General features: G+C 32.3%; 2 protein-coding genes across 2 annotated transcripts; one reads left to right on the forward strand and one right to left on the reverse strand.

Moving 5' to 3' along the window:
- Positions 1–16,459: 16,459 nt before the first annotated feature.
- On the reverse strand, positions 16,460–19,158 carry LOC112284347 (dioscorin DB3S). Its single transcript, XM_024524072.2, has 7 exons — positions 18,846–19,158; positions 18,257–18,450; positions 17,891–18,003; positions 17,654–17,774; positions 17,261–17,422; positions 16,862–16,912; positions 16,460–16,709 (listed from the first exon to the last, which is right to left on the reverse strand). The coding sequence occupies exons 1-7, from the start codon at positions 19,141–19,143 to the stop codon at positions 16,647–16,649; spliced, it is 1,002 nt and encodes a 333-aa protein (XP_024379840.1). The 5' UTR covers positions 19,144–19,158; the 3' UTR covers positions 16,460–16,646.
- A 13,133-nt stretch (positions 19,159–32,291) lies between these two features.
- On the forward strand, positions 32,292–34,990 carry LOC149988533 (dioscorin DB3S-like). Its single transcript, XM_090251830.1, has 7 exons — positions 32,292–32,604; positions 33,000–33,193; positions 33,447–33,559; positions 33,676–33,796; positions 34,028–34,189; positions 34,538–34,588; positions 34,741–34,990. The coding sequence occupies exons 1-7, from the start codon at positions 32,307–32,309 to the stop codon at positions 34,801–34,803; spliced, it is 1,002 nt and encodes a 333-aa protein (XP_090107956.1). The 5' UTR covers positions 32,292–32,306; the 3' UTR covers positions 34,804–34,990.
- Positions 34,991–72,089: the final 37,099 nt, after the last annotated feature.

Here is a 72,089-nt window from a genome sequence, read left to right on the forward strand (position 1 = left end):
AGTTATTTTATAGTGCAGCCCAACTATTAGTTGGATCAATGTCTTCAACTATAATGTCTACAAGATCATTGTTCATTGACTAGATTGATATCTTAAGTACTTATTTTTTAGTTGTTTGTTTGTTCTTAGGTTGTAATAGTTAGAAATATATCAATGGATGATATAAATAATCATAATGGCTTATTAACACGTCCAAAGAGCCATTTGTTGGCTTTGAACCAATATAAGATATTTTACAAAGACACAATGGCACCAAGTTGATACTAATCTCAACAAAATCAAAGACTCTTTTATTCTACTTGTTTAATTTAAGAGAACCTTAAAGTTTCTTTGATAGCCTTTTATGAGTGTGAGCTCTTATTTATGCTCCAAAATTTTATTTTTTTATTTTTTTCTTATTTTATGATAATTAAGCATGTTAGATTAGGATTTATATAAGTAGAATCTGTTTTATTAAATTTTTAGGATTGTAACCATTGATGGTATAAATCCTAGCCCGATTCCTTAAGTTAGGTTAATTAAGACCAAAACAATAAAGATTAAAAAATTAGAATAGTAATTTGGTTAGTTTTAATAATTTAGAGGTCCTTAAACATTGCTATAAGGATTGATTGAGAGCCTATGAATTCACCTACAATCATCTCATATGATTTAGAATGAATTAGAATTAGAGCTTTTTAAAAGATTTAGTGAAATTTAACAATGTCAGTTTTGAAACTTTTTCTTCAACTTCAATAAATCCAAGCAGCAAAGTAATTTTTTTCAATTAATGGAGGCTTTCAAATACAATAGCAGCATTGGATTCACCCCATGGAGTAAAGAAAATAAGATCAGCATCTTCTCCCCTAACATACAAGTCGAGCAATGAAATTTTCTTTTTTGAAGGATTTTACAATAATTGTTAAATCTTTAGAGGTAAAAAATTTCATAAAATTGCAAATAAACATAGATGGATGCATGTGAATAGTCAATCTTAGCATAAAAATGTTTTTTGAACATAATGGTGAAATTAGATTTACCAAAAATTTCTTTTTTTGACCACTTACAATAGCCATTAGCCTTGGTAACGAAATTAGCTTTTGAATGAATGAAGGCCATAGATCTAGATTAGGGATCTTAGAAATTAAGGATAGAGATGTAGCCACCCTTCTACAAGCCTCCACTCAATTGTATAAGAGAGGCTTGGTTTTCCGAGCCCTCTCTCTCTCCTCTTTTGGTGAAGGGTGAATCTATGTCAAAATTTGGCCAAAAATCCTAATCTTAATTTCATTTAGATTCTTAAATCTCATTGTGAACTTTGTGGATGAGTGTGCATGGATTTTCAGTTGTAAATGATAGTCATTGGGTTTTAAAACATACTTCATTGTGGTAGATAACTCCCTTGTCCTCCCAAATATTCTAAAGGTTTCAAGAGCCACGGATTTTCCTTAATCAGTCATTATTTTTTAGTTTCCATATAAAATTCCTTATAATTTTAGCTTTTGTTATTAGCTTTTCATCAAGGTAAGACTCGCTCAATTTGGAGCTGAATTGAATTTTTGATGAAATTTTGAATGTGAGGGAGTCAATTGCCTTTGAAGTTTGGATTATTGGAGTTTGGGAAGGCGTTTTGTAGTACCTTATAATTGGATTTAATTGAAATTTTGGAAGCATTGAGCTTTATAAGCTAAGCTTTGAAAGGCAGAAGTTTTGTTGGATTTGAAGATAATTTGGATTTTTAGCAAATTTCTAAGTGAAGGGAGTTGGTTGCCATAGCAGTTTGGATTACTCAACTTCAATGGAGCAATTCTCACGACTAGATCACTAGATTACAACAAGATTTATTGAAGCAAGAACATCTTTAAGTTAAACTTGTAAAAAACTAAGACTCATTTAATTTGAAGCTAGTAACAATTTTTGGCAAATTTTGGAGTAGAAGAGAGTTACTGCTTTCAATCCTTGGATGTTGTCAAGGTATCTTTGCTTTTATCTCTCTTATTTTATTTTTATATTTATCTTTACAGTGACTCGTAATCTCTACATTTCAACTTTTGGCTAATAAATTTTAAGTTTTAACTTTTAACCTTTAATATTCTCATTTTATATTTTAACTTTAATTTTTAATATTAAATTTTAAATTTAAACTTTTAACTTTAATTTTTAACTATAATTTTTAAATATAACTTTTAACTTTTAATTTTTAATTTAAACTTTTAATTTTAACTTAAACTTAAGTTTTTATTCTTATTATGAATTAATAGTGATAATTTAATTAATTATTTTTGTCACTTTTTTATAGTAAATTTCATTTAATATTTTAATTTAATATTGATAATCATTGCTTGGAAGGCATTAATTTTAATTGAATTCTAAACACTAGCATTTAAATTAGCTTAATAATTTTACAATTGAGAGTTCTTCCATTCTACCTCTTGAGCTTGTTGTATAGTACTAATTCCATAGAATGGTCGATTTTAGGCTCAAAATAAGCCTAAGATATTTTTAAGTGCCACTTAATATGTTAATTTTGCTATTGTGCCACTATTAATTATTGCAATATCTCTTATTAGTACAACTTTGTAAAATCTAGTATTGTTTTATAATTGTGCTGACATTCAATAATTTCTAATGATATAATTTTACTTGGAATATTTAATAATGTCACTATGATACTTATATTTTATTTTTACTGCAAGCTTGCATTTTGTCCTTAAATGTGTGGCTTCTCTGCTTTTTCATCAATTTTCTAAATCATCTATTAGCTAGATAAGAAGGACTTTGGTACTTGTGGAAACAATTGAATATAAGTTGAAAGGACAATTGATCTTTGTGTAGTTTGGCTATGGTTATGGTAACAATACAATGCAAATTTTGATTTTTGACTTTGCCCTTGGTTTCTAATATACATTTGTATATGTCAAAGATTATTTTTTACAATAGCTTGTTGCATATTAGACAATCAATATTTGCTTTTGAATCTTTATATAAATAGATATAATTTGGATTATTTTAGAAATAATTTTCTGAATTATAGAAATTAATTTGCATAGTTGTAACAAATACATATGTATTTCCAAACTAATTTCTAGTAGTTTATCTAATGTGATGGTGAATTTTGTTATATTAAAGATTTTGTACTATTTAATAGTATTTTCTACCATCTCTTCTAGTTCTTGTTGTAACTTTATTTTTAAAGTTATGAAGGCACTTTCAATGTTTTGGCGGAAATAGTTTTTATGATTTTATAATAAAAATATTCTATATTTTATAAATTATACTCTTTTTACAAATAGGCGATGGTTGCAAAAATTATTAGAATAATTTTATTTATATTTTTAATTTAAAAATTATAATATTCCCTCAATGGTCTTACTTTTTTATGAAAATTGATGTCCATTATGATTTATAAATAGGACAATTTTTTCAATAATAATATAGAGATTCATAGTTCTAATAATTTTCTTCCATCTACAATTATTAATTAGATTGAAATTTGTAACAATGGATTTCACTTGCCTGGAATATTGCTACTATCTTTTGCATATTCTTTCTTATTAGTAATTATTAGGATTCAATGAGTTCCATCTATAAGAAATGCGATGACTATAATTACAAATGTTATATATTAGAAGTTATCTTAATAGTCTTAGTGGTGACATATTATAGTGTGAGTCCTACAAATTAATCTTAATTGGTGGATTGATTAAAAATATAGTTTTAAGTCATTCAATTATACAAATATTAAGATTAAAGTGTCTTTTTGACTATTCAAGTATTTATTATAATTTAGAAGTATTTATAAATTACAAAAGTCTTATTAGAAGGAAAGTTATAAAAATGGAGTCTTAGTAAGTCTTAGAAGCAATTATCTTAGTTATTTTAATATTTTTTTTATTGTTAAGTATTAAGAGTTAATTATTGAGACCAATGTCTTAATTAGCTACCTATCTACATGTATTACTTATAAAATCCTAGCAATGATAAGTAAGTAGTTAGAAGAAGCATGAAAAGAACTTCATGTCTTTTTAGTTAATTATATAAAAAATAGGATTTTTAATGGATTTAAGTTGATTTTATTACTATAAAAAATCACCAAGATAGAAAAATATAGCTTTATATGGATGTTAGTATTATAGAAATATTATAGAATTTATTTATAATTTATTTAGAATTTTTTATGAATTTTTAGAAAAAATTTCAAGACTTTGGTAAAATTGAGTTTTATCACCTTAAAAGCCATTATGAAGAAATGAAGCAAGATTTGAAGATCATAAAAGGTTTTGTAGGCTAATTGGGTGTTTTTGAATACCATAGTAAAGTCAAAAATATAAAAAAAGTAATTTTACTAGTAGAAAATCGGAAGACCAATAGCTAGTATAGACTACAAAAGGTGAGTTGTCGAGACTGAGGATCTCTTCAACTTCTTATATATATATATATATATATATATATATAGTACTCCTATATATATTAGGTCCTAAGAAGCTTCTTGAAAAGTTTCTATGAAGCTTTGAAACAAAGCAAGCCTAAGATCCTTCTTTGGCAAGTTCCTAAAATATCCGAAGCCTCTTAGAATCTTCAAGAATCTCCTATGATCTTCTAAAACTTTCTTAAAATCTAGCTTTTCATTTTGGAGTCATCTTCACGAGCTACTTGGTTGAGATGATATGACCAATGGGGTGTCTATCTCTTGACTATCCATATCATATAAAGTAGACAAGACCAAAAGAATATAAACAAGCTATAGTCATAAACTTGAACTATTGACTTATAATATTCTAAAAATTTAAAAAAATTGTATTTTTAGAGGTTGTCTCTTTCCCTTCTTTATGAGGCCAAGAACTAAGAATCTTCATAGTAAAGCCATCTTACTAAGTTATTATTCTTTATTTTGCCGCTTTTGATTTGAATAGATGTCGTTGATGGAACCTTTGAATCTTCATTTGTGCATTTACAAGATTGCTCCCTAGTTTCTATTTGTAATTGTTGATATTGTATCTATACCAATGGATCTGATATTCAAGCCTTCCATGTCTTATCTTTGAATCTAATACCTCTTCGAACCTCAATTTCAACATGTTCATTGATTTCAACCATAGGAAGTGGTGGTTGTCTTCGACCTAGTATATTTGATTCTTTATACCTTTTCAAAAGTGAAATATGAAAGATTGGATGAATCTTCATGGATGAAGGTAACTCCAAGCAATAAGTTATGTTATTCATTTATTTTTGAATCACAAATGGTCCCAACCTTTGGTAGTGCAACTTATTACATGACTTGTTGGTTTTTACAATGCGTCAAAGAAGCCATACTTTGCCACCAACTCGGAATGGAGGATGTTCTTTTTTCAATTCATCTGCCAATAGCTTATAACATTGTTGAGCCCTTTCTACGTGAGTCTTCATAGTTGCTTGATGTTCGGCCATCTTTATATCAAACTCCTCTGCTGCTGGATTTGTCAACTTCAAAGGCTCTATCATATCCAATTTTGGATGATGATCGTAGTTTGAATAGAATGGCATTTGTTGTATAGATATATAGATTGTGTTGTTATATGCAAACTCCACCAACAACTAGTAGGAAGTCCAATCATCTTATTGATAGTTCATAGTGCACCTCAAATATTGCTCAAGAATTTAGTTGACCTGCTCCGTTTGGCTATCGATTTGAAGGTAGAAGGCAAAGAAAAAGTTGATGTCAAATTTAAAAAACTTAAAGAGTGCCTTCTAAAACCTTGATACAAATTTTAGTCCACAATTTGATACAACGTCATATGGCAACTTGTAATAATGATAGATATTGTTAATAAAGAGTCTTGCCATCTTTTCATTAGTAATTGACTTCTTGCAAAGTACAAAATGTACCATTTTAGTCAATTGATCAATAACTACAAAGATAGTATCAAATGAGCTTGATGGTAGAAGATGTATAATGAAATTTTTAGAGATAGATGACCATGGTTGTCTTAAAATAGGAAGGAGTTGAAGAAGTCTATATGGCCGATGTCGAGGATTCTTTGACCTTAAATAAGTATCATGTGATAGTACAAATTTTTTAATGTCTTTTCACATTTTTGAGCACTAAAAATCTCTAGACAAAAGCTTCAAGGTCTTGTTGAATTTGAAATGTCTGGCTGCAAAGAAGTCATAGCATGTTTGAAGAACGTGCAAGCAAATTGGTCCTTCAAGAATGAACAATTGTTCTTCAAAGAACAAGAAGTTGTCTTTATACTTGAATTTAGAAGACTCTTTAGGAAGGATGTTGGCAAGACGCTTGATATCAAGAACAAAAAGATTTGTATTTGCAGATTTATGAACTTGATCAAGAAATGATAAATCCACATGCATTGATATATTGATTATCCAAAGATGAAATTGCTCAAGTTTAAGAAGATTACCTATTGTTGATCATATACTACTTTGCCTTCTTTTGATTCAAGGTAGAAATATTTTGATAATGCATCTGATAACCTTTGTTGGCTCTTGGGTGATACATGATACAAAAGTGAAATCATGATAAAGATATACTTCAACACGCTTGGCTACAATTTAAGACTCAGCCTTACATAAAGTATTTAAGCATCTTGTGATTTGTATATACAATTACTTAATAAGAGGTATCTTTAAGAAAGTGGTGCTATTCTTAGAAAGAAACTATGATAGTAAGTAGCTCTTTATCATGGATTTTGTAGTTAATTTTTGTAGCTCAGAATTTTTTAGAATGGAATGCAATTGGATGAAGTTTGTCATCTTCTTGATATTACAATAATATTAATTCCAATGCAAATTTTGAAGCATTGGTCTCCATAAATAGAGAAGTTGAAATCTACATGTATCAAAATTGGAGCTATTATGAAAGCATCTTTTAAGCTTTGAAAAGCTATCTTTGTTTTGGAGCCCTAGTCGAGCTTGTCCTTGTATATCAATCGCATAAGTGGAATAGCAGACTTGGAATAATTTTTAACAAAAATCGTGTAGAAGTTTACAAATCAAAGAAAGCATTAGACATCACATACAGTTTTTGGCTTTGTCCAATTTATAATTGCTTGTACTTTCTTTGATTCTATAAAAAAACCTTCCTTGGAAATAAAATATCCTGCAAATTTGACTTAAAGTATATGAAATACTCACTTCTCAAGTTTTACATATAGTCTAGTACTTCATAGTTTTTTGAGCACAAAGAGGACATATTTTTTGTGGTCTTTTAAATTCTTAGAAAAGATTAGAATATCATCTAAATAGATCACAACAAAATTGTCAAGATGCTTACAAAAATTGTCATTCATTAAGTGTTGAAATATGGCTGGTGCATTAGTAAGTCCAAAAGGCATGACATTGTATTCAAAATTTCCATACCTAGTGCAAAATATTATCTTCCATTCATCTCCCTCCTTAATGTGTATCAAGTAATAAGCATCTTATAGATCAATCTTCATAAAGATCTTTGCTTGGCTAAAGTAATCAAGAAGCCGAAATATCGATGGCAATGGATATCAATTTTTTATCATAATTTTATTAAGATGGCGATAATCGACACACATTCGTAAAGATCCATCTTTTTTCTTCATAAATAATATTCAAGCACCAGCTCGTAATTTAGAATGTCAAATGAAATTCTTAGCCAGATTTTTTTCAATGTACTTCTTTAAAGTCGCAAGCTCATTCTGGAATAAATTATAGATGGATCCAAATGGTCGTTGAGCACCTTCTTGAAGGTCAATTATATAATCATAAGGGCGATGCTTTTATAAGATGTCTACATTTTTTGTTTCAAATACATCTATAAAATCTTTATACACCTTTGGAATTATTGTTGTAGCAACCATAAGTTTTGATTGTAGATTTATATAGACAGCAAATGTAATATCTTGTTTGATCACCCTCACAAATACTTTAGCTCCAATAAATAAATATTCTTTAAGTTTTGGCTTGTCATGTCTTAGAAGCTTTTTTATAGACTTAGGATTCAATGATCTACTAGAAAAAATTTTAACTTTTGAAATATCCAATCTATTTGTAGATTGTATTTTTTAAGTCATAAGAATCTTAAAATGATTAGACTTGATAGTGATCTAATGACGTTAAATACTACTTGGCTGTTATGGTTGTCAATGGTTATTTTTAATGGAATCATTTCATGAATGACATCTCCAAAGAATAAAGGTCGACCATCTATTACTTCTACATATACAACTTTGGATTTTTTGATTATATAGATTTTGTATGATCTAAAAAATTCTTAGTGAATAAAACATGCAGAGGCTCCCTAGTCAAGTAATGCATGATACTCTAGTTTTCTGACTCCTAACTATATATGTACAGTAAAACAATGGAAATGGCTCGTAGAGAATAAAAGATCTTTTTTGATTTGTGATAGTGAAGAATCCAGCCACATGGTCCATATTGAGGTTGGATGCCTTTATTTTCCTACAACGCTTTTGATGGTGTGGCCGCACTCTTCATTCAATATGTACATTGGTATTTCTTTGAACAATTATTAATCTTATGGCTAAATTTTTTGCAATATAAGTATAGGCCAAGTTCCCTTTGACATTTTTTTTCTTACTCAGAAAGAAGTTTGAAGCAAACTGCATCAATCTATATATCTTCTGCTTCCAAATACTCATTAGAATTGGATGGTGAAGAAGCTGCAAAATAATTGGTGTATATATGTGGCATAATTGAAGAACGTTTATCTTGTTGTCATTGAAATAAACAGTTATTGTACTTTACAGCTTGAGTAATGGCTTCATTGAGTATTAGAAGATCTGGCATAGACAACAATAAGTCCTTGATATCATCTTTTAATCTCCAATAAAATTGGCTTATCAATGCATCTTCTCTATAATTTATATCACATACTAATTATTGGAAATCTGAACCATACGTTGATGCCAAATGCATTCCTTATCAAAGGCTTTGAATTTTAGTTGTTGAAGAATAAATCTTATCATGTTTACTAAATGCTTTTGTAAATACTGCCAAAAATGATTCAAAATTGTGCAATATAGAAGAATTTTTTTTCAATAATAGAAAAAATTAAGATAAAGCTTGACATAATAACAAGGTTCCAACCAAACCAATATGAGATGCTTCACTGGAATAGTATTGAGGTTGAAGTAAGGTGATTAGTCGTACTTGGTTTACAAAGCCACGAAATTTTGAGTAAGTGCCATCAAACTTTTTTGGAAGGCTGATCTTTGGTTCTTTTGCTATTATTATTATTATTATTATTATTATTATAAAATCATTGCCTTGAATGGATGCACCTTTCATATTTGAAGCAGACATAGTCATTTGAGATATTGGAACATGTATTACAATTTGATGTAGTGGTTGAGGTGCTTTGGCTCTTTAATCATTATGTATGGTCATATATAGTTCTTCATTCTACTTTGGTAAAGTCTTTGTCCTGATCCTCAATGTTTCAAGAGTATTAATAATAGAATCTAACTTGATTTCTTTAGAATTTATCATATTGACTTTTTTACCTTCTGCCATAAAAAATCATAATAGCACACACCTTCAAAGGAAAAAAAAAATAATCTATGCTATATAAAAAAAAATCAAAAGAATATTAAAACAAAAAAACAATACTAGTCTAGGAGAAGATAATCTGCAACCTCTAGAATGCTATAATACTTTCAAGAAGAGGGATAATCCATTCTCTATCAAGAAAAATCAAGCTTTTAATATTATTTTATGACAATCTCAACAAACTATTAGCGATTGTATACAAGACAAGGATTCAAGACTAAGAAATGGAATTAACTTGATATTAAAACAACAATTGGATACGAGGCAAGAAGGTCTTGGCTAGACCACAAGAAGTGAATTGTTAAGATTGAGGATCTCCTCAGCCTTGAATCCTTTATATATTAGGTCGTAGGAAGCTTCTTGAAAAGTTTCTATGAAGCTTGGGAACAAAGTAAGCCTAAGATCCTTCTTTGATAACTTTCTAAATCATCCAAAGCCTCCTAGAACCTTCTAAGATTTTCTATGACCTTCTACAACTTTTTTAGAATCTAATAGAACCTTTTGGAATCTTTTAAAACCTTCTAGTACCTCTTAGAACCTTCTGGAGCCTTCTTAGATCCTATTGGAACCTTTTGGAACCTTCTAGCACCTTCTAAAACCTTTGGAAACCTTCTTTAGTTGTATGTTTGTGATAGATAGTTTCTTGAATTGATTACAAAAGATATCTATTAATTTATTTTAATTTTATCTACTAATGCCTAAATCTTGCAATACTTTCTTATTATTTTTGAAATTATGAATTTTTTGAAGAATTCATTCTCTATCTCTTTTAAGGAGAAAACTGAATTTTGGACCTCAAAATCATATGTTCAATTATTTGTTGTATTTTCCATAGTTGTAATAAAAAGATATTTAAATTTCATTAGATTAGTAAACTTATTTGATTTTGGAAACATTTTTGAAACACTACATGTATTGATCTATATCATTGCTTATACAAAAAATAAGATATGGACTCACTTTTTGTAACTTATTAAATAGTACAGCTATTGCTATTGTAACTAATTTGATAATCAATAGGATTATTGTTGCCAACATTAGAATGTGGTTTTTGGTTGTAATCAATACACAACAAGTTGTGGTATTATAATCATAGAAGTCTTTTCTAGTACTATTGTACTTGTCAAGGATAAGAACTCAATGAAAAAACAATCCAGACAAGTGAGCCTTCACTCAAAGAAAGGTAACAAAATATAAATAAATAAGTATGTATATTGAAAGAGAAACTAGAATGGCTATTGCCAAAAGACAATAAAACTAGAGACCCTTGAAACTAGACTAGAAGCAAGAAAGGAGTTGACAAGAGTGAAGAAGGCTTTACTCTTGTCTCTATATATACTATCTAACTAGAGGCTATGTGGCGATATTCTATAGGACCTCCAATATGTGTTGACTTTGTAGGACACATGCCTTAAATTACAAGGCAAGTTTTTCTACATGTGGGCCACATAGTTAGCTTGATCTTCAAGCTAACAACATGTGTGGCACATGGCCAACTTATTGACCACGTTTCTAATCCAAAAAGTCAATTAAAGACACCTATGAAGTCAAAACAATATCTATTAAGCTTCTAAGAAGCTTCCATATTAAATACTATAGAATTAATTTACTTTTACCTACTTTTAATTACTTCTACCTATTTGTATATGTAATTACTAGCTTACATGAGTATATCCGTAACAGTACTTTGATATTATGACCTCATTATAAAATCATGTATGCTTGCATCCATTTTTATATTTTTAATGTTCATGGCCAAAGCTTGATGCTTAATTTATTTTAGAATTTTCATAGCTGATTTTTCATCTTCTTCCAAACTTTCTTCGCATGCTTCTATATGATTGATAAGTAGTTTTTATTTACTACCTTTTCTTGTAAAAATATTCTATTTTTGAGCCATGCCACCTAGTACTAGCTATTTATTTAGCCTTATTTTTAAGTAGATAGCCTTATTTGACATATATAAAATCTTTTATCACAAATTAGATGACGATTTCTAGTATAGTTGCCAAAATATTTGTCCTCAAGTGGTAATAGTTAGAAATGCTTCAGTGGATAATACAAATTGATAGAATGGTTTATTAATACATCTAAAGAATCATATACTGCCTTTGAACAAATATGAGACACTATCTTGGATATACATACATATTTTAGTAAATATCCATATGATGTAGTTGAAGTAGGTTAAAATAGATAAGATTAGGTTAATTTTATAATACCTTCTAGAGAAGCTTTCTAAGAGCTTGATAGACACTGCTTAAGTTCTATATGTATTTGTAGTTGATTGATAGATTAGAAACTTGGTCAATAAATTAACCACGTATTGATAGCTTACAAAACAAGATAACTATGTGAGATATATATAAAAAACTTGTCTTATAAGTTAAGATACATGTCTTAGAATTTCAATATGATTTGAAGGTTCAATAGGACATTGCTATATTATCGTACTATAGTTGTTTAAAATATATAAAAATTAATTAAAACATATATTATGTTTGTAAGTCTTGATGTGAATTAGAGTGGTTAGTAAGTAAATTTAAAGAGAGTTGATTTAAGAATATTTATTTGGAGGTTTATCTATTTTGATTATAGTATTTATATTATATAGGATTTAGATATTTAGTATAAAGCTTAAGAGAAGGTTGGAATCTAAAGATGAAAGTCTAAACCATTAAGAGGTTTATTGGGTAGGATGAAAGTAAGGTATGGTTGGATGAAGGCATTGGATGAAAATCTTCATTCCTATTGGTTAAATGTCATGCCTAATAGGCTTCAAAGAGGCTGCTCGAGGCCTTATTAGGAATTAAAGTTTTTCTTTCAAGATTATTTGAGCTTTAGAGGCTAAAATTAGTAAGTTTGAATTTTCGGATATGGTTTGGGTATAAATTTTGTGTGATTTGGAGTTATTATGAAGAAATTATAAGTATTCAAAGTTAAGGTGTCAATTTCATATCTACTATTACTCTTTGGATCATAACATACATTTATGGAGAGCATCAAAGGATTGACAATTAAGATTGGAGAGAACACTTTTTTAGCTACACTTTTCAAATATTATTTGATGAATTCTAAGTTTAGATGAAGGAGTTATAAGGCGTTGAAAATAGCATATGTAATTCAAAGACAATAAGTGACTTGTTTTATTAATAATAATGGTTGGAGCCATATCTTGAGTTTTTGGACGAATTTTTAGCTCAAAATTTCTATAAGTATGTATTATTAGGTTAAAAAGCTATATATCAAATTTTCATGGTATTTTAGTATTTAGTTTGTGAGATATAAAGAAAATTGCATGCAAGTGTATGTAAGCAAGGATTTGAAGCTATTGTTAGGATTTTGGCAATATTTCAAGATTTGTAATGAATTTTTAGTTGAAATTTGATTTGATAGTTGTTGAAAGTATATCAGTACTTTATTAAAATTTTAGTTTGTTTGGATGGTTAGATCGTAAGATATGAAGTGTTGAAGTTTGAAAAAAAAAAATTCTATAAGAATATATAAGGTTTTAAGATATTTTATCATATATTTGAATTTTTTTTTTGTACTTAGGCTTATGTTTTGATATAATTGCCTCAAAAGAAGAAATTATATATATAAACTTAGAACTTTAATATCTTAGACTTGATTGAGCATTTAGTGGCAACGAAAAGCCCAGTGCTTTCTTGAGGCAAACTCTCTCCACCCGACGACATAGTTCTTAGTTAAGAGTATATATAGAGGCAAGAGTAGAATCTTCTTTATTCTTGTCAATGCCTTTTTAATCCTTAGTCTTGTTTCAAGACTTATTAGTCTTGTTTCAAGACTTATTCGTCTTCTTATATTTAAGAATAGCCATTCTAGTTTAATATTATATCATCTTTGAATGACTTTCTAGTTCTTTTCAGTATCACAAGAGTGTAAGGAAAGATTTTTTTTTCAAGATTCATATCTTTTATAGTTTGACAAGAGTGATAACTTATTATTTTTATCTTATTTTAAAAGTGAATAGATTATCTCACTTCTATTGTTGTATTTTGAAGGTTGTGGACTATCTACCTTTATTAAAACAATCTTATTTTTTAACACTGATCTTTTCTTAAAAGATAAAGAATTATCCTTCTTTGTTTAAATTTTCATTTGATATTAGAAGTTGCAGATTATCCTCTTCTAATTTAACATTTTGAATCTTTTTGAGTTGTCTATAGAAGAAAAGATTATGGATGCTACTTTCAACAAAAGTGAGAATAGATTTGAAATTAATGTAGATCTTTATGAGCTTATTAATATTCTAAGAGTAGAAATTTTATGTATTTCCAATATGAATCATGGAAGTACTATTCCTACTCTTACGCAAGAAGTTTAGAGTCCACATCAAAAAGTTGTAAAGTTGGAGGAAGTAAGTAGATTGATTTCACAACCAAATCCAAGAAATTTTATTACTACAAGTATAACAAGGATAAGGATTAATATGCTTGAGAAGTTTGATGGAACAAGATCAAAATTTCAAAGATTTCTACAACAAGTCAAGTTCTATCTAAGATTACATCTCTTCTAATATCTTAATGGATTTACACAAGTTGGATTCATAGGCACATTTCTATTAATAAGTATTCTTTCTTGATTTGCATATTTAATAGAAAAATATTTACGACTCTTTTATGATTTGAATTTATTTTTAGAAGTATTTACGACCACATTTAGAGAAAGTGATCAAAAAAAGTAGTAGAGATCAAGCTCTTATTTTTACAATAAGAATCACAATGAGTCACTATATATATTGATGAATTCCAAAACCCCGCTTGTAGCATGGAATGGAATGACAAAGCCCTTATCAATCAATTTTGATATGGATTGAAGGATAATATCAAAGATTAATTATTTACAATACCAAAGGTAAAATCTCTCAAATAATTTATTACTTAAGCCATTACATGTAATAATTGAATATTTCAGAGATGTCAAGAATAAAGACTTGGTTGAAGAGGAACAAATCAAATAATGACAATAGCTTCCAAGTTTTTAAAAACTTATTCATCAAGGCCAAAACCAATACAAATTGATATGGTATATTTCAAATTCCTCATGGAACAAAAAAAGTCTCAACAATATTAAGAAGGTTTATATTTATATTGTAAAAAAGCTAAACATACTACTTAATATTGTCCAAAGAAATGATGTAACCACAAAATGAGAAGTATGGTTGCCAAAGAAGACAATGTATCAAAAAACAAGTTTCTTCACTTACAATAGGCACCATGTGGCTGGAATCTTGCATAATTCTTAGTAAAGGTCATATTTTCTTCTCAAATCCTTTACCTTATTTTATAATAAAAGTTTATTTAGGACCAAAAAATCACAAAGTCTTAGCTTTGTTAGATTCAAGAGCCTTAACATGTTTTATAGATAAAGATTTTGTCAAAAAATATAAAATATTGTTAATCAAAAATCACATATTAGTAGCTTTTAAAACAAGATAATTATGTGGCATACATATAGAAAACTTGCTCTATAAGTTAAGATATATGTCTTATAAAGTCAAAATATTTTAAAGGTCCTATAAGACATCGCCACATAGTTCTTAGTTAAGAGTATATATGGAACCAAGAAAGAAGTATTTTTAATTCTTTTCAATGCCTTTCTAATCCTTAGTTTTATTTCATGACTTTTTGATTTTTTGTTTTTAGCAATAGCCATTCTAATTCAATACTATATCATATTTGAGTGACTTTCAAATTCTTTTAAGTAATATAAGAGTATACTGAAGATTTTTTCCTTTGAGAATCATATCCTTAAAAAATACTTTACAAAATCATAACTATACTCAATATGTACTAATTTCAATAAAACCAAGGATTCTTTTATTTTTTATGCAAAGCAATCTATAGTCATATATGCAAATTGAATAATTACAAGACTTGGTGAAAACTGGCACTCAACATGCCACTACATAGACAACCATTGTCCCAATTCAAGAGAGCATCAAAATTCTTTGATTGTTCTTTATGACCCTATGAATTTCTTAACCACCACTTAATATTCTATTTTTATTGTAGTGCTACTACTGATTATCTTAGTAGCTTTTACCATCACAACTTTGTAAAATCTAGTATTGTTTTGTAAGGATGCTAACACTTTGTAATTTTTAATTGCACCACCTTGCTTGGAACATTTGTTGACATCATCCCATCCCATCACAGTTCTAACATTGTCACAACTTGAGCTTGGTGTATTCAACTCCTCCAATTTGAAATGAAAATAGGGTTTTAGTTTTGACTATATCCCACATGTTCTTGCACCTTTGTAACATCTTCATCTTTGATTTCCATGTGTGCTGTAACTTGCTCCTCCTTATATAGTTAGTTCCTTTCTCCTAAATGGGCATTCTAACTTTCAGCATCCAAGTTGATTGTAGTTGATCTGCTCGAGATACTCCTTACTCCTCTCCCGAATGTTGTTTCACAGTGGGAGTATTACTCACCAGGTTCACTCAACAATCTTGCTCATCTGAAAGCACATTACATTGACTGTTCTCTTATGAGTAAGAAAATATCAGCTAACGCTTTGATACCATGATAAAACTAAGGGAGATTCACAGAACACCAACAATGCAATCAACAGTACATTCTATTTTGCTTCCATGATTAATGTCTCTACTGTTCGAGCTAAAGTACAGATTAGCAGCGGCTAATCAAATTCTCAGTTGTTCTAAATTAGGATTAGGGTTACATCTGGAAGACTAAGCTTTGCACACGATATCTCAAGACACGATGTTTGTTGTTATCTCAAGACACGATGTCTCGTTGTTGTTATCTCAAGACACGATGAAACAGTAATTCTTTTGTCCAAAGTGTTGAATGTTCTGGAACAGAACGTGGATGAGTACGTTCCTTTTCTTCTTTTGCGTGGCACATGGATGAATACGTTTCATTTCAACATATACCTACTCCAGTCTCTCATGAAAGGGAAAAATCCGACCATATATTAAATCGTGTCAGGTGTTCGGAGTCACCACAAACACCTCAAATTACCCAAGGGTTACAATTTATTCAGAAATATCACACGTTCGATCGACGTTTTTATCCAGTTCACTATGGTGAGTATTGTTCCTATGCATGACTGAAACTCATGCAGATCGGCTTCTGTGTTTACAAGGCGAAGAAGGTCACGGGTCGCCCATTCACATTTTGCAGTGGGCGAGCATTGTCAACCTGCGATCACAACGCAAACGCACTTGTGACATGAGCTACCGTGATATTGACTCACCCATTTTCGAATAAAACCAACAACTCTAAATTCTTCATTTTTCAAGTTGCAAATTCCGATTCCCTGACGTCTCAATTCTATCAGTTGCGGCACGTACCGGAATGGCTGCTCGCAGTTGGTTGAATTGCGCAGGTGAGAATGTCGCAAGCTGCGAACACAAACCCACCCACATTAGTAACATTAGTCATCACCCAAAGCGTGTCACGTGCAGGCGACTTTTCTCTACATATCAGCACTGCTAGCTAAGTTTCTACCGCCAAGTTGATTCGTCAGTAAATAAAAAGAAAAAAGAAACAGCCGCTCGAAAATTACAACCGTAGAACTTTTTACGCTTTAGATCATGTTCCTTGACTGTGTGCATTGGAGCCTGCGTTATGACTAGCTGTGTTGGAGGTTTGGGGAACACCTTCCCACACCTTAGCAACCAGATCAACCTGGGGGAGGGTGACAGATGGAACGCTCGGAGTCAAAATGGGACGACAAGAGGCTGGCTTACCTTTGCGATGACTGCCCAGTTAACGCCCTCTGTGCAGGGAGGGGTGGTGAGAGAGCCGTTGTAGCGGTAGTAGGCACCCTTGATTTCCTTGAAAGGCAGCTGAATTCTGATGGTTGTCCTGGTTGTCACTGGTTGAGTAACTGGTGGCAACTGGGGGAAGAACTGCACAGCAACCAACGTGGCATGAAGCCATGGGTAGGCAAAAGCAGGCACTCCCTGTTCTACCTATTGGTTGAGCACTGTACATACAGGGGATCCTTGACCCTCGAGTCCGTGGATGTTGTGTCTAGGTCATGGCGAAGGCCGTCAACGCATGCAAATGATGAGGGAGCTGGAACAGAGATTCGACATGGGGTGCGTGAGGTGGCGAGGTGGATTGAGTTCATTCCCTACCTGAGCCAGGAAGCTATTGGTGTCATCAGCCTCTTCCAAGGTGAAGCGCACAGCAATTACTGTCGTGCGTTGTGGAGTTACATTAATGGATGTGTGCACTAGGTGGAGCTCCATCTCTTGCCTGGAAGGAACAATTGAAAACCATTAGTAGCAGTGGATGCTCTTCTTTGTTCCCGTTCCCTTGCCTTTCCAAAACGAAGGTGATGAGGGTCAAGGTGTGCAATTGGTAGTGCGTACCTGATGCCAAAAACCGTGTGTTCGCTCGGAATGTGGAAGTGGAAGTGGCGGAGGAAGTAAGTGATGCCACCGACTGTGATTGTACCAGCATTTAACGGGGATACTATTTCCACCTGGACAGAAGCACACACAACCACAGGTTGATGAGCTTGGAAGCCGAAAATATAAGCTTCGTGAATAAGGTGGACGTCAGGCTTGGCCCACTGGACAGGGGTGTAAGTGACAAACGGAATGCTGCAAATACGGCAACCAAGCGACTGGCATCACAGTGCAATGGCGTTCAGGAGGACTGTTGAAGACGATGATTCAGCGCGCTAACCGATGCATGCAGCAAAAGTGAGGGAATCGTCAGGGTTCATGACAAACCGTTGGGGTTTTCCCGTCGGTGAATATCTCAGCTGTGACAATCGCTTGGGTGTATGACCTGGTCAAATCGCCGTTGATCCTGGGGATGAGGTTGTTTGGAACGATGTTAATTGGCGATTGAAGTAGTCCAGTCCCGCACGTCTGGGAGCATGGAAGGTTGCCCCAGTCGGTTGTGCCTAGGTTGTAATTGTAAGCTGCGCGTTGGAAACAAATTTAGTCAGCAACAACGTGACTTACATCAAGATCAGGAAAGAACAAAGGCAGTGAGTCTCATTCACAGCACTGGTCAACATCATATGAACCGCAGGAACCATATGAACTCCCGAACGCGTCACGGAGGAGGCAGCTCCATAACTGGAGATGGATGCCTCATGGAATACATGCAACGAAAGACGGACACACGACGAGGTTTGAACCGCCTGTGCACGATCACATGCAACAGAAACGAACTCGTATGACCGAAGTACTGTAAATTCCCACATGAGCATGCCAATCGGCTTCTCAACAGGAAACTCCTACAGTCTCCTACATGACCCAGAACTCCGAACACTGTCATATCGGCAGCTGAGTAGGGCGAAAGTGAGCTCACAAACTGCACAGGTCAAGCAATTGGGGTTGACAGGAGGGCAGGTTTGCGCAGACACAGTCCCAGGGAAACTGAGGCAGCAGAGCAGAACCCATGTCACCAGCAGGCAAGCCCCGGTCAAGCCAGCAGCAGCGGCACTCTTCATGATGCAAAGAAGCGGCGATGCCACAGTAGAAAATCCAACACTGTTGTTGCACCGCAGGTGGCTGCGTCGATGAGAGCGAGCTGAAGCCGGAGCAAGAGTGCTAGTGTAATCGTGTGCCTTGTCCAGCTTCTCCCTGGCCCCTTTGTAGCAGTGCATGGGGACTGGGTTGTTTTTATTTTATTATTATTTTTTAAATATGGTAATATATTGAGCATGCGTGATTCGTCGTCCCTTACCATGTCTGCACAGTACATGGAAACCAGGACGAGGCTGAGCTCACGGCGCCATTCCAGATTGAATTTGTTTCCACTTTGCTTTTCCTTGCCAACTCTCCATTTGCATTACCATGCTGTGAACCATCAGTCTACGTGACACCCACCAGAATCCCAACTTCTGTCTACTTTAGATGAGTGAATTCAATGTCTTGTTATTTTCTGTTTTATTGTTAGTACTTAAGTTTGGTTTCCTGTTCGGGTGGGCGGGTGGTATCTTTTGGATCGTATTCAAGTCTTTCGCAAATTGAAGTGAAAAGTGTGTTTCTAGCCTGTAGCACCATTTGTTGTGACTATAGCATGTTGAAGTAAGTGGGTTACTTTTTAAAAGGTGAATCGTATGTTCCGGTTTGTTGTGAATTTAATGATAAATTACTGTAATACAATATTCTTTGTTTTACGGTTAGCGTCCTTTGGATATGTGTAGAATATGTAATCGGATATTAAAATAGTAATATGTGGACTCGAAATTTGTCAATCATGCAGCAATGTTTAGTTATGAGGTAGAAACGCTTCAAATGATAATAATAGGGCGAGTGTTTACCTTCTTAAAATATTTTCATGGAACTGAATGCAGATTGATAAATACAGCTTTGCCATTATTTTCTGTCCCAAAATTAATTAATGTGGATGTTTATGTTCATAAACGTTTATTGAACATTCCAGTTCTTTCCCACATTTTAATTAATATTTTTTTTTTTATATTTTCATTATATTTGACTGCTTTCAGACAACACGTTAAAACATGAACTGTTACATATATCTCCAGCTGTCCCTAATATTAGTGTTCTAAAACACACATTTTCAGATTTCATGCTTTTATTTGCAAACATAGTTTTCAATATGTTTGCGCCATTCTCAAAGCAGGAAGGTCTCTACTTCAAATCATATCAAAGCTATGATATTACTGTCATAAAGTCATGAGATTTACATTATTTTCCTCCAACGTGTGTTAGAACTTTGGAATTTCAATTTACAAAATTAACATTTCCTCCATCCAACTTTCTTTGTATAATCATCATTTATCCATCCAACTTTCTTTGTATAATTATCATTTATCCTATAAGTACACACTTATTTTGTATAAAGTTTCCAACTTTTCCTAAATTTTCTTTTCTTCGTCTTAAAAAATTTAGTTTGCTTCAATCAAATATTTATATTTTATATATATTTAAGTGTTTAAATTTTTTGGATTTGTCTATTTAAATTTTTTTTTTGGTTTGAATAAATTTTGTCAAGTGATTAAACAAATAGTACAAAAATTTGAAAATATCAGAATATTTTCTTAATTACAACCATATCCAATGCTTCTAGGATTTGCAAAAGCTTGCATAATATGTTTATGGTTGAGTGATAGTGTAAACTTAAAAATTGTAAACAACCAATACAAGTTTAAAAAGCCAAAATTTGTTGCAAAAGACTGAAGAATTTCATCCATTTATTTGCTTTTGCCTCCATACTTTTGAGTCTATTCTAAATATTTTATAGATATAATTCACTATGTCACAAAATATTATAAAATTTAAAGAATATATATTACTAAATTGTATAATATTTTATATAATTTTTGATTTTTCAAATATTTTTAAGTTTATGAAGTTGATAGACTCTTGGCTTGGTTAATATTTAGTACATTTGATTTAAATAATTTATGTCCATTGAATGTACAAAAAAGACACAATCATGAAAATTTTATAATACATATATTTTATTATCAGAAAATGACCATTGAAATAGTAAATAAAATATATACACAATTTTGATCTTTATTGATTTTTTTGTTTAAACAACCTTTATTGCTTTGATTTTAATAGCCATCACTACATAAAGGTAGTAGTTTTGGTAGCCATTTTAGGCTCAATGCCTTGTATTTTCTTCCTTTCAAACCATCTTAAATCATGTAATTACAATAATAGGCATATGAAGTTGCCATGAAGTTGTAATAAAGTCAAATAAATTTACAATGAAGAGCCTTCTATAAAATTGACAATTGCAATGAAAACAAATCAAGTTATAATAAAGATTTCTTAGCAAATTGTTTTTAATATCACATGGTCAATTTATAATCTGATATTAAAAAAGTAATGTATGTCAACATCCAAGTTATTAAACAACAATGTGTATTTTATTGCAAAGACCACGTGCTAGGTCTAAATTGCACAATAATATTATAGTAACCTCAATTTTCAATACCAAATAGTAAGACAAAACACTTACAATTGTAATGATGTTCGAAAACTTTGGTCCATATGTTATTATTTGGTCATCTTAAGAAGCAATAATATCCACTCACAAAAATATGTATTCATAGCTTAGAATGTAATTTTCAATGATAACATTGATTTCATTGACCAAGATGTTTTTTGATATCAAAATAGTTTGCCCATCTATAAATCTTTGTGTTATGTAATAGATAACTATTATTTTAGGATTTTGTTGATCAATGGCACCATGTACAACAATAATTACAATATAAAGATGCACCTAAGATGTAAATACTTTCTATAATAGGATATTATTTTGAAACACCACCAAATTCATAAGTATGTTAGAGACAATGAGCCAAAGTTTTTTTTTTTTTATTTTTATTTTTATTTTTTATTCAATTAAAAAATATCACATCATTTTGTCTAGTGAAAATATTTCTAAAAACTTAATAAATAAGCTTGTGATGTTTACTCATTGTTAAACATCTAATTTTCAAAATAAATAAATAAATAAATATAATAATTATATATATTTTTTATTGGTTCTTATAATGCCTAAAAAAAATCATAATCACTACTTCTATTTTAAATTTAAGACAATGCTGCAACTAGTTGTATTTTTATCCTATCTTTTTATTATATCATAGTCATTTTTTATTATGTCTTTTTCTAAAGACTGCTAACATCTTTTAAGATGCTAATATTTTATACTTGTTGAAAGCTTGCATTTTATTCTTAGATGTATTGCAATGTTATTTTATCTGACTTTTGAGGGCATCTATTGGTTAATGAATAAGATTTTTGGAACTTGCTAGAATACTTTACTACTTGATAAGAAGGTAGTTATTTTTTGTTTAATTTAATAATGGCCTTGGCTATAGTATAATATAAACAAAAAAAAAATCTTTGATTTTTGATGTATGAGTATAGATATCAAAAACTATTTTTTCTATTATTTGGTTGCATATTGAATATTCTATCTTTTCACCCAAATCTTCATACAAATAGGTGTAGTTTGGATTGCTTTAAAAGTAAGTTCATACTGCTTTGTTCATCACTTCTTATTTTGTGGCATCATTTCTTTCATCATCATTATTGTCTTAAAATTCTTTATTCAATATTAGGAATTATTTTTTGTTGCAACTATCCTTGTATTTCTTAAAACTAAGGAATAAAATTATTAAGACAACATTTGATTTTGCACCATCTGCCTTTGTTTGTAGTTTTAAGATTAGAATTTGTAGCTAAAGAGATGGAACCATAGGCTAAGGGTTGTGACTTGAAAGATCTAAGTTTTCCTAGAGAAGGTATTTTAATTACTATCCTAATAGATTCAATATTTTGTTTATCTATTCTTATCTCTTGTAGTTTTCATCTTTCATCTTTGTCTTGTAACTCTAATCTATTCATCACATTTGGAATATATTATTATATAAAGACATCTTTTTTGGCTTCTTAAGTATCAAGACTTTGTTCCACCAGTCATGTTGCATTAAAGGTAATGATGAATGTTAACTTCTGAATCCACTTAATGCAATTGGCTTCAAAATTTTGTTGGACTGCTTTCAAGAGAAGGCATTTTTTTTCTATTTATTGAATCTTTTACTTCAATTCATTGACAATCATCCCTCTCCATTCTTTAACCTTATATATCTCTTGTTATAACTAAATATTTGTGGCAAGAAGTTTCTTATGGCATTATTTAGTCTTTTTGTTGGATATTTCTAATGGTTCAATCTATTGGTCTATAATGTCATAGATAGCCTTGTAAGCTACAATTGTGCCTTATGCCTCTTCAAGCTTGTATCTAGTATGTTATAAAAAAATTGAAGTTCATAGATGATATTTTTGTATTGGTTTATGGTACATTTTTGGTCCTTAATTATACCACATAAAATGAAATTATTTGAAGTACAACCTACTATACCATGTATATATTGCTCCATGGCCATATTGGCCTTTATAAGCCATATAGCACAATCTTTGTTGTCTTTAGTAAAAGAAAGGAAGTTGGCTGTTGTTTGAGATCACTTTGTTGAATATTAATTAATGATTTTTAAAAAGAGATAAAATATTTTGAATATTATTAATATAAAAAAATCATAGTGCTACTATGACTATATTAATAATAGATATTAGGATAATATTGGCCTTATGTATACCTCAGCTACAAAGGTAGTGGTTCATATAAGCATATTAGACTCTCGAGCTTTATTTGAGCTTGTAGAGTGTGTAATAAAGATGACATATCTTATGTTTGTATCTTGGTATAAAAAATCCTTTTGATTATTCAAAACAAACCTCTTCATCTAAATGGTTATTTAAGAAACTTGTTAGGCATCTATTTGATGGATTTTATCAATTTTTGTAAGCTATAGTACTAACTATTATTTAAATTGATTCCTATCTGAAAATAGGTACTAAAATTTCTTAATAATCAATGCAATGTTTTTATTAGAATTTGCGAGCAATTAATCAAGCTTTATAGTAGACAGCTTCAATATTTATCTTTAATTTTAATTATAAAATCTATTGTAAAATTATAAGAGTTTTTTTTAAAGTTAATTCTATTAAGTTTTAAGTGTGATTTTATTAGATTTAATTGTATTTGGATTTAATTGCAATATTCTAATATAGATTTTGTATAGCATCTTTAAAGATCAAATTTTTGCCATCTTCCATAGTACTAGCAAAAATCTCAATGAAGATGGCAAAGTTACCAAATCAAGTTGAAGTTTTTTGATCTTATTACAAATATCAAATTATGGACTTTGAAAATTGTCATAATAATGTAGAAGATGATATAGATAATAGTAATAGAAGTATATTAGATTACAAGTTGGTTATGAATAATGATATAGGAGATGAGCTCAGTGCATCTAAAATGGAAATTTTTTCATGAAAGATCATATATAGTGTTGGTATATAGCTTGTAGTTGGCAATATTGGTCTCTTCATTATTATTTCTTTAAATATTTGATTAAATCTAATATTAATTTTATAAGATTTAACTATCTTTATATTACTTGATATAATAATTTAAAACTTACTGAAGACATAATATTAGTGCCCTTTTATCTTATCATCATAGTGACACGGACACAGAATACAGACTTGATATCTACCAAGAAGTTCAAGAAGAACTGGCAAGAACTAGATTAATCAGATGAATACAAGAACAACACCAAAGAGGTGAGCTAGAGCTCGAAGAGATGTGTTGTCGAGACTGAAGAACTCTTCAGCCTCGATCCCAATATATACTTCTATTTAGGAAGCTTCTCAAGCAACTTCTACCAACTAAGAAGCTTCTAGAAGGTTCCAGAGACTTGCTTCTAGAAGGTTCTAGAAGCTTGTCTCTAGAAAGTTCTAGAAACTTGTCTCTAGAAAGTTCTAAAAACTTGTTTCTAGAAGGTTCTAAAGACTATGTCCCTAACACATAGCTAAGTAACATATATTCAAGACTATTTAAATTTAATTTTGATCTCTTTTCAAATAGTATGTGAATATATTCTATTGAACCAAAGACATAAAGTTTGAATATATTAGGTTTCTTAGCAAAGAATAATTCATTTGGTATTTTGTTTGGATATTTTTTTATAGATTAGAAGTTTAATATGACTATGGTTGTTTTTTCAGCTTCTATCTATAAGACAATAAATAATTATTTTTAAATAATAAATAACATACAATATCTAATAATGATCAATTATAACTCTCAACGATATCATTACGATATAGGTTGTAAACTTCTGTAATTTACATGGTAATACAAAAATCTTTGCAAAAAGCTAAAAATTCTTTTAAAACATATTTAATATTGTTATTATACTAAATAGATTGGATCTTCTTTTTGGTGGCATTTTCTACATTAGCTTTAAATATCTTGAACTTGTTCAATGTTTTGCTCTTATAGCTCATAAACTAAGTTCAAATCTTTTGAAAGAAGTCATTTGTAAATATTACAAAGTAATGAGCTCTTTCCAAAGATTTAATTTTCAATAGATTGTAAATATTAAAATATATTTATTTTAAGATATTTATAGATCATTACATACATTTATTGAGAATTTTCTTTTGACTCTGTTTACTCTCAAAATAAGTTTTGTAGGGAACTAAGAGTATTTTTATGGGTAGCATATTAAGCATTATGTTTTTTGAGATCATGTAATACATACTTTATTTATTGAAATTACCTAATTTAACATGCTAGATTTAAAATTTGTTGTTTAGTTCTACAATACGTAGAAGAAGTTCCATAGTATATATATGGGCTTATATGGTTTAACTATTTATGATTATTTAAGTATCTAATACATACAATCCATTTCTTTTATCACATATCGTATAAGCCATTAGTAAACTATCTTTGTATTTTTTTATATAACATCATTTTGAAACAAATTATAAGCTAAAATCCTTACTTGCTATGTAATTCATCGATATCAAATTTTTTATATTTATAAGTAAAAAAAGTCATCTTTAATGATTTTTATTTCAAAAAAATTATATAAATTGATATATTTCTTAATTTAGTAACTTGATAATTATATCTTTAGATAAATCTAATTCTATGACTATGAGATTATTTAAGATTTGAAAAAATTACTTTATTATCTATGATGTGGTTTAAAAGACCTAAGTCCAAATACTATCAAATATCTTTATCATTGAATTCTACTAAATTTACTTCTAATTGAATAATACATGCATCTACTTCTTGATAGGCATTGTCTTTTTTGTATGATTAATTTTTATGTTTTAATTTTAAAATATAATATTCTTGATTTTTCAAAATAAAAAAATATTGCAATACAAAAAATATAACATAAAGTTTTTAAAAAGTCTTTGGTTGCCTTGTCTTTCTATATATTCTAGATTAAGAACAAAAAAAAAGTAAAAATATAAGACTTCTAAATATTTCTTTATGGATTATGATTCTAATAATAAAACTTATAGAATATTTGATCTTTTTAAAAAATAATTATGATAAGTAGAAATGAGATTTGCAATCAAAGTCAATTAGAATTGACTCATTTATCTTTAGTCAAGATGCCACGAGACCTAGTATTTTTTCTTTTTGAAATTTAAAAATTAAATTTATCTACCAAAAATGATTCAATTCATTTTTTATTTAAAATCAATGGTTTGTCTTCACGAATAAAAGGACCAACATTGGAATTTATAAATACTAGTCTATTAATACAATCCATTAATTTATAACAAGATATATTTCTAAAAATCCTAATATCATGAATTCATCAAAATAAGGCATAGATAGTTAACTTATGTAAAAAAAACCAAGGTATAAAAGCTTGAATATTGAATATTTTACAATAATCCCAAGATCAATTCAAAATTGAAGACTCCCAAGTAATTTCAAAGACTAATATGTATTAATCATCAAAGCATATGAAGAATCCATCAATTACAAAGAAGCAATTTTAAATATCAAATGAAGTGTAATAATTAAAAAAACAAAACTTAAATAATATGTAATCTTTCTCCAAGCAAGAAATTCATTTAAGCCAGATGGATCTTTAAAATAAAAATAAACAAAAAAAAATCCATTAAGAAAAAAATAAGATTAGTCACATTAGGTTATCAATAAAAGGAAGGAAAAGACTTCTTCAATACATTTGCAATTGAGGTATGTTAAAGCATAATCAAAGTCATTTACCTTATTGAAGCCAAAAAAAGTTTATTATATGTATTTGAAACTTTATACTATGGCTTATTTTTTTCTAAGGATAGAAAAATGGAACTTGCAATATTTGCTAATACCAATTATGGTAGATATTTGACTATCAAAAGCTCCACTTTTGGGATGGTATGCAAACTTAGAGATGATATGATTAATTAGAGCTCAAAATTAAAAATATTTAAATAAACTATATTCTTATTTTTTAATAAGAAGTTGATATACTTGCTAAGTTACTTATAAATCTTAGCTTCTAAAGGCTCAAAAAAATAATTGGTATACAAAAAAATCCTTATTTAGAAATTAAAAAAACTTAGCTCTAATATATTTTAGTATAAATAAGATATCGATCTAAAGAATTTTTTTTTTTATACTTTTATGCTTAAAACTAATAGTTTTAGGATTCACCTTATTAATCCTATTATTCTATTACTTACGAGGATTATTAATTTTTTAATTAATAGATATTAATATATTTTATTTTAAAAAAATATAATTTTCATTGTATAGACTATAATTGATCAAAAGAGGTATAATTTCTAGTCTCAATTCAAGAAGTAACATAAAGAGAATTGATTTCAATTAAAAGAAAAATTAGATGTTGAACTTGTGAAGTACTAGCCAAACATGATTTGCAATGGCTTCCATCATCAAATTCACCTTGAAAAGAAGTCAAAGGTTGTTTGGTAATGTTATCATTTGATAAATATTTTAGGAAGTCCAATAATTGAATAAACACTTAAATAAGCAATTAGATTGCAAAGAAAATGGAAGAAGAAAAAGAAGATTCATATTTCTTTGAAGAATACTTTCAATTGAATGTAAGTTATGCATAAGAATGAAAAATCCTATGAAATTAATAAATCAAAGAAAAATCTTAAATAAGTACTTTTGACAGTAAAAATAAATAACTTTTTGTTTTTAAATTATTAACTTATATCAACAACTCTCCAATGACATAAGTCAACTTATACTTGAATTGTAATATGTTGCAAGTCTAAAGTTGAATATAAGAAGGATTATTAAAATAATACATATTCATCTACATTCAATTTCAAAATATTCAACAGTTTAGACAAAAGAATTTTTTATTGCATTGCGTCTTAAGATAACAATATATGTACAAAGCTTAGTCATTTAGATGTTATTTTAATTCTTATTTAAAATAATTAAGACTTTGATTAGTTGCTACCAATATGTACCTATGCTTGAATAGTCAAGTCACTAATCATGGAAGTAAACTAGAACGTATTCTTGATTGCATCATTGATATTTTGTAAATCTTCTTCAATTTTATCATATATTTTATTTTTTGTGGTCAATTAAGATGAAATTGTAATATTTCTAGTTTCTTTCTACTTAGTATATATTTGCCTTTTGTATGTGATATAAAACTTCTTTTGGCAATGCAAGTATAAATACTTAAGATTCTTTTGGAGATGGAATTGATCAAAATTATTCTTCAATTTTCTTGAAATTACCTAATATTTGTACATATAATTTTTCAAAGCTATAGGAAGTATAAAAAATATATTTGAAATACTAAGGTTTTATTTCTTTTAAATTATCGTGAACTTATTATGTCTTTAAATATTACATATAGTAAGGTCAAGTCTTTTTGAAGCAATACAATAATTTGATTGTAGTAGCTTTTAATGTGATATGAATGAATCTTTTTTAAATATTTTTTTATATATTTTTATATGATTTAATATTCATTATTAATAAACCTTTTGTATTATTAATCATTTGATTTGATACAATATCTAAGGTACTAGGAATATAAATTTAGATGTATAATTTTTTTTTTAGAAATGACTTGTTTGATGTCCGTAAATTGGTTTAGATTTCAACTTTATCATCAAAAATTGTTGATATTGAAAGAATATTAAATAAATCAATTTTTTTGTTAAATTTATTAATTTATTTTAATCATTATGTAAAAATAACTTTTAGATTTTTTTATTATTAAATATATAACTAATAAAAATCAACCATATTCATCATAATTACCATATATTTTTTTTATCATGGTTACAATTATAATTTCCTTTTGTTTATCTTGCCTTCTTTATGGAATCTTTATTTTTAATCTTAAAAGAAGTAAGAGACATATGTCAAAATAATCTTCTTGCCACATCCTTCATCTTGTTCTTATTGTGTATCTTATCTTGTTCATTGTTGGTTCATTATTTTAGTAGACATCTCTAAAGTATTTGCAAGAAGGTTATATGGGTGCATATTGAAGGGTGTGTGAGGATAGGCAAGCATATAGTTGATGTTGTGAGATAGATAAAAGTGAGAGCATTTGGAAGTGAAGGTAAAAAAATGGCATTGAAACACATAACTAAGTTGTGAAGAAAAGAACTTCAAATCAAAAATAAAAATAATTTCAGTATAGGATGTAGATGTGTTTGTTATACAACATGAAAAGATTTGTGTATCTAAATAGGTGGCTATAATCTCATAGTATTAATATTCTTATCCTTTACTTGCTGCTTTTGTCATAGTCATTGTGATTTTTATAAAAAATGCAATGTACATGATGCTTTATATAAGTAGCAACCTAATTTATGATATACACAAATTTTAAAGTTGTATTGGCTTTATAAGCTTATATATTTATTTGATCATTATGCTTAGAAATATTTCCTATGAATATCATGTTATTATTATTCTTATCTATTTTTTTTTACTTTAAGAAATATATGTTTATTTGATTAAGTGCTAATAGTGATTTCTAGTATATTCAAGGTTGTTAACTTATTCCTTGATCTTCTATGAGTCTTGTGGATTAACGTGACATTATCTATCTAAACTTTTTTTGATGGCCAATCTACGAATATCCTATGTCTTTACTAAATTGTAAGCAAATCGTCATTTTTTTCATTGAATGTTTTTGTTTTTTATTTGTATTTTTTTCTCATCTTTGAAGTATCTTATTCTACATCTCTATACTAAGTATTTAGGTAGAATTTAGTACATATTGATTCTATAGTACTTCTTCTATAGGTCTATACCTATGATTTTTATTGATTTTCTTACATATTTAATTTTTACTATTAAAAAAGTCACGATAATTTTAAATTTTAGCTTGTAGATATAATTAAATTATTGATGTGAATATTAGATTTGATGAAAAACTTGCCAAAAAGAATGCAAGAGTTTGATAATAAGATCAATAATATAAAAGATACTAAAGTTAATCTTAATAACTATATGTAACCTTCTTCTTGGTTATGCTACAATAAATTCTTTGATACATCTTTGTACACAGTTTTTGGAAGAAATATACCTCAAGAAGTTGAACTATGAGATTTGGAAGAAGAAGATAGTAGCAAATATCTTGAAGATTGAAGATAAAAGAGATATATTTTATTGTCTTATTGATAGAGACAAAATCAATTTTGAAAATTACTTTGTAAGTGATTTGTATGATATATAAGTTTTTATTATTATTATTTTTTTTTATATATTTAATTATCACTAATAGATGGTAAAAAAAAAGTCTACTTTGTGGTTTAGCACATGACTTTGTTTAAATTTTATTTTAATGTTTTTTTTGTATTTGCAGCCTAAGAATATTTGAACACATTGATATTTGCTTAGTTGCTTTGTCGGAAAATCCGTAAAAGCTCAAGAAGACATGGCACGTGGTTCCTTGAACCCTAATTCCTTGATCCTTCTTCATTGCTCTCATTTTACTTTCATTGAAAGATTCATTGAATCCTGTTGTGTTGAAGTATTGATTCATGAATTCTGACTAAATGCTTCCAGCTCCGCAGACAAGGCTGACATGGATGAACGTGGATATCCCAAACGACGGATTTGACCAGTCTTGTACTAAATTTGATATATATACATAACATGTTTAATTTCTTTACATTAAATGAACTAAAGTTTTATGAAAAAAAGAACATTTAGGAAAAGTTGGAAACTTTATACAAAATAAGTGTGTACTTATAGGATAAATGATAATTATACAAAGAAAGTTGGATGGATAAATGATGATTATACAAAGAAAGTTGGATGGAGGAAATGTTAATTTTGTAAATTGAAATTCCAAAGTTCTAACACACGTTGGAGGAAAATAATGTAAATCTCATGACTTTATGACAGTAATATCATAGCTTTGATATGATTTGAAGTAGAGACCTTCCTGCTTTGAGAATGGCGCAAACATATTGAAAACTATGTTTGCAAATAAAAGCATGAAATCTGAAAATGTGTGTTTTAGAACACTAATATTAGGGACAGCTGGAGATATATGTAACAGTTCATGTTTTAACGTGTTGTCTGAAAGCAGTCAAATATAATGAAAATATAAAAAAAAAAATATTAATTAAAATGTGGGAAAGAACTGGAATGTTCAATAAACGTTTATGAACATAAACATCCACATTAATTAATTTTGGGACAGAAAATAATGGCAAAGCTGTATTTATCAATCTGCATTCAGTTCCATGAAAATATTTTAAGAAGGTAAACACTCGCCCTATTATTATCATTTGAAGCGTTTCTACCTCATAACTAAACATTGCTGCATGATTGACAAATTTCGAGTCCACATATTACTATTTTAATATCCGATTACATATTCTACACATATCCAAAGGACGCTAACCGTAAAACAAAGAATATTGTATTACAGTAATTTATCATTAAATTCACAACAAACCGGAACATACGATTCACCTTTTAAAAAGTAACCCACTTACTTCAACATGCTATAGTCACAACAAATGGTGCTACAGGCTAGAAACACACTTTTCACTTCAATTTGCGAAAGACTTGAATACGATCCAAAAGATACCACCCGCCCACCCGAACAGGAAACCAAACTTAAGTACTAACAATAAAACAGAAAATAACAAGACATTGAATTCACTCATCTAAAGTAGACAGAAGTTGGGATTCTGGTGGGTGTCACGTAGACTGATGGTTCACAGCATGGTAATGCAAATGGAGAGTTGGCAAGGAAAAGCAAAGTGGAAACAAATTCAATCTGGAATGGCGCCGTGAGCTCAGCCTCGTCCTGGTTTCCATGTACTGTGCAGACATGGTAAGGGACGACGAATCACGCATGCTCAATATATTACCATATTTAAAAAATAATAATAAAATAAAAACAACCCAGTCCCCATGCACTGCTACAAAGGGGCCAGGGAGAAGCTGGACAAGGCACACGATTACACTAGCACTCTTGCTCCGGCTTCAGCTCGCTCTCATCGACGCAGCCACCTGCGGTGCAACAACAGTGTTGGATTTTCTACTGTGGCATCGCCGCTTCTTTGCATCATGAAGAGTGCCGCTGCTGCTGGCTTGACCGGGGCTTGCCTGCTGGTGACATGGGTTCTGCTCTGCTGCCTCAGTTTCCCTGGGACTGTGTCTGCGCAAACCTGCCCTCCTGTCAACCCCAATTGCTTGACCTGTGCAGTTTGTGAGCTCACTTTCGCCCTACTCAGCTGCCGATATGACAGTGTTCGGAGTTCTGGGTCATGTAGGAGACTGTAGGAGTTTCCTGTTGAGAAGCCGATTGGCATGCTCATGTGGGAATTTACAGTACTTCGGTCATACGAGTTCGTTTCTGTTGCATGTGATCGTGCACAGGCGGTTCAAACCTCGTCGTGTGTCCGTCTTTCGTTGCATGTATTCCATGAGGCATCCATCTCCAGTTATGGAGCTGCCTCCTCCGTGACGCGTTCGGGAGTTCATATGGTTCCTGCGGTTCATATGATGTTGACCAGTGCTGTGAATGAGACTCACTGCCTTTGTTCTTTCCTGATCTTGATGTAAGTCACGTTGTTGCTGACTAAATTTGTTTCCAACGCGCAGCTTACAATTACAACCTAGGCACAACCGACTGGGGCAACCTTCCATGCTCCCAGACGTGCGGGACTGGACTACTTCAATCGCCAATTAACATCGTTCCAAACAACCTCATCCCCAGGATCAACGGCGATTTGACCAGGTCATACACCCAAGCGATTGTCACAGCTGAGATATTCACCGACGGGAAAACCCCAACGGTTTGTCATGAACCCTGACGATTCCCTCACTTTTGCTGCATGCATCGGTTAGCGCGCTGAATCATCGTCTTCAACAGTCCTCCTGAACGCCATTGCACTGTGATGCCAGTCGCTTGGTTGCCGTATTTGCAGCATTCCGTTTGTCACTTACACCCCTGTCCAGTGGGCCAAGCCTGACGTCCACCTTATTCACGAAGCTTATATTTTCGGCTTCCAAGCTCATCAACCTGTGGTTGTGTGTGCTTCTGTCCAGGTGGAAATAGTATCCCCGTTAAATGCTGGTACAATCACAGTCGGTGGCATCACTTACTTCCTCCGCCACTTCCACTTCCACATTCCGAGCGAACACACGGTTTTTGGCATCAGGTACGCACTACCAATTGCACACCTTGACCCTCATCACCTTCGTTTTGGAAAGGCAAGGGAACGGGAACAAAGAAGAGCATCCACTGCTACTAATGGTTTTCAATTGTTCCTTCCAGGCAAGAGATGGAGCTCCACCTAGTGCACACATCCATTAATGTAACTCCACAACGCACGACAGTAATTGCTGTGCGCTTCACCTTGGAAGAGGCTGATGACACCAATAGCTTCCTGGCTCAGGTAGGGAATGAACTCAATCCACCTCGCCACCTCACGCACCCCATGTCGAATCTCTGTTCCAGCTCCCTCATCATTTGCATGCGTTGACGGCCTTCGCCATGACCTAGACACAACATCCACGGACTCGAGGGTCAAGGATCCCCTGTATGTACAGTGCTCAACCAATAGGTAGAACAGGGAGTGCCTGCTTTTGCCTACCCATGGCTTCATGCCACGTTGGTTGCTGTGCAGTTCTTCCCCCAGTTGCCACCAGTTACTCAACCAGTGACAACCAGGACAACCATCAGAATTCAGCTGCCTTTCAAGGAAATCAAGGGTGCCTACTACCGCTACAACGGCTCTCTCACCACCCCTCCCTGCACAGAGGGCGTTAACTGGGCAGTCATCGCAAAGGTAAGCCAGCCTCTTGTCGTCCCATTTTGACTCCGAGCGTTCCATCTGTCACCCTCCCCCAGGTTGATCTGGTTGCTAAGGTGTGGGAAGGTGTTCCCCAAACCTCCAACACAGCTAGTCATAACGCAGGCTCCAATGCACACAGTCAAGGAACATGATCTAAAGCGTAAAAAGTTCTACGGTTGTAATTTTCGAGCGGCTGTTTCTTTTTTCTTTTTATTTACTGACGAATCGACTTGGCGGTAGAAACTTAGCTAGCAGTGCTGATATGTAGAGAAAAGTCGCCTGCACGTGACACGCTTTGGGTGATGACTAATGTTACTAATGTGGGTGGGTTTGTGTTCGCAGCTTGCGACATTCTCACCTGCGCAATTCAACCAACTGCGAGCAGCCATTCCGGTACGTGCCGCAACTGATAGAATTGAGACGTCAGGGAATCGGAATTTGCAACTTGAAAAATGAAGAATTTAGAGTTGTTGGTTTTATTCGAAAATGGGTGAGTCAATATCACGGTAGCTCATGTCACAAGTGCGTTTGCGTTGTGATCGCAGGTTGACAATGCTCGCCCACTGCAAAATGTGAATGGGCGACCCGTGACCTTCTTCGCCTTGTAAACACAGAAGCCGATCTGCATGAGTTTCAGTCATGCATAGGAACAATACTCACCATAGTGAACTGGATAAAAACGTCGATCGAACGTGTGATATTTCTGAATAAATTGTAACCCTTGGGTAATTTGAGGTGTTTGTGGTGACTCCGAACACCTGACACGATTTAATATATGGTCGGATTTTTCCCTTTCATGAGAGACTGGAGTAGGTATATGTTGAAATGAAACGTATTCATCCATGTGCCACGCAAAAGAAGAAAAGGAACGTACTCATCCACGTTCTGTTCCAGAACATTCAACACTTTGGACAAAAGAATTACTGTTTCATCGTGTCTTGAGATAACAACAACGAGACATCGTGTCTTGAGATAACAACAAACATCGTGTCTTGAGATATCGTGTGCAAAGCTTAGTCTTCCAGATGTAACCCTAATCCTAATTTAGAACAACTGAGAATTTGATTAGCCGCTGCTAATCTGTACTTTAGCTCGAACAGTAGAGACATTAATCATGGAAGCAAAATAGAATGTACTGTTGATTGCATTGTTGGTGTTCTGTGAATCTCCCTTAGTTTTATCATGGTATCAAAGCGTTAGCTGATATTTTCTTACTCATAAGAGAACAGTCAATGTAATGTGCTTTCAGATGAGCAAGATTGTTGAGTGAACCTGGTGAGTAATACTCCCACTGTGAAACAACATTCGGGAGAGGAGTAAGGAGTATCTCGAGCAGATCAACTACAATCAACTTGGATGCTGAAAGTTAGAATGCCCATTTAGGAGAAAGGAACTAACTATATAAGGAGGAGCAAGTTACAGCACACATGGAAATCAAAGATGAAGATGTTACAAAGGTGCAAGAACATGTGGGATATAGTCAAAACTAAAACCCTATTTTCATTTCAAATTGGAGGAGTTGAATACACCAAGCTCAAGTTGTGACAATGTTAGAACTGTGATGGGATGGGATGATGTCAACAAATGTTCCAAGCAAGGTGGTGCAATTAAAAATTACAAAGTGTTAGCATCCTTACAAAACAATACTAGATTTTACAAAGTTGTGATGGTAAAAGCTACTAAGATAATCAGTAGTAGCACTACAATAAAAATAGAATATTAAGTGGTGGTTAAGAAATTCATAGGGTCATAAAGAACAATCAAAGAATTTTGATGCTCTCTTGAATTGGGACAATGGTTGTCTATGTAGTGGCATGTTGAGTGCCAGTTTTCACCAAGTCTTGTAATTATTCAATTTGCATATATGACTATAGATTGCTTTGCATAAAAAATAAAAGAATCCTTGGTTTTATTGAAATTAGTACATATTGAGTATAGTTATGATTTTGTAAAGTATTTTTTAAGGATATGATTCTCAAAGGAAAAAATCTTCAGTATACTCTTATATTACTTAAAAGAATTTGAAAGTCACTCAAATATGATATAGTATTGAATTAGAATGGCTATTGCTAAAAACAAAAAATCAAAAAGTCATGAAATAAAACTAAGGATTAGAAAGGCATTGAAAAGAATTAAAAATACTTCTTTCTTGGTTCCATATATACTCTTAACTAAGAACTACGTGGCGATGTCTTATAGGACCTTTAAAATATTTTGACTTTATAAGACATATATCTTAACTTATAGAGCAAGTTTTCTATATGTATGCCACATAATTATCTTGTTTTAAAAGCTACTAATATGTGATTTTTGATTAACAATATTTTATATTTTTTGACAAAATCTTTATCTATAAAACATGTTAAGGCTCTTGAATCTAACAAAGCTAAGACTTTGTGATTTTTTGGTCCTAAATAAACTTTTATTATAAAATAAGGTAAAGGATTTGAGAAGAAAATATGACCTTTACTAAGAATTATGCAAGATTCCAGCCACATGGTGCCTATTGTAAGTAAAGAAACTTGTTTTTTGATACATTGTCTTCTTTGGCAACCATACTTCTCATTTTGTGGTTACATCATTTCTTTGGACAATATTAAGTAGTATGTTTAGCTTTTTTACAATATAAATATAAACCTTCTTAATATTTTTGAGACTTTTTTTGTTCCATGAGGAATTTAAAATATACCATATCAATTTGTATTGGTTTTGGCCTTGATGAATAAGTTTTTAAAAACTTGGAAGCTATTGTCATTATTTGATTTGTTCCTCTTCAACCAAGTCTTTATTCTTGACATCTCTGAAATATTCAATTATTACATGTAATGGCTTAAGTAATAAATTATTTGAGAGATTTTACCTTTGGTATTGTAAATAATTAATCTTTGATATTATCCTTCAATCCATATCAAAATTGATTGATAAGGGCTTTGTCATTCCATTCCATGCTACAAGCGGGGTTTTGGAATTCATCAATATATATAGTGACTCATTGTGATTCTTATTGTAAAAGTAAGAGCTTGATCTCTGCTACTTTTTTTGATCACTTTCTCTAAATGTGGTCGTAAATACTTCTAAAAATAAATTCAAATCATAAAAGAGTCGTAAATATTTTTCTATTAAATATGCAAATCAAGAAAGAATACTTATTAATAGAAATATGCCTATGAATCCAACTTGTATAAATCCATTAAGATATTAGAAGAGATGTAATCTTAGATAGAACTTGACTTGTTGTAGAAATCTTTGAAATTTTGATCTTGTTCCATCAAAATTCTCAAGTATATTAATCCTTATCCTTGTTATACTTGTAGTAATAAAATTTCTTGGATTTGGTTGTGAAATCAATCTACTTACTTCCTCCAACTTCACAACTTTTTGATGTGGACTCTAAACTTCTTGCGTAAGAGTAGGAATAGTACTTCCATGATTCATATTAGAAATACATTAAATTTCTACTCTTAGAATATTAATAAACTCATAAAGATCTACATTAATTTCAAATCTATTCTCACTTTTGTTGAAAGTAGCATCCATAATCTTTTCTTCTATAAACAACTCAAAAAAATTCAAAATGTTAAATTAGAAGAGGATAATCTGCAACTTCTAATATCAAATGAAAATTTAAACAAAGAAGGATAATCCTTTATCTTTTAGGAAAAGATCAGTGTTAAAAAATAAGATTGTTTTAATAAAAGTAGATAGTCCACAACCTTCAAAATACAACAATAGAAGTGAGATAATCTATTCACTTTTAAAATAAGATAAAAATAATAAGTTATCACTCTTGTCAAACTATAAAAGATATGAATCTTGAAAAAAAAATCTTTCCTTACACTCTTGTGATACTGAAAAGAACTAGAAAGTCATTCAAAGATGATATAATATTAAACTAGAATGGCTATTCTTAAATATAAGAAGACTAATAAGTCTTGAAACAAGACTATGGATTAAAAAGGCATTGACAAGAATAAAGAAGATTCTACTCTTGCCTCTATATATACTCTTAACTAAGAACTATGTCGTCGGGTGGAGAGAGTTTGCCTCAAGAAAGCGCTGGGCTTTTGGTTGCCACTAAATGCTCAATCAAGTCTAAGATATTAAAGTTCTAAGTTTATATATATAATTTCTTCTTTTGAGGCAATTATATCAAAACATAAGCCTAAGTACAAAAAAAAAATCTAAATATATGATAAAATATCTTAAAACCTTATATATTCTTATAGAATTTTTTTTTTTCAAACTTCAACACTTCATATCTCACGATCTAACCATCCAAACAAACTAAAATTTTAATAAAGTACTGATATACTTTCAACAACTATCAAATCAAATTTCAACTAAAAATTCATTACAAATCTTGAAATATTGCCAAAATCCTAACAATAGCTTCAAATCCTTGCTTACATATACTTACATACAATTTTCTTTATATCTCACAAACTAAATACTAAAATACCATGAAAATTTGATATATAGCTTTTTAACCTAATAATACATACTTATAGAAATTTTGAGCTAAAAATTCGTCCAAAAACTCAAGATATGGCTCCAATCATTATTATTAATAAAACAAGTCACTTATTATCTTTGAATTACATATGCTATTTTCAACGCCTTATATCTCCTTCATCTAAACTTAGAATTCATCAAATAATGTTTGAAAAGTGTAGCCAAAAAAGTGTTCTCTCCAATCTTAATTGTCAATCCTTTGATGCTCTCCATAAATGTATGTTATGATCCAAAGAGTAATAGTAGATATGAAATTGACACCTTAACTTTGAATACTTATAATTTCTTCATAATAACTCCAAATCACACAAAATTTATACCCAAACCATATCCGAAAATTCAAACTTACTAATTTTAGCCTCTAAAGCTCAAATGACCTTGAAAGAAAAACTTTAATTCCTAATAAGGCCTCAAGCAGCCTCTTTGAAGCCTATTAGGCATGACATTTAACCAATAGGGATGAAGATTTTCATCCAATGCCTTCATCCAACCATACCTTGCTTTCATCCTACCCAATAAACCTCTTAATGGTTTAGACTTTCATCTTTAGATTCTAACCTTCTCTTAAGCTTTATACTAAATATCTAAATCCTATATAATATAAATACTATAATCAAAATAGATAAACCTCCAAATAAATATTCTTAAATCAACTCTCTTTAAATTTACTTACTAACCACTCTAATTCACATCAAGACTTACAAATATAATATATGTTTTAATTAATTTTTATATATTTTAAACAACTATAGTACGATAATGTAGAAATGTCCTATTGAACCTTCAAATCATATTGAAATTCTAAGACATGTATCTTAACTTATAAGACAAGTTTTTTATATATATCTCACATAGTTATCTTATTTTGTAAGCTATCAATACGTGGTTAATTTATTGACCAAGTTTCTAATCTATCAATCAACTACAAATACATATAGAACTTAAGCAGTGTCTATCAAGCTCTTAGAAAGCTTCTCTAGAAGGTATTATAAAATTAACCTAATCTTATCTATTTTAACCTACTTCAACTACATCATATGGATATTTACTAAAATATGTATGTATATCCAAGATAGTGTCTCATATTTGTTCAAAGGCAGTATATGATTCTTTAGATGTATTAATAAACCATTCTATCAATTTGTATTATCCAATGAAGCATTTCTAACTATTACCACTTGAGGACAAATATTTTGGCAACTATACTAGAAATCGTCATCTAATTTGTGATAAAAGATTTTATATATGTCAAATAAGGCTATCTACTTAAAAATAAGGCTAAATAAATAGCTAGTATTGGGTGACATGGCTCAAAAATAGAATATTTTTATAAGAAAAGATAGTAAATAAAAACTACTTGTCAATCATATAGAAGCATGCAAAGAAAGTTTGAAAGAAGATGAAAAATCAGCTAAGAAAATTCTAAAATAAATTAAGCATCAAGCTTTGGCCATGAACATTAAAAATATAAAAATGGATGCAAGCATACATGATTTTATAATGAGGTCATAATATCAAAGTACAATAGTACTAAAAAAGACTTCTATGATTATAATACCACAACTTGTTGTGTATTGATTACAACCAAAAACCACATTCTAATGGTGGCAACAATAATACTATTGATTATCAAATTAGTTACAATAGCAATAGCTATACTATTTAATAAGTTACAAAAAGTGACTCCATATCTTGTTTTTTGTATAAGCAATGATATAGATCAATACATGTAGTGTTTCAAAAATGTTGCCAAAATCAAATAAGTTTACTAATCTAATGAAATTTAAATATCTTTTTGTTACAACTATGGAAAATACAACAAATAATTGAACATATGATTTTGAGGTCCAAAATTCAGTTGTCTCCTTAAAAGAGATAGAAAATGAATTCTTCAAAAAATTTATAATTTCAAAAATAATAAGAAAGTACTGCAAGCTTTAGGCATTAGTAGACAAAATCAAAATAAATTAGTAGATATCTTTTGTAATTAATTCAAGTAACTATCTATTATAAACATACAACTAAAGTAGGTTTCCAAAGATTTTAGAAGGTGCTAGAAGGTTCCAAAAGGTTCCAATAGGATCTAAGAAGGCTCCAGAAGATTCTAAGAGGTACTAGAAGGTTTTAAAAGATTCTAAAAGGTTCTATTAGATTCTAAGAAAGTTATAGAAGGTCATAGGAAATCTTAGAAGGTTCTAGGAGGCTTTGGATGATTTAGAAAGTAGTCAAAGAAGGATCTTAGGCTTACTTTGTTCCTAAGCTTCATAGAAACTTTTCAAGAAGCTTCCTACGACCTAATATATAAAGGATTCAAGACTGAGGTGATCCTCAATCTTGACAACTCACTTCTTGTGGTCTTACCAAGACCTTCTTATCTCATATCCAGTTCTTATTTTAATATCAAGTTAATTCTATTTCTTAGTCTTGAATCCTTGTCTTGTATACAGTCGCTAATAGTTTGTTGAGAATGCCATAAAAGAATATTAAAAGCTTGGTTTTTCTTGATAGAGAATGGATTATCCCTCTTCTTGAAAGTATTATAGCATTCTAGAGGTTGCGAATTATCTTCCCCTAGACTAATATTATTTTTTTGTTTTAATTTTCTTTTGATTTTCTTTTATATAGCATAGATCACTTTTTTTTCCTTTGAAGGTGTATGCTACTCTGATTTTCTATGGCAGAAGGTAAAAAAGTCAATATGATAAATTCTAAAGAGATCAAATTAGATTCTATTATTAATGCTCTTGAAGCATTGAGGATCAGGACAAAGACTTTATCAAAGTAGAATGAAGAACTATATATGACCATACATAATGATCAAAGAGCCAAAACACCTCAACCACCACATCAAATTATAATACATGTTTGTAGAATAAGTAGTTATTTGCTAAATTGTAGATACTTAGTTTATAGTGTAAACAGGGATAGATGACTGTTGAAAAGGTAGTTCAGTAGGTAAAATGGATGAATAGTTAGGAAAAGTAGTTTTCATTAGAGATGTAGCAGTTGGTATCTCGTGGTAGCATAAGGAGGATGGGAGAGAGGAAGTAAGGGCCAGACTGTGATAGTGTGAGCCGGGGTAAGCTTGGTGCTACCTCTTTTCTTTTGTTTGTTATTTTCTTTGAATAAGAAGATTAAGAGTTTCTGAATATTGTGAAAGTGAATTATGGAATAGAAGTATGATTGTTATTAAATCGAAAGAAGAAAGATTGAATGCTGAAATCTGATTGTGGTTCAGCAGAGAGAATGAGTCTGTGTTTGTGTGAAACACTGTAATGTGAAGGCAATTAATGGTGAAGAACTCCAGAGTTTGGATTATAGTATGATTATGTCCTGTCATTTAGGATAGTGTGGGATTACACGTTATTGTTATCAGTGATGGTGGAGTATTATTAGGAAGTGAAAAGCATTGTAGTGTTTTCTGGGTATTTTAAGTAGTGCAGAATACAGTTAATTGTGTGACCCTAACGTGTAAGCTCATACGGTATTCTTTCCCTGTGTTCGAATTCCCCTACACAGATTTACACTGATTAGATTAATTAGAGTAAGTAAAATGACAATCACATTTTGGCACCGCTGCTATGGAAATTGATAATAGCATGGAGTGTTAGGTATTAACTGCTGGTTGAAGTAGATGGGAAATAGGTAGCAGTTGCAGAAGAATATAATGAAAGAGTATGGTTATTAAGAATGAAAACTTAACAGTAAAGAAAATACGACAGTCAAGAGAAAGAATAGAGAGATCGCAAGCAAGAAATTTGTTGCGAAACGAGCAACAAAGAAAGTTAAAAAAGAATCATAGACAAAGCTGGATTAAGCCATGGTTGCATGCCTGTCGTCATATTCGAGCATACCCAGAAGCTAATCGACATCTAATATTTCAGAAGTATATACCGTTAGAGAAATTGCCAAGAGCACTTGCGGAAAATTTGGTCAATAGGCCAGGGTTTCTTCTGAGACCATTAACTAAGAGTGGGGGAATCACAGAAGAGTTGGGTACTCTATTAGATACGTTTCCAATAGCGGAAACTACCGATTCCGTCAAAACTGGTTCCATAGAGTGGCATAAATTATTAGTCAATAAGGGCCAATTCAGTGTGTTTCAAAATTCGTCATTCTCACCTCTTATTCAACCAATAAACTTATTCAAGGATAATAATAGCAAATTGAGTACGATGGAAAGTTCGAAAAATATATTTAGAAGAGACGCAGACTATATTAATAAATGATTAAGTGTCACATTGTCAAATTCAATGACGATGGAAGGTCTAGCGATTTCCATAGCAGTACAAATGGGTACTGTGAGTGATCGCACAACTAGCGTGGCTCCATTACCTATCTTTAGGAGCTTTTCGGGTGCGGATCTAGATCAACATTTGTTGCAATTTTTGACAGCATGTGTTGCCAATAATGGGAGAACCGAGGATATTTGGTTACGATGGTTGCCAGCAACCTTAAAGGATACGGCATTTTAATGGTATAACCGTCAACCAGTTGGTCAATTTTCGAACTAGGAAGCATTGAAGAATGCATTTTTGACCCATTTTCGACTAATTGGTTTTGAAGACTGTCTTCGAGGAAGGTTAATGAATAGCAAAATGATCCTAGGAGAGGCTGTGGAATCGTATTATGGCCGAGTGGCTGATACACTTAGTAAGTAGCCGAACCACCAAATATCGGAGGCATTTATATTATCTATATTAATAAATGGTTTGCATCCACCAGAGCTAAAAATATTTGTAAAAGAAGCTCAACCAATTACGGTATCTGCATCCCTTGATAGAGCCAAGGTTTGGGAGGAATGCCATTATGATCAATTTTTAACTGCGAGTGTCACGATGATACCAATTCAAAGCAATTATCAATATCCGGCTTTGAACGAATCAATGGGTAGTTATCTACAGATGATCGAAACAGTGGCCCATTTAAGTGCCAATACTTAGGGGCAAGTTAATGTTACCCCATTGCAAGCTTTACTACCGCAAGTCACAACAGCGTATGCTCCATATTTTCCATATCAAACACAAGAGTCAACTTTGGCAGAAAAACAAATAATACCAGCTTCAAAAGATTCCAATGAAGCTTTGTTATTGAACTTGACAAAGAAAATGGAAGAAATGGCCGTTAATATGGCCAAAGATAAGGAAAAGAGGCAAAAGCCAACCAATACTAAGACCAATGTATTATGTAGTAATTGTTAGGGCCACGGTTATTTGGTAACAGAATGCCCGTCACCTTCACAAGTGTTGGGTAAATGTACATTTTGTGGAGGCAAGCCCTTAACCGCTAATTGTTGGAATTTGCAAAGACAACAACAATTCAGTAATCCGAGTATGATTCCACCAACTCCATGGGATGTCAATCAAGTTCAAACAGAAAATACGTTTGGATGGCATGGAAATCGATCTAACCGACAAAATCGAGTAGTCAATCATTTTCAAAATTCTACTTATAATTAGAGATTTGTATCAAATCCTCAGAACTATGGTAAGGAGCAGCATGGGTATCAGCCATATGCTCCATCGATGCCATTAAACCAAGTACAACCGAGACAACCAAGATCATTTTCTCAACCTACATGGAACAAATCTAGTAGGTATATACCGGTGGAGACACCCAATATGCCTAATGGGGGTACAAAAAGGCCATTGCGTTGTTTCCGTTGTAGACAGATTGATTATTATGCCAATGAATGTCCCAATCCAAGAGCCAGTGATGATTATACGCTAGTTTGTAGGAATTGCAAGCAGTCAGGGCATACGTATCAGCAATGTAATGCTCCATTCAATTTCAATAATCGAGATCAGCAGATCCAGAGTCCAGGAAAAATGGAGGGGTTAAATTGAGGTCCTCAAGACTCTCCAGTAAATCGGATAGAATGTGTCCATACCGTTCATACTAGGAGTCAACAAAAAGGGAAGGACCAATCACACCCAATTATGGATCCATTCCATTCAGATCTTGACATTAGAAAAGTCTTGAGCCCTCATTTGGTTGCGAAGCCTAATGAGGTCCCAATTACGGAGTCTTCAGTTCTGTCTTGAGCCGGTCTGTTTCCACCGCAGTTCCAAGAAGCATCATACCTGTTGAAAGATTTCCTTAGGAAAGGTAGTCCCAAGGAAGCTCAAGCTGCTGTTCCAATTCCAAGTCCAGGGCGGCAAAATAATTTACCTCACAAAGTTAAACTCAAACCCATGAAACGGAAGAGGGCATTGGGAATTATTCTAAATATAAAACTCTACGACATTTAAGAGATTTGGATGCTATTCGACCTTCAATTTCTATGAAGCAACTTCTAACAGTCGCACCAGAGTGTCGTTCCACCTTGAATTCATCCCTAACAAGACATCGGCATCGTAATATGGAAGTTTGTGAAGTTAGTTCGAATCCTGATCCAGGCGCACCAACCATTGATGTTTCGATTGATGGTGTTCTGATCTCTGGCATCCAGGTAGATGGAGGTTCCAGCGTCAATTTAATAAATGCTGATACAATGGATGCTTTAGATCTGGAACAATTAGTCTCCACGACATTGGTATTACGGATGGCAGATCATAGCCGAGTTAAGCCAATGGATATTTTACGGAGTGTTCAAACTATAATTACAGGTATTGCATATGAAATTGACTACATTGTCTTTTACTTACAACATTCGACTTTATCATATCCTATTTTATTGGGACGACCTTGGCTATATCAAGCAAAGGCCAAGAACGATTGGGATCGGGGTACTTTGACAATTGGTAAGGGCATAGATAAAATGGTATTACAAATGTACCCATTACGCTATCACGGGGAGTCTCAGTTGCCAGTATCTGAATTGACGTCGGATGAAGAGCTTAGCTCCGAGGATGACACAGAAGTATCGAGTACGGAGGCCAATGTGGAGGTAGCACAACACCTTGAGGTGGTGTACCAATGTGCAGGTCCGGGGGAGTACTTGATATACCCGAAGGATTCGGAAAACTCTGCTTATGTTAGTATTGACTGGAAACCTCGGTACGATGTGCACCATGTTAGTGCCCTCGAGATGGGATTCATTACTTCGCATATGTCGGACATATCGAGTAACTTTAAATCACTACAGGAATTGAAACAGAGTATTGTTGCTGAACCTGTATGTCAAACTATTAACTTAGCGACCACAGCCAAACCTCGACTAATTAAGGTCTACGAAAGTATTAAGGAACAAGAATTGATCTGTTGGACAGACTTTTTCTTACATCATAAATCAGCTTTTGCTTGGACTTATGATGATCTACAAGGTATCCCCGTTGATGTCTGTGAACATCGTATCATATTGGAAGAAAACGCTAAACCGGTACGCCAGAGGCAACATCGCCTTAATCTTAAATATTTCCTTATCGTGAAGGAAGAATTGGACAAGCTTCTTGCGGTGGGTTTCATTTACCCAGTACCAAATAGTGAATGGATTTCTCCAATTGTGATGGTGCCAAAAAAGAACGAAAAAATCTGAATTTGTCAAGATTTTCGAAAACTTAATGCAGCCACCAAGAAAGATTACTTTCCGTTACCATTCATGCATAGTATATTGGACGCCATCGCCACTCACGAATGCTATTTGTTTCTCGATGGTTTCTCCGGGTATAATCAAGTTCAAATTGTAAAAGAAAACCAGCTCAAGACAACCTTTACTACGGATTGGGGCACATTTGTTTATCGCATGATGCCTTTTGGATTATATAACGTCCCAGCCACGTTCCAACGCGTGATGACTCAAACTTACTGAAGAAACCTCCGTCCGATGGTACTAGTCTCCTCTGGACCAAGGAGTGTATCATAGCCTTCAAGGTCTTAAAGTCAAAATTGGTCTCTGCATCAATATTGGTGGCTCCTTGTTGGACACAGCCATTTCATGTATATGTTAATGCATCCAATGCTGCTATTGACTCGATGTTAAGCCAAAAGGATGATAAGAGATTAGATCATCCCATATATTATGCCAATCGATAATTGGTGGCCGTCGAACGCAACTATACTACTACTGAACGAGAGGCGTTGGGTATGATATACTTAGTTGATGAAATTGGAGGAATTGGATGAAATACGGGCTGCCGCTCTATTCCACATGGAAGCCACTCAAAAATGGAGGAAGAGTTACTATGATAGTAAACTGCGGTCGAAGTGTTTTATGTCCAATGATTTGGTATTGCTGAATGACAGTCGATTCAATCTTTTTCCGGGAAAATTTCAAGTTCGCTGGCATGGGCCATATCGCATAATTGAAGGATTTTCCAATGAGTCTGTTCAATTGGAGGATTTCACGGGCCATCGTTTCAGTACCCGCATTAATGGGAATCGTTTACGGTTATATAATATGTAAAACCCTGGACAAGTTTTATTTCATTTGAGGGGAAGGGACTTCAAATGGACTCAGGAGGGACCTAATTATGGTATAAGGCATAGAGGCGGCTGCAAGGATATTTAGTTATCACTATTGTGTCAGATGTGAAGAAAGTGAAAAATGGACAATATGGGTACCATATTGTCGTTCTCATCACTAGGTAATAGAATAGGAGTGGGGCTCCTATTAAAGATTATTCTATGGTGTTATATTCTATTTTTGCTTATTTGTATTTTATTTTAGTATTTTGGGCATACTGGAGAGTCGCATTGACGGTTAGGACCTGTAAGCATTTGAGTCATGGCGATTGAAAGTACCAAGAGAGCTGTAGACAGAGATGAAAGTGGCCAGAATATGAGAGCTAAACGTACAGTAAAACCACCGGCTGTGATAATCGTTACCAATATGAAGCCGATGAAGTTAGAAATCTATTGGACGCAGAGAAAAATAAGGGATTTTTGGACTGTGAAGCTGTTCTTGTTTTTGCACCATTCAGAGCATTTACCATCAATCAATGTGTCATTAGTGGAGGAATACATTGAGAATTATGACCCCAAAGATGGATCGAGTGTCGTTCAAGGGTGAATTATTGGGATTGATGAAACAATCCTGGAAAAGCTGTTGTTTCTTCCTATTGGAGAGATGGCAGTAGGGACTGATGAGTCAAGCGATTTCAACCCAGATAGATATTTCAAGGGAGGAATGTCATCCTTTGAAAGGAGCCAAGGATGGCGGACTCAAGAGGCGATTACACCAGAATATGTGAAATGGTTGTGGTTCGTGCTGAGGCGGTTAGGATTGTATCGACACCCCACATATATGTCAAAACGATTATTGTATGCAGTAGTAGGGGTGTTTAAAGGGATGGTGTTCAATTGGACGGCTTACGTAGCTACTCGTATTCATGCGGAGATAGGAGCCAAGTTCAAATTGGGGAAGTTCACATCCTTGCTTTGTTCAAATTATGTGTATGCCAATATCTCAAGTGACTATGTCTGCTTCAAATATGAAAGGTGCATCCACTCAAGGCAATGATTTTATAATAATAATAATAATAATAATAGCAAAAGAACCAAAGATCAGCCTTCTAAAAAAGTTCGATGGAACTTACTCAAAATTTTGTGGCTTTGTAAACCAAGTACGACTAATCACCTTACTTCAACTTCAATAATATTCCAGTGAAGCATCTCATATTGGTTTGGTTGGAACCTTGCTATTATGTCAAGCTTTATCTTAATTTTTTCTATTATTTGAAAAAAATTCTTCTATATTGCACAATTTTGAAGCACTTTTGGTAGTATTTATAAAAACATTTGGTGAACATGATAAGATTTGTTCTTCAAAAACTAAAATTCAAAACTTTTGATAATGAATATGTTCTACATCAACGTATGCTTCAGATTTCCAATAATTAGTATGTGATATAAATTATGGAGAAGATGCATTGATAAGCCAATTTTATTGGAGATTAAGAGATGATATCAAGGACTTATTGTTATCTATGCCAGATCTTCTAACACTCAACGAAGCCATTATTCAAGCTATAAAGTGCAATAACTATTTATTTCAATGACAACAAGATAAATGATCTTCAATTACGCCACATATATACACCAATTATTTTGCAGCTTCTTCACCATCTAATTCTAATGAGCATTTGAAAGCAGAAGATATATAGATTGATGCAATTTGCTTCAAACCTCTTTCTGAGCAAAAAAAAAAATGTCGAAGGGAACTTGGCCTATGCTTATATTGCAAAAGATTGAGCTATAAGATTAATAATTGTTCAAAGAAATACCAATGTACATATTGAACGAGGAGAGCGGCCACACCATCAAAAGTGATGTAGGAAAATAAAGGCATCGAGCCACAATATGGATCGTTGTCATGTTGTAACATGACTATATGATAAAAATATAAATAAAAGAGATATTCTTAATATTTATTCATCTTGGATGTTAGAAACAGTGGCCAATTCTAGTCCCAATATTCAAGGTCAGTTAATGTCACTCCACCGGCGTCATTGAACTAAGTACCCTCTGTACCAATGGGACAACTAGGATCATTTTCTAACCCTATATGGAACAAGCCTAGTAGATATATATTGGTGGATACACCCAATATGCATGATGGAGGTACATGAAGATCACTTCTTTGTTTCCATTGCAGACAGGTTGGTCATTATGCCAGTGAATGTTCCAATCTCAAAGCCTGTGATGATTATATGCCAATGTGTAGGAATTACAAGCAGTTGAAGCATACTTATCAGTAATGTAATGCTCCGTCCAATTTCAATAAACGGGATCAATAGATCCAAAGCTAAGGAAAAATTGAGGAGATAAATCAAGGTCCTTAAGATTCTTCGATAAATCGGGTGGAATGAATCTGAGCCATTCTTACCAAGAGTCGGCAAAAGAGAAAAAGACCAATTCCATATTCGGGTGAGTCTAATGTGAAGGGCCAATTTGACTCAATTACGAGGACATCCAATCCAAGTCTTGATATGGACCTCATATCCAATATGAGACCTAACTTGGTTAGGTAACCCAATGAGGTTCCGAATACGAAGGCTTCAGTTCCATTTCAAGCTGTTCTATTCTCTATGCCGTTTCGGAGGAAATGTCCTTTCTGTAGAAAGATCCTCTTAGAAACATGAATTTCGGGGAAGCACCGTTGATTGTTCCCATTTGAAGTCCAGGGTGGGAGAAAAGGGGACCACACAGAGTTAAAAGAGAAGAGACGATAAAAAAAGGGGCATTCGAAGATCAAGATTTTTTTGGGGTCGGAGAGCTAGCTTCAAGCTCCTTTCAAAGGTGTAGAATTGGGTTCATAGGATTTGGGAGGACTTTTGCAATCATTGCTGAAAGTCACTATTTATATTGATGTATTGGATTTTTTGCAATAAAGTAATGGATGGTATCCTTGACTGTTTTGTAAAATTGGAGAAACTTTTGCAGTTGAAATTTAGAGGTGTCTAGAGGGTTGAATATGCCAAGTGCATGCAAAAGTTTGTGTTAATCTAAGAAAACAAATAGAGGATATTTGACCATTAGTGTAAAGAGATATCGAAAGTTAGCAGATTGGGGTTGTTTAGGATTTCTGTAATATCTGGAGATCTATCAATTGGAATAAGATGACTTTTAGTATAGTAAGCCAAGGACTTCTAGACGGCGGTCAAGATACATCAATGTGGATTAATGGCATTTTCTAGCAACCTATAAGTTAGATTGGATTGAAACTTCTTGAGCATTTAGAAGGCTTACAAAGACACTAGTGGTAAAAATTTACAACAATCAGATAGTGAAATTGAGAATTACAGCTTGTTGAAGCTTGCTGTCTAGAGTTAGGATTAAAAATAAAATAAAATAAAAAATAAAAACTAACAAATAATAAAAGATTTTGTGCTTATAATATCTTGAAGTTATTAAAAATAGTATTTCTAAGAATTTTGTATTGGAATTAAGCTTAAACATTGAAATCCGAAATAGTTTGTATTTAGATAGTTGAAACCCACTAACCTACTTGGATACTTACAAAACATTATTTTATCTTCCACAACCAGATGCTCGGTGCGTTCTTAAGCAAGATAGCACATAATACGACATAAGTATTGAACTCGATGTGAAAGCTTGCGATGGAAGGTATTGGATTTTTTATTTATTTTCATTTTATTTTATGGAGAACAAAAATAAAAATTTTGAAGGATCTTTGGGAGGAGCTTCAAGTAGAGCTTCTGGTAGAGTTTCTTCTAAATGACACGGTATGTACATGGATCCATCCATTGCTAATATGTTTCAAGCCTTATCATTATCTATATAGCAACAACAAAGTAATGATCGCAAAGAAGCTTTAGTAACCAAAGCTTTGCAAGCAGTGGTCAATAAAATTGACCAATTTGATGGAAGAATTATTTCAAAGTATTTAAGATGTTATGTTCGGAAAATGGAATTAAATCAGATTTTTGAGAAGAAGATGGTTGAATTATTTGGACTAGCCACAATACCGGAGATAAGAAAACATAATACCTCAATTATGGAGCATTATAGAAATTCATAGGAGATTTTTTTGCATGCATTAATAGACAAATATTTCTTGGAGGACATTTATCATGTTACTAAGAAACTATTTTTAGAATGGATTGAGCGGCCTAATAAGAATTTACAAGCAACAAAGCTACTAAGGGAATTTGAGAGGCAGTATTCTCAATTATCAAAGGTAGAAAAATTGATATTAGAGTCGAACAAGGTTGATTTATTTCTTTAAGCTGCTAATGGAGAATTACAAGGGAAATTGGAGTTGCTTCTTGAAGACAAAGAGGAAGATGAAGGATTGACAAAAAAGTGGAAAAATATTAAAAATGCGGTGGATTTTCTTGCAAAAAGAGAAAGGAGGAAGGATAGGAGTAATATTCCAAAAGCAGTACAAGCACCTAAAATTCCAATACATACAACACGACCAACAATACCTACTGTTCAACCTTTGATATCTTTATCAAAGAAAAGAGACATGGAAATTGAAGAAATTATACGTGGAATGCGAGATCTTCTAATCAAATTGACAAGACTCGAAGAAAATACCTCTACAAATAATTTGAAGAATGTTTCAAAACAAGGATATGTACAACAATGTATTTAGTGTAATGATTCTTTACATACTAGGAAGGATTGCAATGAATTTAATAATATGGTAGTGCAAAGAATTATTTACTAGAAAGATGGAAAGATTGCATTAAAGGATACAAAAGATCTCCTTCAAACGAATTTTGGCAAAAGAGGTATGAGAGCATTGATTCAAGATTGTTTAATAGAAGATAGAGTAGTATTACGAGGGAGTACAAGTTATGGTGCTAGAGCAGATGATGACTTTGGTGGAAGTATAGAAACTAGTGAATTTTGAGCTTCTACCATTTTTATAGTGCAAAAGGGGAAAATGCTTCGGAAAGCGTTATTAAGGACTTCAACTACAATACGAGGTACAACAGGTTGAGAAGATCTTGTTGAGTCTCTTTCAGTTCATACATATATTTCTAAGAGCCAACATGAAGCTTTGATGGAAGAAAAGAAACAAGGAAATTTTGATGATATAAGAGAAGGAAATTCTTCTAAGAGGCAGACTCGAGGAAACAAGGCTCGTGAGGCGGTTTCACAAGAATTGCCTATAAAAGATACTTCAGCATTGTTGGAAGAAAAAACAAAGGAACCAAAAGATAAAGGTAAATCAATTGCTTATAAGCTACTTTTTGATATTGAAGCAGCAATAAATTTAAAGGGGGTGCTCGAAGAATGTATATTAAATGCTAAGGTAGAATTCACATTAAAAGAGATTTTGAGAATTGCAAAGAAAGAGTTTCATGATGTTATCATTAATAGCATTAAGCGAAAGATGTAATTAATGGACGAAGCTAGAATGAGTCATACTATTGATGCAGGATTATATAAAGATAAAAAAGAGGTTGATAATGGTTATAAGCAATCAACAAATGAAAAGAATAGATATAATCAATGAGTACATTTCAAAGATTATAGTGATAAGGAAATGGAAACTTTAAGCCATTATACTCAAAAACATTGGGCAAGGGCAATTACTGAAGTATTGATAAAAGTAAGAGATATAGAAGAACCAATTGTTGCTTTAGTTGACCATGGATCTGAAATAAATCTTATGTCTAAAGATCTTTATAAGAAGCAGAAATGGCCAATTGATATGGAATATGGATGGGCAATATGAGCAGCTAATAACACACGAGGCAAATTATATGGAGCTTGTCCAGATGTCAAAATTCGGATTGGAGATGTTGCGATAGAACAACATTTCTTTGTTCAAGATACAATGTCTTATCCATTGATTTTAGCACAACCTTATATTATGGCAATACGGATGGAAACAAAAGTATTTAATGATGATTCTGCTTATGCAAGGATACGTAGTGAAGATGAAAGGAAAGCTAAATTTTTTTTGATAGTACCTCCTAATCATGAACGGAATCGAGATAGGTTGAGGGAGAAACCATTGCCAAGGATTGTTGAAGGATTTAAGGATTTTGGAGAAGTACGACTATAAAGCAGGATTATGGAGGTACAAAAGAGGAGGTACTCTCGTAAGATGAAGGTGCCTTTGATGTAAGTTTTGTTGGTATTTTTGAGAATGGAAATATTATGTATAAGAAATTTGAAGATTTTAAAAGAAAAGAAACAAAAAGATTATATAGTATTGAAAAGGAATTACACAAGTTAGGGACATTAGAAGATGATGAAAAGATTATAGGTATTTATGAAGAAAATGGATTAGAGGATTCTTTAGAATTAATTATATCTATTGGATTAGGAGATAATGATAAGATTGTGGAAATTCATTCGAGGGGCATTTATTCTATACTTGAATCTTTTCAAGCACCAGAAGTTATTATAGAGACAAAATATAAAACAGTAGATAAAAAGATAAAACTTGTTGCCAGACCTTTACCAAAAGATTCTAAGAAAAAAATGGAAGAAGCATCAAAAGAAGAGAGTTTAAGAGATCCAAAGAAGATTAGACATCAGTTTACAAAGGAGACTTTTGAAGAATTGAAGATTGGATGTGATGGTTCTTTATTTCCAACAAAAATTGAATATTTTAAAAAAAATGCTTATGAAACGAGGTAAATTATTTGCCTTTGGGTCTCATGAAATAGGATGTGTAGATCCTAATGTTGTAGCTCCTATAGTTATCTTTATAGTACTTCATGTGCCTTGGAACTTAAGGCCAGTTCTTGTGTCAAGGACACATTTACCCAAATTGGTGGAATTATTGAAAGAAAAGATGTAAATGAAAGTTTTGGAGTCTTCTTTTGCTCCATATTCTAGTCGTTGATTTACGATGCCTAAAAAAAATGGGTCGTTATGTTTTATCCAAGATATATAGCCAATGAATGTAGAAACTATAAGAAATGTAGGTATAGGATCTTTAATAGATGAGTTTATAGAAGCGTTTGTTAGAAAGGACAATTTAATAGCAGACATGCTATCTCGAGCAAGATATGAAAGAGAAGACGAAATGGTTGAAGATATTGATGATGTTGGATCAAAATTCTATTCAATGTCAAATCTTAACAAAGAAGACAAGCTATTTCTTAAAGAAAATTATGAAGAAGAATTATTGGATATTGGTCATTATTTGAATACCTTGACTAAGCAAAAAAATTGGTCTAGAGAAAAATTTAAACAAATAAGAAAAAAAACATATGGATTTTTGCTTTAAAAAAGATTCTTATGAAAGAGACGAAAGATAGGAATTAGAATGCCACAAAGAGTGATAGGCAATAAGGAAGAGAAACAAAAATTATTAAAAGGGTTTCATGATAGTTTATGGGCAGGACATAGAAGAATATGGGCTACTTTTGCTAAACTTAAGGAACGATATTGGTGGAAGAATATGTATTGAGATGCGCTCTTATTTGTAGAATCATATAAAATTTGTTAAGCATATTCTAATATACAACATCGACATGGTCTTCATCCTATATATCCTCTAGCTATTTATTTTAAATGAGTTGTTGATTTGATTATTATGCCAATCAGATTATGGCAAATGAGATATTTGGTCATAGCTCGTAAAGATTTATCAAATCAAGTAGAAAGAAGAGCATTAAGAATAAAAACTATCGAAGAAATTTGTAGATTTTTGCTTGCAGGTGTTATTTGCCGTTACAGATGTGTAGGAAAAATCACTACAGATCGTAGAGAATTAAATGCACAAGAAGCTCGTGAATTCTTTGAAAGATGTGGAATTAAATTATCATTGATTACTGCTTATAATCTTGAAGGAAATGCAAAAAGTGAGCATGGTCATCCACCGATTGTGAAAGCGTTAGTTAAAGCTTGTAATAGAAAGGTTAGAAAATGGCCACGAATTTTGTCATTTGCATTATGGACTGATCGAATAATTTATAGCTCAGTAATGTGATATATGCCTATTGAGCTTATGACAAGTCAAAAATCAATTATGCCAATTGAAGAAAAAGTACTTATTTGGAGTGTGCTACCATGGGAAGATAGATTCGCAAGAGAAGAATTTCTAGCTATTAGAATTCAATAATTAGAACAAAGATTAGAAGATGTGCAAATAGCATTAAAAAGGTTAAAAAGAGTAAGGTTACAAAATAAGACATGATTTGATAAGAAGCATCGATTGAAGCCTAAAGAAATTAAAGAAGGTGATTGAATTTTGGTCTATGATAGTAGCTTGGACAATCAACATAGTGCTTTAAGGAAGTTTTTTCTAAACGATAGTTTAGACCGTATATGGTAACAACTGTTCATAATAATATAACTTACTCATTGCAGGAGTTAGATGGAATAAGGTTAAAAATACCAATCACAGGGAAGCGAGTAAAAATTTTTAAACAAAGTTACACAAAAATAAATATAGAAGACCTTGGTGAAGATAAAGATATTCTTCAACATGAAGATGAATTTGACATGGATAGAAAAAATGATGAAGAGGATTTGGACAAAGTCTTGGTGAACGTATTATGAATAAAACAACAACTGGGTTATTTGGTGCATACTAAAGGATGTTTAAGTTCAGAGGGGGTGGATCTCGTGTTGTAACACGACTATATGGTATAAATATAAATGAAAAAGATATTATTAATATTTAGTCATCTTGCATATTAAAAACAGTAGCCAATTCTAGTGCCAATATTCAGGGTCAGTTAATGTCACTCTACCAGTGTCATCGAACTAAGTACCCTCCGTACCAACGAAACAACTAGGATCATTTTCTAACCCTACATGGAACAAGCCTAGTAGGTATATACTAGTGGACATACCCAATATGCATGATGGAGGTGCAGGAAGATCACTTTATTGTTTTCGTTGCAGACAAGTTGATCATTATGCTAGTGAATGTTCCAATCCCAAAGCTAGTGATGATTACGTGCTAGTGTGTAGGAATTGCAAGTAGTCAAGGCATACTTATCAATAATATAATGCTCCATTCAATTTTAATAAACGGAATCAGTAGATCCAAAGCCAAGGAAAAATTGATGAAATAAATCAAGGTCTTCAAGTTTCTCCGATAAATCGGGTAGACTGAGTCCGAGTTGTTCTTACCAAGAGTTGGCAAAAGCAAAAAGGACCAATTCCATATTCGTATCAGTCTAATGTGAAGGGCCAATTTGACCCAATTACGGAGACATCCAATCAAGGTTCTAGTATGGGCCTCTTACTAAGTGTGAGACTTGACTTGGTTGGACAACCCAATGAGGTTCCAAATATAGAGGCTTTAATTCTATTTCAAGCTGTTCCGTTCTCTATGCCGTTTCGGGAGAAACATCCTTTTCGTGGAAAGATCCTCTTAGAAACAAGAATTCCAGGGAAGCACTATCGGTTGTTCCAATTCGGAGTCTAAGGCGGGAGAAAAGGAGACCACATGGAGTTAAAAGGAAAGAGAGGATAAGAAAAGGGGCATTTGGAGATCACGATTTTTTTGAGTCAGAGAGCTAGCTTTAAGCTCCTTCGAAAGGTGTAAAATTGGGTTCATAGGGTTTGGAAGGACTTTTGCAATTGTTGCTGAAAGTCAGTGTTTGTATTAATGACTTGGATTTTTTGCAATAAAGTAACGGTTGGTACTCTTGACTGTTTTGTGAAATTGAAGAAACTTCTGCGATTGAAGTTTAGAGGTATCTAGAGAATTGAGTATACCAAGTGTATACAAAAGTTTGTATAAATCTAACGAAACAAATAGACGATATTTGACTATTAGTGTAAAGAGATATCGAAAGTTAGCAGAGAGGAGTTGTATAGGATTTCTATAATATCTAGAGATCTATTGACTGGAATAAGGTGACTTTTGGCATGGTAAGTCGAGGACTTCTAGGCGGCGGTCAAGATATATCAATGTGGATTAACGGTGTCGTAGTGTAAATACTTATAGTATGTAAAAATTAGTTAGAATACATTAAATGTTAATAAATCTAAATGTATGTTAGAGTGGATAATAGATTAAATTAAAAAGAGTTGGTATGAAAAAACTTTATTTTGTTTTCTTTACTTAGTTTGATTATAGTATATAAAAGATATAGAACCTTAATGTTAAGTATGAAGCCTTGAGAGGAGATAGGGGCCTAAAGATGAAGATTTAAACTAATAGGAGGTTAATTGGGAGGGATGAAACCAAGGCATGGTTGGATGAAGGTAGAAATAAGGATCTTCATCTCCATTGGTCGAAATCTATGCCCAATGGGCTTTTAGGAGGCTGCCTGCGACCTTGATAAGGGTTTCGGCGACTTCAAAGAGGCCATTAGGAAATCAGAGGAAAGGGTTGTAAATTTTAGGATTTTGGCTACAATTTTTGTGCAAATTTTATAGGGTTTGGAGTTAGGAGGAATAAGTTATAGTCGTTTGAAGTTAAGGTGTCAATTTGAGACCTACTGTTACTCTTTTGAGTTTAAGAGGAGTCTTACGGAAGCTTTTGGAGATCGGAAGAAGCGGCTGGAAGAGCAACTTCAAGAAATACATCTTTTGTGAAGGAAATTTTGCATTTGGAGTTTATGTGAAGGAGTTATAGGGAGTTAAAGACAGCACATTCAAATCAAAGGCAGTAAGTGAGCAGTTTTGTTCAAAGTAGTGTTAGGAGCCATAACTTGAGTTTTCGAATGAAATTTTAGCTCAAACTTTGGGATATTGTAAAAATTTGTGTTAAAAAGCTATCTACACAAGTTTCGTGGCATTTGGACTTATGGTTTGTGAGATATGAAGAAAATTGCGCGCGGGTATCTAAAGATTAGGGTTTGAAACGACTGTTAGGGTTTTGAAGATATCTCAAGATCCGCGACGAATTTGCGGTTGAAATTTGTTGTACAAATTAATAACAACATATCGGTACTTCATGTAAATTTTGATCTTGTTTGGACGGTTGGATCAAGAGTTATGAGGTGTTGAGGTTCGAGAGAATTTCCACACGAGGATATACAAGGTTTTAGAGTACTTCTACCATATTTTGGGTGTTGTTGGTTATTTAAGACTTAAGTATTTGGTGTAATTGTCCCAAAAGGAGAACTTATATATATAAAATTAGGGTTTCCTTATTTTAAGCTTGATTGAGTAATAAGTGATAGCCAGAAGCCCAGCGCTTTCTTGAGGCAAAACCTCTTTACTCCGACAACGGCATTTTCTTGCAACCAGTAAGTTAGATTGGATTGAAACTTCTTGAGCATTTAGAAGGTTTGCAAAGACACTAGTGGTAGAAATTTATAACAATCAGATGGTGAGATTGAGAATTACAGCTTGCTGAAGCTTGTTATTTAGAGTTAGGATTAAAAATAAAATAAAATAAAAATAAAATAAAATAAAATAAAATAAAAAATAAAAACTAACAAATAGGAAAAGACTTTGTGCTAATAATATCTTGAAGTTATTAAAAATAGTTTTTTTAAGTACTTTGTATTAGAATTAAGTTTTTACATTGAAATCCGAAATAATTTGTATTTAGATGGTTGAAACCCACTAGCCTACCTAGATACTTGCAAAACATTGTTTTATCTTCCACAACCAGACGCTCAGTACGTTCTTAAGCAAGATAGCACCTAATATGACAACGGACATATACATTTACCTCAATAGTTACTTATATGATTAGGTAGAAGTAGATAAATATAGAATAATTCTATAAAGTCTTCTAAAAAAGCTTCTTAGATGCTTCATAGACGTAGTTTTGATTTTAGATGTGTTTGTAAGTTAGAAACTTGGCCAAAAAGCTAACCATATATTGGTAGCTTGTGAAATAAGTTCTCTCCATATAGTAGCTTATAGAATAAGCCAACTATGTGGTGCATACATAGATAACTTGCCTTGCAAGATAAAACATATGGCTAGCAAAGTCAATACATGTTGGAGGTCCTATAGGACATTGCCATGTAGTTCTTAGTTAGATAGTATATATAAAAGTAAGAGTGAAGCCTTCTTCACTCTTGTCAATGCCTTTTTAGTCTTGGTCTTGTTTCAAGACTTTCTAGTCTTCTTGTTTTTGGCAATAGCCATTCTAATTTATATTACATGACCTTTTGAGTGACTTTTTAGTTCTCTTTAGTGATAAAAGAATATATTGAGGATTCTCTTTCTTTGAGATTTATGTCCTTGACACTTGGTAGGCTTGCTATAATCTATAAAGAATTAGAACTAATATAGCTACTATCTTGATATTATCTCCATCATCAAATCCAAATAAGACATGTATGTAGATATCTTTGATTAATATTGTATTGCATCAAATTGACAAAACTCTATTCTTTTTGAGTTGTTAATTTAAGAATGATTTTAATTGTGCTCCAACATATCATAGTTATAAACATCTTTAATTTTTTTTAAATAATTAAATGTAAATAAACTTGTCTTTTTTTTATTTTAAATATTTATTTGATATAAAATATTTTTTTCTAAAAAAAGATTGCATATTATTTGGATTTTTTTTCTATTTAGGAAAGTCTTTTTTGATTGTATTGTTGTACTCTATTTGAAATCTAAACCTACTTCTTTTTGGTTGAAGTATTCTTCATTTTTTTTAATGATTAATAAATATTAATCTTTGTATTTGCTTGAAAGTATTTAATTTTGAGTTGGTCATAGATTTGATGTCAAATATTCAATGTTTGAGCTTTTCTTCTTTAATTTCTTTTACACAACTTGATCATTTGTCCTTAATTTTAATGAGTTCATAATATTGGGAGTTTTTAACAAGATATCTTATTTGAAAGTAATAAATTGTACTAATTGGCTTGTATTAATGAATTCTAATATTAATTTTTTTTATATGTGATGACAAATCAAAAGCTTCATCTTATATATAGATTAGATTAATATAAGAAAGTAGATTGAATTTCCTTGATTCATGAAGATAAAATACTATGTCATCCAATATCTTGATCACATACAAATAAATCAATTTTATTTATTTTTTTATTACAAAATATATCTATACTTATTATAACTTTTTTTAGTATATCTAATAGTATGTAAATTTTACTATTAAAATTATAATCCTTAAAGATATATTTAGAAGTCTTATTGTTTAATTTGTTTTTGTTCTTATTTTAAAATATATAAAAAATAAGCCAATTAAAAACTTTCTAAAATCTTACATCATTTATTTTTTTATTATATTTTTTTAATATAAAATTTTATAATTTACTATTTTTAAGCTTTAATTGATGAAAAAAATTGGCAATATTTATGGCTTCATTCTATAAGTATTAAGTAGCTTATATTATAATTTTATATTTCTTTTTTATTCAATTATACTTTCTTTCATCTATCATATTTTTCTAGAATAAAAAATTGAGTTAATTATTTTTTAAATCATTTTATATTTTGTTAATTCTTAAATTCAATATTTATAAGTTTTTTTCTTTCATCTTCCTTTGATCGATATATCTTTCTTCTTGTTTGTCAATTCAATAAATTCTTTGAATAGTTTAAATTTTTTATATGATTTTGATTTTTTTAAAAAATAATATCTAAGTTTTTTTTAAAGAAATTGTATATGAATGCTATGAAATATTATAAATCTTGTAAGGAAGGTATAGACAGTAGACCAAGAAGTTTGAAATGTATTAATTCTAAGACCATAGTAATGTAGTAAAGTGAATTTTTTTAGAATCTTTTCCCATATTATTTTTTAGCTAAATAATCTTTATAAAAAAATTTAGTATTTCTAATCTTAATAAAGTTTATGCTCTATCTTCTCTTGATAAGTGACTTAGACTCATGTAAATCAAGTGTTTTAAATATTGGTGCCACAATTTTCTTCATTTGTCAATTTTTGCTGAATTTACAAAAAGATTCATGGGCATGAATCTTATAACGTCTATTATAAGGATGACAATTTTTAATAGCTAGAGCTTTTACCTCTATATTATTATTCAATATTCAAAAAATTTCATTTATAAACTTAGCTACATGTCTTAGGTTACTAAAAAAACCAATTGAAAAGAAATTTTGTTCTAAACATGGAACAAAGAGGACTTAAGACACATTTCAACTACTATTCTAACTTATGAATATTATATTATTACCATTACAAGAAATCTAATATAATTTTTTATCTTTTTTTTATATAATTTTTCTGGCAACTCATTTTAGATGATGTAGTTTATTTTCATTTCTAGCTACTTGACATGTGGTTCTTGAATCTCAGTACAAAGATTGTTTTATTTTTCATGTTTGAGCTTTTAGTATTTTTGTGATACATAACAAGAGTTGCATTCATTTCATGAGCAAAGATCATGCTCCTATATTAGCTATGGCTGCTTGAGCTTTCATTGTTAAGACAACAATTGATTTGTAGATTGGCATGCTATTTAGAGATAAGTTCAACTTTGTGATCTATCTTGTTCATACTTGATAGCTCTAATACAAGTTGTTTATCTAGATGTTTGCTACAATCAATGCTCCTTTTTTTCTCTTCTTCATATTTATTTCTAACATCTGCATTGTCTAATTTTTTTTTCTTCTATTCTTCATATTTACTTCTAACATCTATATTATCCAAATTTATTTTGTTTCAAATGACTTAGTTATTTTGGTAAAGGCTACTTCAATCTCCTTATCATTAATTATTTTTTAGATTTTAAGCCTCTTCTCTTTTTTCATTGATATTTACTTCAAGATTAATTATTGATGAAGGATTGATAATGTTTAAAATTTGATCTTGTGCAAGTTTGTTTGTAAATTGTTATTGACAATGTTGAGCTATATAATTGTAATCTTTACATTTGTGGAATTGAAATGAGAGACGACCTAAAGATCTTTGATCTTGTAAATTGGTTGATCTTGCTTGTCTAATGAAGTTTCTTTGATCCATGTGCAATCTTCTTTTATAGTTGTTTGGTTATCTTCTACAGTATTGTTTAGCTTTTCTTTCTCAAATATTGAATTGATTAGATTGAATTGATAGTAGTTTTTTATTACCTAGTTATTGCTTTTGAGCTCTATTTTGTGTACTTTTATTATGAATTTATAAGATATAAATATAAAATTTGGAAGTAAATCAATTACTGAGATTGATTATAATAAACTTTCAAAGCTTTGAATTAATCTATTGAAGATGAGTTAAATTAGTGTTTAATCAGAAAATAATTGTTTCAAAACAATTAGCCAATTCTTCAAATTATAAGCATTAATTAAGGATTCTTCTATTGATTTTTTTTCTCCTAATCTCATGCAAAGCAATTTCATAGATAGTAAGAATACTTGGGAGGTACTACTTAATTAAAATTAATTTCAAATGACTTAATTATCTTGATAAAGACTAATTCAATTTCTATATTATTGGTATTTTTTAGACTTTTTGTCTATTTTTTTTTAATGGTATTAATTTTAGAATTAATTATCAATTAAGAATTGATATAATATACTTCTTAATTTCATACAATTTAGTTTATAAATTATTATCCATAATATCAAATTATATGATTGTAAGTTCTATATTTGTAATATTGAAATAGAATTGGATATAAAGATCTCTAATATTGAACATTGTTTGATTCAGCTCAACTAATAAAGTTGCTTTGAAAATGTGCAATTATCTTCTATAGTTAATTGTTCTTCTTCTATAGTATTATCCACCTTTTTTTTCTTAAACATTGAATCACTTGAATTGAGTTGATAGTAATTTTTCATAATCAAGTTTCTTGTTTTTTAAGTTTTATTCTTTATATGCTTTTTAAGAATTTAGAAGATATAGATGTGAATCTTGGTAGCGTATCAATTGTAGAGATTATTGAATTAGACCTGCAAAGCTTTAAAATAATCCATTACAGACTAATTGAACTAATGTTGAGTCAATAATTGATTGTCCAAAAAAAGTTAACCAATTCTTAATATCATGAATATTCTTCAAATATTTTGTTATTGATCTTCTATCTCATAATTTTATATTTTATAATTTAATAGATAGTAACAAAATTCAAAAAGCATCACTTGCATAGAAGTTATTTTGTAGTGCAGTCCAACTATTGATTGGATCATTGTCTCCAACTATAATGTCTGTAAGATCATTGTTCATTGACTAGATTGATATCTTGAATGCTTATTGTAATTATCATTTTACTTATTCTACAAATTCCTTTCAGAATAAACATGTATAGGAGAATTCGAACATAGGGAAAGATTAAGCATATGAGCTTTACTAGTTAGCATCACACAATTAACTATATTTTGAACCACTAAAATACTAAGAAACACTACAATGCTTCCTTCCAGTAACAATACTCCTTCATCACCTGATAACAACAGTGTGTAACCTTGCACTCTTAATAGACTGCTCAAAACTCATAAATTCCATCCAATACCAGGAATAACAGACTTCACACCAACCAATCTAGATTCATAGAATTTTTGTAATCACAGACTTCCTCTGTCCAAAATACACACAACTTTCAATAAACAACAATCATAATCTTCCAATCATAATCAATCTTCCAATAACTTCTCATATAATTCAATTACATAATATTCTAATTACATAATCAATAATTCATAAATCAATCTCTGATTTATATCCACAAACTCACTTCTCAGTATTCAAAAACTATCCATTACTCTTCAATAACAAAGACAAGAAAGAAAAAAAAGAGGTAGCACCAAGCTTAATCTTGGCTCATGACTATCACAGTCTGGCCCCCCAACAAACTTCTACAACTCCTATATAATTGCTACTGATTTCCAGATCCTAACCGTAATCCTATAATAACCGCTTTTAATAAGTAAATCAACCATCCATCCTCCTGAACTGACTATTCTATACATGATTAATCTATTTTACTAATATCTTATAAAAACAAACTAATATCTATTCTACATAGCCCCACTCCTATCTGTGTAGCATCCTTGCAAACACACAATTGATTCCTAGCTAAAAACTACTTAACAAAACTCTATAAAGTTATTATTTCCTCTGGCCCACCCAATTAATCATTTGTTGCATTATCAAATGTGGATTCTATCGATTCTAGTTCTAATTACAAATCTTCTTCCTCTTCTTCCAATCCATCCATCGACTTTTTTTTCAATTGGTTTGAGAGATCTTCATTATACTCATCCAATACATGGACTTGAGCCTCCAATTTCAAGATCTAGACATCCCGAAGTTCTAATTGTTGTTGCTGCTGACTCATCTATTTTGGAACATCTTCAATCGACACTTGTGATCGGCTCCTCACTGTTAACTCTTAACTGGAACTACTACTCTTAAAAACATAAGAAATATAAGAATATGGCACTCTAGTCAACTCAAAATAATACCACAGAATGACTTTAACTAGTACTCCACTCCTATTCTTTTACTACCTAGTGATAATAACATGTTACCCATACTATCCGTGAAAGGTAATGGAAAGTAATCTTTCTCGGTGGCCACATTAAGTTTTTGGAAATCCTGACAAATTCGGATTTTTTTATTTTTTTTCGACACCATCACGATTGAAAAAATCCACTCGCTATTTGGTACCGGGTAAATAAAACCAACCACAAGAAGCTTGTCCAATTCCTCGTTTACTATGAGAAAATATTTAGGATTAAGGCAATGTTGTCTTTGCCATACCGGTTTAGTGTTCTCCTCTAAAATGATACGATGCTCACAGACGTCTGCGAGAATATCCTTTAAATCAACATAAGTCTAAGCAAAAGTGGACTTATGATGCAAGAAAATATTTGTTCAACAGGTCAACTCCTAGTTCTTAATACCTTCGTAGACCTTAATTATTCGAGGCTCTTCTGTGGTCGCCAAGTTAATAGTTTGACATAAAGGTGCAACGGCGATATTCTATTTCAATCCCGCGCTAGTTAAAAATCAATTGATAAGTCTGACAAGGGTAAAGTACTAAATCCTGTGTCTAGGGCACTAACATGGTGCATATCATACTTATTCATCTAATCAATACTAACATAATCACAGCTTTCCAAAGCCATCGGGTACATCAAGTCCTCCCTTGGACATCCACATTGGTACACTATTCCAAGGTATTGCGCTGCCTCCACGGACGCCTCCATAATCAGTGCAACTGCATCATCATTGGAGCTAAGCTCATTGTTCAATGCTAATTCAGATGCTCGCAATCAAGACTCCTTGTGATAGCGTACTAGGTACATTTGTAATACTATTTTGTCACCGCCCTTGCCAATTATCAAAGTACCCTGACTCCAATCATTTTTAGCATTTGCTTGATAAAGCCAGGGTCTCTAAATAAAATTGAATATGATAAAGTCAAACATTGTAGCTGAAAGACAATATAGTCAATTACATATGCAATACTAGCAATTATAGTTTGGAAACTCCGTAAAATATCCATTGGTTTAACCTGGCTATGATCTACCATCCATAATACCAATATCGTGGATACTAAGTATTCCAAATCTAAAGCATCCATAGTATTAACATTCATTAAATTGATACTAGAACCACCATCCATCTGAACACCCGAGATCATAACACCTTCAATCGAAACATCGATGGTTGGTACACCTGGGTCAGGGTTCAAACTGACTTCACAAACTTCCTTATTATATTGCCTATGCTGTGTTAACAATAAATTCAATGTAGAACGGCACTCTGGTGCAACTACTAGAAATTGCTTCATAGAAAGAGAAGGCCAAATAGTATCCAGATCCTTCAATATGTCATAGGATTCCATATTTAGGATAATGCCCAATGCCCTCTTTCTTTTCATTAGTTGGAGTTTAACTTCGTGAGGTAAGATATTTTCCCCCTCTGGATATGAAATTGGAGCAAAAGACGGAGCTTCTTTGGAATTCACGCATCTCAGAGGATCTTTCAATACAAATGACATTTCTCGAAACTATATAGAGAATGGAACAGCTTGAAATGGAATCGAAGACTCTGTAATCGGGACCTCATTGGGTTGCCCAACTGATTCATGTCTCATAGTGGATAAGAGGCCCGTAATAGGACTTCGATTAGATGTGTCCATAATTGGATCAAATAGGCACTTCGCATCAGGCTCACCTAAATTCTGAATTGGTCCTTTCTCCTTTTGCTGAATTCTGATAAGAACGGCTTGGATACATTCCACCTCATTTATCAGAGAATCTTGAGGACCTTGATTTATCTCCTCCATTTTTCCTTGATTTTGGATCTGCTGATCCCAATTATTGAAATTGAATGGAGCATTACATTGCTGATAAGTATGACCCGACTGCTTGCAATTTCCACAAACTGACATATAATTGTCACTGGCTTTGGAATTGGGACATTCACTTGCATAATGATCAATCTGTCTGCAATAAAAACAACAAAGTGGTCTTTTTGCACCCCCATCACGCATACTGGATGTCTCCACTGATATATACCTACTAGGCTTATTCCATATAGGGTAAAAAAATAATCCTAGTTGTTCCGTTGGAATGGAAAGAACTTGGCTCGATGACGCTGAAGGAGCATATTACTGATATCTTTGCTGCTCCTTCCCAAAGTGCTGGGGGTTTGATGCAGACCCTTGATTAAAATTGGAACTTTGAAAGTTATTGAATGCTTGATTTTATTGATTAGATTGCTGTCCATTCCATCCAAACGTTGTCGTATTACGTGCTTTCCTGCTCGAGAACGCGCCGGGCGTCTGGCTGTAGAAGGTAGTATGGAGATTCATCGATAGTCAAGCAGTCTATCAGTTTTGACTGCTGGAATATAAACGACTGCAACAATGTACCGTAAATCTACACGGATCCTCTTCGACTGCTTGTCGAAGTCCTTTTTGCCCTAACCGATAGGTCTCTAGACATTACAGAGAACCCCGAACAACCCAAACTGTTAATCTTCAATACCGCTTTGTACTTACGATCTTGTATCCACTGACTGTCTTGTTAGATTAACCCAATAAATTTCATTCACTCCGCATACTCAATCCTATAGACGTTCTTTTAATCCTTCAATCACAGACGTAACTCGATTTCACAAAACATTCAAGAGTATTCAAACCCACTTCATTAAAAATCTCGATTCACCATTATAATATTCACTTCAACAGCGATTGCCTCAACCTTCCCAAAACTCTACGAAGAAGAAAAATCCAAATTCTATGTCTTTCCTTCCCCGACCCGAAGCATGAAGCTCCTCTCTCTAATCCCTTTGATCTTCAAAAACCTCCAATGAAAACCAAACTAGTAACCTTGCAAAAGCTTGAAAACTAGCTCTCCCCGATTCCCAGAGAAAAAAAAAAACCCCCCTCTTCAAAACTATATCCTCCCTAACTTTATCCTCTGAATTTCTTCAATCTTCCGTCTTAGATCCGGAATTGGCTCCCACCATCAAGCTTGGATCCAAAATTGGCTCTCGCCGTCAGAGCTTTCTCTTCCATTTTTACCTTTAAGAAATCCATTTATCGAAAACAACGTTCCCTGAAACGGCATAGAGAACAGGACAGCCTGAAACAGAATCGAACCCCGTAATCGGGACCACATTGAGTCGCCCGACCAATTCAGGTCTCATATTGGATAAGAGTCCAGTAGTAACCTGGATGTTCCCGTAATTGGGTCAAATTTGTCCTCGCGTCAGATTGGCTAAGACCCGTAGTAAGACCTGGATTTCCCGTAATTAGACTACATTGGGTTGACCGGCCAATTCAGGTCTCATATTGGATAAGAGGACCCGGATTGGATTCTCGAAATTAGATCCAATTGGCTCTTCGAACCCGTCGTGTGAATTGGTCCTTCTCTTCCTGCTGACTCCCGTTATTGGAATCGAACGAAGCATTTCAGTATGCCCCGGCTGACTGTAACGGAGTGACTGAACCTAACCACTCAGTATTTGCACTGGAGTTGGTCGATGCTCTCAATATTCGAGGTAACTGAATATTAATAAAATTCCCCTTTCTTTTTATTTTCACTGTATACTCGTGTTACAACACGACATCCACCCCCTTTGAACCTGTGCATCCTTCGGTATGCACCAATTTATTCAATTGCTGTTTGATTCAGAATATATCCTCTACGTATTTGTCCAGTTCGTCTTCGTCACCTTCATTATCCAAATCACTTTCATCTTCTTACTGCGGAATCTCTATACCTTCATTAAGGTCTTCCATATTCATCTCTGCGTGTCTTCGTTTAAATATTTTTACTCACTTCCTTGCAATTGGTATTTTCAATTTTGTACCATCTAACTCCCGTAACGAGTAAGTCACATTATCATGAACTGTTGTTACCACATATGGTTCAAACCAATGTTTTGAAAATTTTCGCAAAGTACTATGTTGATTATCCAGGCTATTGTCATAAACAAGTACCCAGTCACCTTCCTCGATTGCATTTGGTCTCAATCAATGTTGCTTATGGAATGCGCCTTGTTTTGTAACCTTGCTCTTTTTAACCTTCCCAATACTATCTGGACATCTTCCGTTCTTTGCTCCAATTGTCGAATCCTAATAGCCAGAAGTTCTTCTCTTGTCAATCCATCTTTCCATGGTAGCATACTCCAAATAAGTACCTTTTCTTCAATCGACATAATTGGTTTTTGACCTGTCATAAGTTCTACTGGCATATATCCTGTCAACGAGCTATATGTTGTTCGATCAGCCCATAATGTAAATGACAAAAGCCGTGGCCACTCTTTAACTTTCCCATTACAAGCTTTAACCAATGCTTTCATAATCGCTGGGTGACCACGTTCGCTTTTTGCATTCCCTTCTGGATTATAAGCAGTAGTCAGTGATAGTTTAACTCCACATCTTTCAAAGAACTTACGAGCTTCTTGTGCATTTAATTCTCCACGATCTGCAGTGATTTTTCCTACGCACCCGTAACGGCAAATGACATCTTCAAGCAAAAACCTACAAATTCCCTCTGTAGATTTTGTCCTCAATGCTCTTCCTTCTACTTGATTTGATAAATCTTCACGAGTTAAAACCAAATATCTCATCTGCCATAACCCAACCGGTATAATAACCAAATCAACAACCCATTTAAAATGAATAGCCAGAGGATATGTAGGATGAAGACCATCTCGGAGTCGGATATTAGAATACGATTGACAGATTTCACATGACTCTACAAATGAGAGCACATCTTGATACATATTTTTACACCAATATCGTTCCTTGAGTTTAGCAAAAGTAGCCCAGATTCCTCTATGCCCTGCCCATAAACTATGATGAAACTCCTTTAATAATTTTAGTTTTTCTTCCCTTTTGCCTATCACTCGTTGTGGCATCCCAATTCCTTTCTTCGGTCTCTTCCATAAGAATCCATCTCGAAGTAAAAATCCATATGTTTTTTTTCTTATTTGTTGAATTTTTTTTGTAGGCCAATTCCCCTGCTTAGTCAAGGTATTCAAATAATGCCCAATATCCAATAATTCTCCTTTATAAGATTCTTCAAGATATAGCTTGTCTTCTCCATTGAGATTTGATATTGAATAGAATTTCAATCCGACATCATCAATGTCTTCAACCATTTCGTCCTCCCTCTCGTATCTCGCTCGAGATAGCATGTCTGCTACTAAATTGTCCTTTCTAGTGATATGCTTAAATTCTGGATTTAGTGACTTAATATAAGCAATCCATCTCAACATTACAATATCTTGCGTTGAACAGTTAATAATCATTCCAAGCAATGGCAAGCAATCTGTTTTAATTACTACTGCTGCCTTAATCAAATAATCCTTTTCAGCTTTCATAGCCAAAACGACTCCCCAAAGTTCTCTTTGGACTTGCAAATATGCACGCTGACGAATACTTAAAACTTTAGCCCCAAATCGAACTGCAAATCTACTCCCATTTGAATCATCTTGACCCACAGCCCATCCAACGGCAATTGGACTAGTGTCTACAGTAAGAATCACTGGTCTATTGCACTTATAATCAACCTTCCTCAATATTGGAGGTGACATCAATAATTTCTTCAATCTTTGCATTGCCTGAATATGCCTTTCTTCCCATTTAAATCGGTAACCCTTGCGTAACAGTTCATATAATGGATCCGCTATGTGAGCAAAATGAGGGATCCAGATTCGATAAAATACACATGCACCCAAAAACCTGCGAACCTCTGTTAAAGAACCACAATCCTCTTTCATCCTTCCAATTGCATCAACTTTAGTCGGATCTGGTTTTCTTCCGTAAGATCCACATAAATGTCCAACAATTACAACCTCTCGTACTCCAAATACGGACTTCATACCCGATAATGTAAGATGAACTTCTCCAAGCTGAGTTAAAATCTTTTCACAATCTTGTATATGATCAACAACATATCTGCGACACCCCCTCGTATCTAAAGTTTCATCCTTGTCTCCTTCTCTGCACCCTTTTATAGGAACATCATCAAGAAAAGGCATAGTCTTTTCCAGAATAAAATCTCTTAATACCTTATTCATCCCATTCATCATATGCACAACTGAGTTGGTCGCGCCTTGAGGAAGAGTGCACATTCTAACCAATCCAAGCAGTGTCCTCATCGTTGTCATATCTCTACTTCCTTCGGCAAGTTGAAATTCATCATAACCTGAATACAAATCACCCATTGAATAGATCGCCCTTCCAGCAAACGCCTCAGCAAATTCATCCACAATAGGTCCAATTCCTGCATTCTTAACAGTTACAGCATTCACCAGCTGCATATCTTGAATAAACCGTAGTGACCCATTCTTCTTATGTACAGTAAACCATCGACTAGAATACGGCGCAAATGAAGGTTCCAATATTTTCATCTTTATCTTTTCTTTCAATAGTTCCACCAATTTAGGTAAATGTGCCCTCGGTACTGAAATCGGTCTTAGATTCCAAGGTACATGCGGTACAGTGAAGATAACCATAGGTGTTATAATATTTGGATCCACACACCCAATTTCATGAGATTCGAAGGCAAACGATCTACCTTGTTTAGCCAACATCTTTTTGAAGCAAGTAATTTCCTCCGGCAATAAAGAACCATCAGAACCAATCTTCAATTCTTCAAAAGTCTCTTTAGTAAATTGATGTCCAATACTCATTGGATCTCTTAAACTTGCTTCTTTTGATGCTTCTCCCATTTGTTCTTTAGAATCCTCTAGTAATGGTCCGGCAACAAGCTTTACATTCTTATCTGCCGTTTTATATCTCGTCTCTACAATGACTTCTGGTGCTTGAAAAGATTCAAGCATGGTATAAACCTCTCTTGAATGAATCTCAACAACCTTATCATTATCCCCTAACCCAATAGATGTAATCAATTCCAATGAATCTTCCAGTCCATTTTCTTCATAAACATCCAAAATCCTCTCATCAACTTGCAATGCACCTATCTTGCATAATTATCCTTCAATATTATATAATCTTATTCTTTCTTTTCTTTTAAAATCATCAACTTTCTTATACATAATATTTCCATTCTCCAATATACCAATAAAACTTGCATCAAAGGCACCTTCATCTCGCGAGAGTACCTCCTCTTTTGTACCTCCATAATCTCGCTTTACAGTGGTACCTCCCCAAAATCCTTAAATCCTTCAACAATCTTTGGCAATGGTTTCTCCCTCAACCTATCTCGATTTCGTTCATGGTTAGGAGGTACAGTTAGAAATTGTACAGCTTTCCTCCCATCTTCGCTCCGTACCCTTGCATAAGTAGAACCATCGTCAAGTACTTTTGTTTCCATCCATGTTGCCGTGATATAAGGTTGTCCCGAAATCAACGGATAAGACGTTGTATCTTGAACGAAGAAATGTTGCTCCATCGCAATATCCCCAATCCAAATTTTGACATCTGGACAAGCTCCATATAATTCGCCCCATCTATTATTAGTTGCTCGTATTGCCCATCCATGTTCCATATCAATTGGCCATTTTTGCTTCTTATAAAGATCTTTAGACATGAGATTTATTTCAGAACCATGGTCGACCAAAGCAACTATTGGTTCATCTATATCTCCTACTTTCACCAATACCTCAGTAGTTGCCCTTGTCCAATGCTTTCGAGTATAATGGCTCAAAGTTTCCATTTCTTTGTCACTAGAATCTTCAAAATGTACTCGTTGATTATACCCATTCTTTTCA

Source organism: Physcomitrium patens, chromosome 7 (genome assembly GCF_059467195.1).
Source record: "Physcomitrium patens ecotype Gransden chromosome 7, ASM5946719v1, whole genome shotgun sequence".
Lineage (NCBI taxonomy): Eukaryota > Viridiplantae > Streptophyta > Bryopsida > Funariales > Funariaceae > Physcomitrium > Physcomitrium patens.

Bases quoted from the DNA above. Each gene is read 5' to 3' on its own strand.
- LOC149988533 (XM_090251830.1), top strand. From the start codon at position 32,307: ATGCACTGCTACAAAGGGGCCAGGGAGAAGCTGGACAAGGCACACGAT. The intron at 33,560-33,675 runs GTACGCACTACC...TGTTCCTTCCAG, and splicing joins CACACGGTTTTTGGCATCAG to GCAAGAGATGGAGCTCCACC. The intron at 34,190-34,537 runs GTAAGCCAGCCT...TTGTGTTCGCAG, and splicing joins ACTGGGCAGTCATCGCAAAG to CTTGCGACATTCTCACCTGC.
- LOC112284347 (XM_024524072.2), bottom strand. From the start codon at position 19,143: ATGCACTGCTACAAAGGGGCCAGGGAGAAGCTGGACAAGGCACACGAT. The intron at 18,451-18,845 runs GTGAGCTCACTT...TCCAACGCGCAG, and splicing joins TTGCTTGACCTGTGCAGTTT to CTTACAATTACAACCTAGGC. The intron at 17,423-17,653 runs GTAGGGAATGAA...GTTGCTGTGCAG, and splicing joins CCAATAGCTTCCTGGCTCAG to TTCTTCCCCCAGTTGCCACC.